This window comes from Callorhinus ursinus, unplaced genomic scaffold, assembly GCF_003265705.2.
Source record: "Callorhinus ursinus isolate GAN/ISIS: 27379988/994484 unplaced genomic scaffold, GSC_fseal_2.0 scaffold19, whole genome shotgun sequence".
Lineage (NCBI taxonomy): Eukaryota > Metazoa > Chordata > Mammalia > Carnivora > Otariidae > Callorhinus > Callorhinus ursinus.
The window spans coordinates 20,263,855-20,335,943 of NW_027397081.1; the positions used below are offsets into that span (position 1 = coordinate 20,263,855).

Consider the following 72,089-nt stretch of genomic DNA (forward strand, 5'->3'; position numbering starts at 1 on the left):
AGGTGAAGAGACAAGATCAAGGGTACTTCCACCTAATTCATGTTCTGTTTCAGGTGACAACCTACAGACTTTGACTCATCTTCTTTAAGCATGCAAGATTAGCAAAAGAAAAATCTCTCATGTAGGACATAGCAATTTGGTATTATCTAAGATATGCTGCTTCATGGGTTTCACTAGAAATCAGTCATGGAATCCTGAACTTTTCTCCAAGATTAGTTATAAATAATAATTGACAGGCCTCCCAAGAGGAGAGGAGGAAGCAGAAGTAAGGCCTTTTGTGTGATTAATATCACATGGATTTTACTGAGCTTAAGATAATATTTACTCTTTTCAAGACTTGCACAGCCCTGATTCTCCACCTTCATTTCCTAAATCTTTTCCTACATGCTACATACACCTCCTAATACTTACATTTCTACCACTAAGTCACAGTCACAACTGTTTTCTGTCCCTCATACTCAACACCATGATTACTTGCCACAATTCCCCTTGGCCTGGAATGCTCTACATGTGACTCTTCTTCTCAACGAGATCTCAGCTGAAACATCACCTCCTCAGAAAACCCGTTCCACCCAACTTAAAGTAACCACACAGTTGCTCCCTGTACCATCACCTAAACTTAAGACTCTGCAAAGCAGGGGCACCTGTGTGGCTCAGTTGTTTAGGCGTCCAACTCGTGATTTCGGCTCAGGTCATGATCTCAAGGTTCTGAGAGCTAGCCCCATGTCAGGCTATATGCTGAGCATGGAGCCTGCTTGAGATTCTCTCTTCAAAAAAAAAAGACTCTGCAAAGCATTTTTCTGATGTATTCACATATGCTCATTACCTGTCTCCTCATCCTGCCCATGTGCACCCCAGCTCTACCTTACTGTAGACAATGAACCCTATGAGAGTACACACATTGTCTGTCTTGTTCACCTCTGTATCTTTTCATGTTTAAAAACAGAGTCCAGTACAGGATAAGTGCTTCTATTTGTTAATTAAGTAAAATTATATCATTTGTAGCATATAAACCTGACACAAATGGATAATGAAAATAATAAAGGGAAAATGCTGAGTGCTAATGAGTTAGAGTTTGAAAGCCCGTTTGAGGAAAGAATACATATTCCTCTGCTAATAATTGGCAAAGATTTCTAGCAAAATTCTTCCCAATGAAGACACAGCAAGTCTTATTTTCTGCCCTAAAGTCCCAAGAGGTAAAACCCAGTGTAGATTTCCTTTACTCCTGATGGCTCTAAAAGGTTATCTCAGTTTCTTGTCCTTAGGAACAGGGACCAGAAGGAAATATTGCTTTACCACATTCCCTTGAGACTAAAGTGAAAAGAGACCAGAGACCAGAGTGATAGGAATATATCCCCATTCTTATCCCCTTTTAGGAAATAAAAGGATCTCCTGAAACAAAAGCCCCTACAGCACTCAAAAAGACTACCCTCAGTTCCTTAAACTCAATAGTCTTCCAATGGAGGTTTATTAATGAATAAATAAATGGCCAAATCTACAGTCCACCAAAGTCCATTCCACAACAAAGTTTCATAGGAATTCCAGACATGCCTCAGTCAAAAATATCTCACCATTTACCATTTCTGGATTTATTACCATTCAACCTTTTATACTTACAACTTTAAAACTTCTGAAAATAAGCAGGAGAATGACAAATGAAATCCTTTTTACTTTCTATGAAAAGGTAAAGGACTGGTCCTCCTCTTCTTTATATTGTCTTTGTGAAATGATTTACAAATAATTAACTTCATTTACCCTATTATTTGAATCATTTGCATTTCTATTTTGATTTCTTATTGTTCTCTCCATAGCTTCATACATTATGTGCGCCTCCTAGGTTTTGGCATCTGTAACTAACACAGTTTCCATTTATGAGAACGCCCTTTTCTTCAGAGTCTTACTCAGTGCAATTTTAACATCTTTGTTCCTCAGACTATAGATAAAAGGATTCATCATTGGCCCCACAATGGTATAAAAAACTGTGGATACTTTATCTTGATCCAGAGACCCAGCAGGAGAAGGCTTAAGATACATGAATGCTGATGATCCAAAGAAGAGAGAAACAGCAACTATGTGGGAGCTGCAGGTACTGAAGGCTTTGGACCTGCCTTCTGTAGCACGGATGTGGAAAATGTTGGAGAGGATCAAGGTGTAAGAAATGGAGATGGTGAGACTGGGTACTGTTACGTTGACGCCCACCACAATGAAAACCACCAACTCGTTGATGTAGGTGCTTGTGCAGGACAGCCGGAGGAGAGGAGGTATGTCACACATGTAATGATTGATGAAGTTGTCACCACAGAAGGTGAGTCTCAGCATGCACCCGGTGTGGGCCATGGCACCCACAAACCCCATTACATATGTTCCCACCATCAGCATGAGGCAGACCTGATGGGACATGATGGCCTTATAAAGCAAGGGCTTACAGATGGCCACATACCGGTCATAGGCCATTGATGCCAAAATACAGCATTCATCAATAACAAAGAAGGAGAAGAAACAGAGCTGTGTCATGCACTCTGCATAAGAGATGACGTTCTCTTTTACAAAACCTATCAGCAGTCTAGGGATTATGACAGATGAGTAGCAGAGATCGATGAAGGAAAGGTTGAAGAGAAAGTAGTACATGGGAGTGTGCAGGTGAGGGTTCAGACCAATCAGAATAATCAAGCCCATGTTCCCCACCACGGTGACCACATGGATTCCTAAGAAAATGAAGAAGAAAGGCAGCTGGAGTTGTGATTGTTGTGTTAAACCCAGGAGGATAAACTCCGTCACTGAAGAGTCATTTCCTGCGGCCATTCTTCCCTAAGGCATACGTGTGAGAACAGGACAAAGGGTGACATTACAATGAGTACCAGCTCTCTCCCCCCAATCCCTCCAAAATGAGACTGAGACCCTGAATGAGAGAATGAACTCAAACCCACCCTGCTGTGTGCCTTTGTTGTCTCCACCGTATAAAGGCTGAGAGATTGTTTAAAGATGTGTATCAAAAGGTCATAAAAGGCAATTTCTATCAGGATAAAATTCAGGAACCCTGTTGTCTCTTGACTCTGCAGGATCTCTGCTGCACTTCTGCTTTGACTGTCTACCAGTCCCCCCTCAGAGACAACTGCCATCTAACAGGAGATGTATCATTTCAAGGAGCCTGTGGCTTTCATAGAAAAGATTTGGAGAAAGAATAGCAGGACAGATAAAATCCAACACTCACCCTTCTGCATCAGAACTTCAAAATTGGACAGTGGCTCTCATAAATTTTAGGGATTAACAACCTAAAACAGAGATTTTTTGTTTGTTTGTTTGTTTTGAGTGACTTTTGGACTGAAGATGCCAGAAAACAAATCTCAGTACCACCGACTCTGAAGAGCCATGAGTTATGGATCATGATTACTGACGGTGGTTTTGCCCAGTGTCCTCTCAGACGAGGGGGAAGTAAATATCATCTGCTGGTGCCAGAAGATCCATCTGCTAATATGACCCAAGGGGTTTTCCTGAGTGGGGAAATCCTAAGGACCTGATTAAAAATTGGAAGACCTATGTTTTCCCAGTGTTTTCCCCAGAGATTAGGCTTTGCAGTGGAAAACAATTTTCACCTAGTCTACATTTACAACTTAGGTCATGATAATAACATTGACCATTAGAAGTGTACCATTTCATATACATTTTAATTTCCTACCAAATGGGGTAGGTACATCCCTACCTAATAGAAAAACATGATGATCTTTCCTGCATCCACACTGGTTTCTTTCTAGCACCTATCACTATATGAAATACTACACATTTATTCATTTATTGTTTGTTCTTTCCACATATAAAGATACACTTACATTTAATCTAAGCCCCAAACAGATTGTGTCTATTTTCTTCAGTGCTATTCCCATAGCATCTTACAGCAATACTTGACATAGATAGTAAGTATTCAATAAATATTTGTATAACAGAAGAATATATGAATGACGATCCTTTTCCCATCTTTTCTGGAACTTATAATGGATACTATAACAGAATTCTAGCCACACAGGCAAAGGCTTATGTAGTACCAATGTTTTTTCTTTGTAGACCTGAATGTGGGGCAGTAACACATGAAAAGGCCACTGCTGAACTCTTAGATACCATCCAGATAAGAGTTACTGAGCTCAAAGAAAGAATGTAATTTCCCTTCTCCCTGAATGTCACATAGAGGACTTATCTTCACAGGCTCTCAGAGAGGTCCCAATGCCCCTTGCCCCCCGCTCCTCTGGATTGCAGCATGGAATTGGATCGAAAGTCAGATTTGGATCAGTATAGGAAGCTTTCAAATGCCAAAATCAAGGTCAACTTATTATGAGAAGTCATTAAACCACTCAAGATTTTTATTCCTGTTTTGGCACAGGATGGAAACAATCAAAGTGCAGACTTGAAAGGATTAATATGGTGTAGGGCCAGTAGGATGGACTGGTGTAAGAGAAACTGGAGGCAGGATGAGCTAGGAGAGGCAATTATAATATAATATTATTATAAATAAATATATAATAAATACATAAATAAATGTATATATAACAAATATAATGCAAGAGATGTAAGGAAAGATTCATCAGGACTTCTCACAAAGGGAATAGAAATAGACAAGAAATTGCCAAAGATACTAGCATATGGATAAACTATGGTGTTACTATAAACACAGAGAACTCAGAGTAGAAATATTTGTAAATGTATACATTCAGTTTTGACCATGGTGGACTTGAGTTGCCAACTGGACATCCAAGTAGAAGTATACAGCCTAAGTAAAGTTAAATAAAGTTCATGACAAAGACCAGAATATGAAAAAAAAAAAAGATTTAGAGATTATTTCTATAAAGGCTAAAGCCATGACAATATGTGAACTCAGTGAGAGACAGAGTAAAGAGAAAAAGAGCAGAGGTCAAGAAAAATATTTGGGAAGTCCTTCATATGGGTTTTATACTTAGGATAATTTAAAACCCAACCATTACTAAAATGGTTCCCAATTATTATTCTCAGACTCCTCAAAATTACAAGGGGAATAAACATTCCTCAGGGCAAATCTGAAATATATCCCACAAGATAGACATTCCTTGGGCTGCAGTAGTGATGAGGACCTTAGAGATTCATTAAAACATGTGTTTTCTATGTAAATGTTAAGAAGTCTTATTTAGGTGATGTAAGAACAAGAAACACTCCCAGTTCATATTATATCAAATCACAGTGCAAGAAGAGTTTTATTCCGAGGTTCTACCCTAGAGTTGAAAGTCATTCTTTCACCTTTAATACAACCAGTGCTAATATGTGCAAATACAGAATGAGTGTAGAGAGACTCTGAGCTTATCCTTACAGTGTAAAACTATCTCATTCATTTCCTTTGTTTCATCTACATAACAGTAATCTTAGCCTAATTCAATTATAACAAAGTATATCAAATAGTCATCCTTTTCATGAGCTATACCAAACCATCTCCTGACTCCTTTTTAAGCAACTCAAGCCCTGTATGTTCTAATTTGTCAAAGTCAGTGGTAATTTAAGCCTTATAGTGCATTATCTTAAAGATACAGAAAAGGAAAACTTATTTTTAACTAAATATTCTTAATTTGCAGGACTATGTCACACTGAGCTAACCTGCTATAACATGCAGAAACATAAGCTACTATATTTTTAAATGTAAATATATACCTGAGGTAGTAAAAAGAAAATTAAATCTTCAAGTTCCAAGAAGGAAAAGGGAAAACAGAATCTAATTCAGTAAATCTGGAGTAGGCTACTCAATTTTGTACCTCTATAACCTCCCAGCTAATGCAGAAGCTGCTGTTCACATGACCATATTTTGAGGAGAAAAACCTTAGATCATTACCCAGTGTTTAGAATGTGGCAGGTGTCTGCAGCTTATCACAGTTTTTTCACAGGTGAATGCCTGTTTTAATACAGACAGAGCAACATGCTCTGGATCTCAGTAAAGGTGCATGAATTTCAGAAAAGGGAAAAAAGCAAAAAGCCAAGCGAACTTTAACAAAAGAAATGGCAATGGAGATGGTGTGAGAGATTTGGGGGAAGGGGTCAGCTACATGCCAGGTGATCTGAGCAGATACCCCCTACACAGACCCTGGCAGCCCAGAATGAAAGCAAATAACAAATACTGCATCTAGGAACAAGAATAAATACCAAACATGATTTTGAATTAAAAATTCAAAAGGTGGGCGCCTGGGTGGCTCAGTTGTTGGGTGTCTGCCTTTGGCTCAGGTCATGATCCCAGGGTCCTGGGATCGAGCCCCTCATTGGGCTCCCTGCTCCTCGGGGAGCCTGCTTCTCCCTCTCCCACTCCCCCTGCTTGTGTTCCTTCTCTTGCTGTGTCTTGCTGTCAAATAAATAAATAAAATTTAAAAAAAAAATTCAAAAGGCCAGTCACAGTATGAACACATAAATTTTTAAATATATGAAACTACTCTAATTGTAAGTTCTTGGTACATATATAGGTAGTAAAATTAAGCAAACTGTATTTTGAAGAGGAAAAATTTCTCTTCTACATGCCTAGGGTCCCCAGCTGGGTCTAAGAATTAAACTGACTTAAAACAGATAAATAGGGCAAAAACATACACCTTTTAATTATTTTTTTCACATGTGCATGGAAGCCTTCACAAGACAAGTGAAGACCAAAAGAAACCACTTAGAGCCAAATGCTTACAATGCTAAGTTGGACAAAGAGTAGCAAATTGTGGAAACATGACAAGGCAAAGGGGCTTTAGCTAGGATAGCTAATTGTGGAGAATCACCTAGAAAAATACAGTTTAATAAGATTTGTTAGTAGTTTGTAAAGACTTCTCAGTCTTTACTCTCCCATCATTGGTGATAAAAATTTTTGCTTCCCGATGTAGGGAGAACATCTTTAGATAATGTTTGTAGCTATAATTATTTTCTGAGGACAGGCTTTGCTGCAGGCTTTGCCCCAAGTTCTTGTGTCATGTTTTTAATATTTTTAGGCCTTATTTTTTAAAAGTTTTCTATTTATAGAAAAATCGACAAGAGAGTAGAGTTCTCATACATCCCTCTGCATCCAGTTGGCCCTAATACTAACATTTTACAATCATATGGTACATTCATTACAATAAATGAACCAATATTGAGGCATTATTATTAATTAAAATCCATAATTTATTTAGATTTGGCTTTTACCTAATGTCTTTCTTTCCAGGATCCCATATTGCACTTATTTGTCATGTCTCTTTAGGTTCCTGTTTGCTGTGACAATTTTCACACTTCCCTTGTTTTTGATGACCTTACAGTTTTGAAGAGTACTTCTCAGGTATATTATAGGGTGTCCCTCTATTGGAATTTGATAATTTTGTAACGACTACACTGGGGTTATGGGCTTGGGAAAGGCTGGTCACAGAGGTAATGTCATTTTCATCACATTATATCAAGAATATGTACTATCTTTATGATTTATGGATATTCATTATGACCTTGATCACTTGGCTGAAGTAGTGTTTGTCAGATTTCTCCACTGTAAAGTCAGGCTTTCCGTATCCCAACTCCCATACTGTACTTTTTAGGAAGTAGTAATACTATGAGCAGCCCACACCTAAGGAATAGGAAGTTATTTATTGAATTATTTATTTATATCAATTTACCATATTTACTTCATACACTGGGTTATAATCCAATACTACTTTATTTACTCAAATTTTCCAGCTCAAATTTTCCAGTGGAGCTCTTTCAGTTGGCTCCTACACCCCTTTGAAATACCCCCATTTTGCGTGTGTGTGCATGCATGCACGTGTGTGTGCATGTGTCTGCATGCATGTGCTCATGTGTGTGTGTGTGTGTGTGTGTGTGTGTGTGTGTGTGTGTGTGTTTAGAGCACTTCCTTACTTTGTGGCATTACAAGATGCTCCAGGCTCATCTTGGTTATCACCTATCCTGGCCATAGAATCAGCCATTTCTCTAGGAAATGGTATTAAATTCTTTTTATTAGGGAATGGTATTAGAAACCAAGATCTCAATGCTAGTTGTGCTTGTTGCCACAGGGGTGTCATTCCTTTAAGGCCCTTTCAGTTGACAAGAAAAAGAAATATGTTTGTATACTAAAAATGTATATACACATATGTATGAATATGTCTATATGTAGCATCTGTACCTATATTAAGCTAAATGTGAGTTCTTACTAATGTCTCCAACTCTATTACCACATCCATCATTCTAGCCTCCTGTTAATTCTACTTATTTGTAAATTCCCACTCCAACAGCAAGAAGCCTGGCTCCCACCTTCCACCATCCATTTATGTAATTGTTCAGTTCCAGTATACATGCACAGCAGTATCAGAATTCTTAACCCATACCCCCACAGAAACCAACTTCATCAACTAGAGCACAGTGCTTATGGGCAGTTCCTTCGCTTTTAGTCTTACAACTTCACTCATTTCTAGCACCTAGTCCCCTTACCTCCTTCACTGAGGTTTCATAATTTTGTAATGCACTAAGATTCTCTTTTTATTATCTGTGTTCCTTCCTGGTATTGTCCTGACTTCATAAATGATTTTTCAGACTTTATACATTAAGCATCCTTCTTTGTACTGTAATGCTCTTTGGGTTTTGAGAAATACATGACATCATTCGTCTATCATTACAGTATCACACAGAATAGTTTCACTGTCCTAAAAATCCCCAATCTTTCCTTTATTCATCCCTCACTGCTCCCTCCAAAAACCACTGTTTTTACTGTCTCTATATTTTTGCCTTTTCCAGAATATCAAAAAGTTGGAAACACATAGTATGTAGCATTTTCAGATGGCTTTTTCACTTGAAAATATGTCTTCAATACTCCTACATGTTTTTCATGGCATGATAGCTCATTTCTTTTTATCTCTGAATAATATTCCCCTATACAGATATGCCAAAGTTTATCCATTCACTTTTAAAGATTTTATTTTATTTTATTTTAGAAAGAGTGTGTGTGAGCTGGGGAGGGGCAGAGGGAGAGGGAGAGAATCCCAAGCAGACTCTGCACTGAGCATGGAGTCCAATGTGGGGCTCGATCTCATGACTCTGAGATCATGACCTGAACCAAAACCAAGAGTCAGACGCTTATGTTAAAAAAAGAAAAAGAAAAAAAAAGAAGAAGAAGAAGAAGACAGCAGGAAGGCAAAAAAGAATGGGGGGAAATCGGAGGGGGAGAGGAACCATGACAGACTATGGACTCTGAAAAACAAACTGAGGGTTCTAGAAGTGAGGGGGTGGGAGGATGGGTTAGCCTGGTGATGGATGCCTTTTATTTCTTTTTGTTGTCTGATTGCTGTGGCTAGGACTTCTAATACTATGTTGAATAGCAGTGGTGATAGCGGACATCCCTGCCGTGTTCCTGACCTTAGGGAGAAAGCTCTCAGTTTTTCCCCCATTGAGAATGATAGCTGCTGTGGGTTTTTCATAGATGGCTTTTATGATATTGATGTATGTACCCTCTATCCCCATACTCGGAAGAGTTTTGATCAAGAAAGGATGCTGTACTTTGTCAAATGCTTTTTCTGTACCTATTGAGAGGATAATATGGTTCTTGTTTTTTCTTTTATTAATGTATCACATTGATTGATTTGCGGAAGTTGAGCCAACCTTGCAGCCCAGGGATAAATCCCACTTGGTCGTGGTGAATAATCATTTTAATGTACTATTGTAGAAAGAGAGAGAGGGGCAAAAAGGTAAATGGAGCATATAGCAGAGAACTTCCCTAATATGGGGCAGGAAACAGGCATCAAAATCCAGGAGGCACAGAGAACCCCCCTCAAAATCAATAAAAATAGGTCAACACCCCGACATCTAATAGTAAAACTTACGAGTCTCAGAGACAAAGAGAAAATACTGAAAGCAGCTTGGGACAAGAGATCTGTAACCTACAAATGGTAGAAACATTAGATTGACAACAGACCTATCCACAGAGACCTGGCAGGCCAGAAAGGACTGGCATGATATCTTCAGAGCACTAAACGAGAAAAATATGCAGCCAAGAATACTATATCCAGCTAGGCTGTCATTGAAAATTGAAGGAGAGATAAAAAGCTTCCAGGACAAACAAAAACTAAAGGAATTTGCAAACAAGAAACCAGTCCAAGAAATATAGAAAGTGGTCCTCTAAGCAAAGAGACAGCCTAAAAGTAACATAGACCAGAAAGGAATACAGACAATATACAGTAAGAGTCCCCTTATAGGCAATACAATGGCACTGAATTCATATCTTTCAATAGTTACCCTGAATGTAAATGGGCTAAATGCCCCAATCAAAAGACACAGGCTATCAGATTGGATTAAAAAACAAGACCCATCGATATGCTGTCTGCAAGAGACTCATTTTAGACCCAAAGACACCCCCAGATTGAAAGTGAAGGGGTGGAAAACCATTTACCATGCTAATAGACACCAAAACAAAGCTGGGGTAGCAATCCCTTTATCAGACAAATTAGATTTTAAACCAAAGACTATAATAAGAGATGAGGAAGGACACTATATCCTAATTAAAGGGCCTATCCAACAAGAAGTTCTAACAATTGTAAATATCTATGCCCCTAACATGGGAGCAGCTATTTATATAAGCCAATTAATAACAAAAGCAAAGAAACACATCGACAACAGTACAATAATAGTGGGGGACTTTAACAACCCCCTCACGGAAATGGACAGATCATGCTAGCAAAAGAGCAACAAGGAAATAAAGACTTTAAATGACACAGTGGACCAAATGGACTTCACAAATATATTCAGAACATTCCATCCCAAAGCAACGGAATACACATTCTTCTCTAGTGCCCATGGAACATTCTCCAGAATAGATCACATCCTAGGTCACAAATCAGGTCTCAACCGGTACCAAAAGATTGGGGTCATTCCCTGCATATTTTCAGACCACAATGCTTTGAAACTAGAACGCAATCACAAGAGGAGAGTCGGAAAGAACTCAAATACATGGAGGCTAAAGAGCATCCTACTAAAGAATGAATGGGTCAACCAGGAAATTAAAGAAGAATTAAAAAAATTCATGGAAACCAATGAAAATGAAAACACAACTCTTCAAAATCTTTGGGATGCAGCAAAGGCAGTCCTGAGAGGAAAGTATATAGCAATACAAGCCTTTCTCAAGAAACAAGAAAGGTCTCAAATACACAACCTAACCCTACACCTAAAGGAGCTGGAGAAAGAACAGCAAATAAAGCCTAAACCTAGCAGAAGAGAAATAAGAAAGATCAGAGCAGAAATCAATGAAATAGAAACCAACAGAACAGGAGAATAGATCAACAAAACTAGGAGCTGGTTCTTTGAAAGAATTAACAAGATTGATAAACCTCTGGCCAGACTTATCAAAAAGAAAAGAGAGGGTGCCTGGGTGGCTCAGATGGTTAAGCGTCTGCCTTCGGCTCAGGTCATGATCCCAGGGTCCTGGGATCGAGTCCCGCATCGGGCTCCCTGCTCCTTGGGAGCCTGCTTCTCCCTCTGCTTCTCTCTCTCTCTCTCTCTCTCTCTCCTCCTCTGTCTCTCATGAATAAATAAACAAATAAATCTTTAAAAAAAAAAAAAGCACCAAAAACTAATGATGTAATATATGGTGATTAACATAACAATAAAAAAATTAAAAAAAAACATAATAAAAAAAAGAGAGAAAGGACTCAAATAAACAAAATCATGAATGAAAGAGGAGAGATCACAACGAACACCAAAGAAATACAAACAATTATAAGAACATATTATGAGCAACTCTATGCCAGCAAATTAGATAACCTGGAAGAAATGGATGCATTCCTAGAGATGTATCAACTACCAACACTGAACCAGGAAGAAATAGAAAACCTGAACAGACCTATAACCACTAAGGAAACTGAAGCAGTCATCAAAAATCTCCCCAGAAACAAAAGCCCAGGGCCAGATGGCTTCCCAGGGGAATTCTATCAGACATTTCAAGAAGAATTAATACCTATTCTCCTGAAACTGTTCCAAAAAATAGAAATGGAAGGAAAACTTCCAAACTCATTTTATGAGGCCAGCATTACCTTGATCCCCAAACCAGACAAAGACCCCATCAAAAAGGAGAATTACAGACCAATATCCTTGATGAACATGGATTCAAAAATTCTCACCAAAATACTAGCCAATAGGATCCAACAGTACATTCAAAGGATTATTCACCATGACCAAGTGGGATTTATCCCTGGGCTGCAAGGTTGGTTCAACATCTGCAAATCAAGAAACATGATACAATACATTAACAAAAGAAAGAACAAGAATCATATGATCCTCTCAATAGCTGCAGAAAAAGCTTTTGACAAAGTACAGCATCCTTTCTTGATCAAACTCTTCAGAGTATAGGGATAGAGGGTACATACCTCAATATCATAAAAGCCATCTATGAAAAACCTACAGCGAATATCATTCTCAATGGGGAAAAGCTGAGAGCTTTTCCCCTAAGGTCAGGAACGCAGCATGGATGTCCACTATCACCACTGCTATTCAACGTAGTATTAGAAGTATTAGAAGTCCTAGCCACAATCAGGGAAATCCAAATCAAAACCTCAATGAGATACCACCTCACACCCGTCAGAATGGCTAAAATTAACAAGTCAGGGAACGACAGATGTTGGCGGGGATGTGGAGAAAGGGGAACCCTCCTACACTGTTGGTGGGAATGCAAGCTGGTGCAACCACTCTGGAAAACAGTATGGAGGTTCCTCAAACAGTTGAAATTAGAGCTACCGTTCGATCCAGCAATTGCACTACTGGATATTTACCACAAAGATACAAATGTAGGGACCCGAAGGGGTACATGCACCCCAATGTTTATAGCAGCAATGTCCACAATAGCCAAACTGTGGAAAGAGCCAAGATGCCCATCGACAGAAGAATGGATAAAGAAGAGGTGGTATATATACACAATGGAATATTATGCAGCCATCAAAAGGAATGAGATCTTGCCATTTGCAACGACGTGGATGGAACTGGAGGGTGTTATGCTGAGTGAAATAAGTCAATCAGAGAAAGACATGTATCACATGACCTCACTGATATGAGGAATTCTTAATCTCAGGAAACAAACTGAGGGTTACTGGAGTGGTTGGGGGTGGGAGGGATGGGGTGGCTGGGTGATAGACATTGGGGAGGGTATGTGCTACGGTGAGCGCTGTGAATTGTGCAAGACTGTTGAATCAGAGATCTGTACTTCTGAAACAAATAACGCAACATATTTTAAGAAAAAAGAAAAAGAAGAAGATAACAGGAGAGGAAAAGGGGAGTATGTCAGAGGGGGAGACGAACCATGAGAGATAATGGACTCTGAAAAACAAACTGAGGGTTCTAGAGGGGAGGGGGGTAGGGGGATGGGTTATCCTGGTGATGGGTATTGAGGAGGGCACGTTCTGCATGGAGCACTGGGTGTTATGAACAGACAATGAATCATGGAACACTGCACCAAAAACTAATGATGTAATATATGGTGATTAACATAACAATAAAAATTTAAAAAAAGAAACACGTTATTTTTATTATGTAACATTCTCAAATATATCCATAATTCTTAATGAAAATTTTTACTTGCTTCCAGAACATAATTTCTTTATAACAGGCTTTGTGCGTATTTGTAATTGTGCGTCTGTTTGTAATTCCTAATCAAGAATTTTTAATTACTGTATCTCTAATTTCTTTTAGAATCATCAAGAAATTTTTAAAAATGAGAAATATTTTACATAGGTGATAGTTTTACATCATTTTTACAACCATTTTAAACTTTGCAATTGAAATCATATTTAAGTAATGGAAGAGTTCTCTTCTTTCATTGACAAATTTAATGTTAATGTCAAAGTTCATTCCTTTCCTCATGAATAGTTACTATTTACAGAATCAACTGCTTAGAAGATTTTACTTTGCCTATGGATTGCTTAATTACATGGTCAAAAATTAATGGATTATATAAATGAAAATCTGTTCCAGAATATTCTATTCTCTGCCCTGGATTTGTCTATTTTTATAACAAAACCAATCTGTCTCCATTATCAGAGCTTAAATCTAAGTGTTAAAATCAGTTAGTGTAAATCTACTGTGTTGTCTAGAGTCTCCCAAGGAGCAGATGCCAAGAAATAATTAGACATCCAAGACATTTATTGTGGTAAATAGCTGTGAAGGATAAAATGGGGAGGGGGAAGAGGGAGTCAGTGATAAAGGCCTTCAAAGTGGGTTGAAACTCTGACACCTAAGAAAGGAGAGAAGGACATGGTAGGAAAATCTCGGAATACAGTGCAGTCCTAAAAAGTCTGTTAGGATGACAGGAAGTACCTAAGCAAGATACCTATCAGAAGACACCTGTATTACACAGCTATTGGCCAGCTCCTATACGACCCATCACGCTAAGTCACTGGCTGGGAACATCTCAGAGTGAGCATGGACTTTGCCTGAACACGATGGTGAATCCAAAGGAGTATAAGCTATAGACTATCAGTCAACAATGCTTCCCACAGCTGGTTCTCTTGAAGAGGAGCTAAGCAGCACCTCCCTATGACTGCTATAGTTCAATCTCAAAAACAAATTATACCCCAAAGTTCTTTCTGATTTATTATTTATTATTATGTATTATTATATTTTACTATCTATTATAACATTAAATTTATTATTGTTATTATTTGAACAAGATAATGCAGCTCAACAAGTATTTCTTGACCTCCCACTATATTTGATATTCTAAATACAGAAATGGGAAGAGCATTGGAGAAATAGGAAAACTATAGGAAAAAGCATCTAGTTAAATACATTTATTTTCTTATTGGTGGGACAAGGTTTAAGTATATTCACAAAATGTTGCTAGGAATATAGTTTATTATTATTAATATACACCTTTTTTTCATGATAAACTTCACTGGGTAAGTAAAACAATGCCTAAAATGTTTCTCCTGATACTATGTGTGCTATTTTCCTTAAAGTGCTAAATTTCAAAATTTGCAATAAGAACTAATACTCTTTTTCAAATATTTGGTATCATTTTAGATGGTAAAGAATGCAAGTTTTATAATGCAATAAACTACCAGCCCCCTCCCCTTACTGCGATCCTGAGATACATATGTATTATTCCTCTAATCATTCCCTCTTACTACTATGATTGGCAATGAATAGTGGAGTCTGTGTATTTTCTTAGAAGCAGTATGTACATAGTATAGATTTGCCATTACCAAAGGGAAGAAGGAAAGTCAGAATAATAATAGAGAAAGTGATAAGAAAAATAGAACAAAAGGACAATATCAGGGGGATCTGATCCTACTTTAATCTTTATACACAATTTGAAATGCATTTCTTTGGAAAGCTACTGCCTATACCAGTGACAATATTGTTAAAAATAAGAGTTCGTGTGCTGCTTTCATTTCTGTGTCTAGATGAGTGAGCTCTAATTTTAATTTTATATAACTGATAAAACTAACCATATTTTCCATATTAGGAATAGCCCAGAAACAAAAGTAGCATAAAAGTTATTTGAAATGTCAGTGCATAGTTTCTATTTATAAAATGTATTAGTTATTTATGTAAACTTGCACAAGGTGATGGAGATACAGAAGGAAAAATAAGACAAGATCAGCTATCCAGAAAATGATAAGCAAGTCTATTAAATCACACATAATCACAATCTATAGAAGCAATATGGTTATAGACACAGTCTCATCCTGAAAAACACCAATAATTATCAAATAAAAAACTGAACTTCTTTATATTGCTTCTGCTTATAATTAGAACATGTTTCTCCTCAGATTTTAATCAAGGCTTTCTTCAGTGCAATTTTGACATCCTTATTCCTCAAACTGTAGATCAAGGGATTAAACATGGGCCCTACATTAGTATAGAAAACTGAAGAAACTTTTCCCTGCTCCATAGATCCAGGAGAAGAATATTTAAGATACATGAATGCTGCTGACCCCCAAAAAAGAGAAAGTGCAATGATGTGAGAGCTACAGGTACTGAAGGCTTTTGATCTTCCTTGTGCAGATATGATATGAAGAATGCTAGTGAGAATGAAGACATAAGAAATCAGGATGGTAAAACTGGGTACGGTGATATTAATTCCCACAACTATCAGAACTACTACCTCATTGACATGGGTGCTGGTGCAAGAGAGTTGGAGAAGAGGAAGAATGTCACACAGGTAATGGTTGATGATATTGACAGTGCAGAAGGTTAGTCTAAGCATGCACCCTGTGTGGGCAGAGGCCCCGGCAAATCCCATCATATATGCAGCAACACTTAGCAAGGGACAGACCTGATGGGACATGGTGACCCTATACAGCAATGGATTACAGATGGCCACATAGCGGTCATAGGCCATTGAGGTCAACACGTAGCATTCCGAGATGACAAAAAAGAGAAAGAAAAACAGCTGAGTCATGCACCCGACATAGGAGATGATATTCTCCCTTGATACAAAGTTCATCAGCATCTTGGGGGTGAAAACAGAAGAGTAACAGAGATCAATGAAGGATAGGTTGAAGAGGAAGTAGTACATGGGGGTGTGGAGGTGAGAGTGGAGACCAATGAGAATGATCAAACCAAGGTTGCCCACCATGGTGACAATGTAGATCATCAGAAACAGGAAAAAGAGGGGTTGCTGGAGTTCTGGGTGGTCTGTTAATCCAGCAAGAAGAAATTCAGTCACTAAGGAGTCATTTCTAACCAATATTCTCCTCTTTGGAAATCTGTGAGAACAGAAGAAAATCCCATTAATAGAAACCCCAGCTGTCTCCTTACACAGTCTCATTTATAAGACTCAGATCAGCAGAAATCAAGTCTTTCTTTGTTTCACAGGGTCAGAATGGACTGACACACATGCCCCTCAACATTAAAATCATTCTGTCTTTTGTTGCATGAGCTGCATGTGACAAACAACTGCTCCTATCTTTACTAGAAGATAAAGGGATGGAGTAGCTGAGGATTAAGCCTACCTGTTGGTGAGCTTCAGTAGTGAGAGAGTGTCCCCATATCTCGCTCCCACTCATCTGATCCTTCACTTCCTAGTTCCTACTCATGTTTCCATTACCCTACCAGATACCTCAGTTCCCCTGTGACGGCCATCATGAAAGAGGATTCTTCTTGGCAGAGACCATATCACAACTGTGCTTCCTAGAAGAGTGTCTCTATGAGTCTATAATGTTTTCAGATAACTGACTGCAAGAATCCATGAAGTCAGTAATTTATAACAAGTATTGAGGAGAAACTTGGTAGCCTAAGATTTATAATTCATCATCTACTCAGTTGTTTCTACACATTCTTCTTCTCTGCTCCATCCTAGCCAGACAGAGGATGAATAAAGGAAGGCGGATTTATTTTCCTTGGTTTTGTAGGAGGGCATGAAAGAAAAAGATAATTAATGTGGACATTGATTAAATTAGGTGTTAAGTTTGTGAAAATGTATCAAGCTGCATGGTTATAACACAAATTTTTTATATGCATATTTCAATTAAAAACTTTATCTTAGGAAAGAGATAAATCTCTTCCTTTGATGTTATTATATTCTAGATGTGTCACTTGGTACTGCTATAGCTATCTTGCTGCCAGACCAAAGATGAAGTCAACACAGAGAAGGTATGCTCAAAATAATGGAGGTGGTATAGTCAGAGCTCCATACTTTTGAGTTTCTTGTTATTCAATATAAATATTTTCCCTCATTTTTCAAGAACAGAGAGAATAAGCGATAAATAGAAATTTGATTAACTCACTCTCCTTCCATTGAAAGAACTGTGCTGACCCTTTATGTGTGTTTCACCTCCACTGGAAGAAGAACTGGCTTTTGGGATATCAAAGCTAAGCAAATGTAGTCCCAGAATCTTCTTCCTTTTTTGGCCAGAGTCACATCACAGATCTCACAGTCTGAGCATTCCAGGAGTCATAGTTGGCGTAGATCAAACTTGTTGTTATAAATTTACTAAGAAAGTATGACGGGCAACTACACACTTGACACCTGAGCCACTGTGTCATAGAGTTCAAGGCATTTGCTTAAGGCTTATATTTTTTTTGAATTTGATTAGAAATCCAGGTACATGTAGATCTCCCTTAGGACCTTCCCATCATGATAAGCTCTGTAGGGAAGAAACTAGTGTCTCTGTTTATACCCTAATTGTGACAGTAAATGTTAATTTCCCATCAGGGATTATACATTCCCTAGGGCATATGAGAAAGGATCCTATGCTGTCTCCTGTAAAGGTTCAAATAATTAATGTCATTGGAAAATTAAGGAGAGCATGTGATGTGATGAGCACAGGGTGTTATACGCAACTGATGGATTGTTGAACACTACATCTGAAACTAATGATGTACTATATGTTGGCTAATTGAATTTAAATTAAGAAAAAAGAAAATTTTTCTAATTATAATTGTAAGTAACATATTAGTTTTAAGTATTTTTCAGAAAGATTTATGAGCATTTCAGTGAAGTTTACTTATTTTGCCTTTTTAAAATATTTGAGTCCTTTTAAATATTCAGTGTATGAGCAAATTATATAGACATAAACAAAAGGAACTTTTTAACTGATTTCAGATCTTATTATTTAATAAAAATCATTTAATATAAAAATAAGCCATTATTTCATGGAAATTTAATTACCTTGGGTTGTTCTGACTCAATATGTCTTTGCTTTTAACATATTATGTCAAATCTATAAGAAAAATCACTGTTAAGGAGCTTCCATTTCAAGAAAATATGACTTTAGAATTCCCAGTTATGTATTAATTTATGATGATGCTTGTCAGAAGCCATCCAATTTTTCTTTATTTTTAAATTATTATAGATTCACAGAAAACTGCAAAAATAATGTACACAGTTCCTTGAAATCAACCCAGCTTCCTACGATAGTAACATCTTTAACAACTGTAGCATAATAGCAAAACACGGAAATTGACATTGGTATAATAATGTTAACAGGATACAGAACTACAAACGTTTTCAGATTTCAGCAGTTTTACATATACTGTGTGTTTGTGTTATGTGTAGATCTATGTGATCTGACCAAAAAGTGTGTGGTATGTGATCAAGATCATGATCATATGATCATGACCACAATCATGAAAGAGAACTGTCCCACTACCATACAGGAACTCCCTTCTTCTACCCCTTTTTAGTCACACCCAATTCCTCTCACCTTCCTCTTTGTCTTCTGGCAACCACTAACCTCTTCTCCATCTCTACAGTGGAGTCATTTGAAAGACAACAAATGAGACTGCACCATGTATAACCACTGAAATTGGTTTTGTTCACTAAGCATGATGCCCTTAAGTCCATCCCAGTTGTTGCATGCATCATTGCTCCATTTCTTTTACTATTGAGTTGTGCTGCATTTTTTTACAACCCACATTTATTCAACCTTCTGTAGTAACTTAAAAATAACGAGGTTGTTGTTTAATACAAAACTAGATCTGTTTTATTTATGGAAAATGTTTCAGGGGCAGGGGCAAAAAGATCACAGTTGAGTATTGTTCTTGCAATTTACTCTTTTTTTATCAATTTTATTGTGTTATAATTTGAATACAATAAAATGCCTCCACTTTAAAAGTACAGTTTTTCAATGACTTTCAAAAAATAATACATTCATGTAACTGCCACCATAATCAAGATCTAGAGCATTTCCATCACCCTCAAAAGTTCTTTCATACTCTTTTGAAATCCATTTCCTGTCCTTTTTTAATCATGAAAGAATGTTGACATTTGTCAAATGCTTTTTCTGCATCTATTGAGATGATCATATGATTTTTATCTTTCATTCTATTAATCTGGGGCATCACATTTATTGATTGGTATATGTTGAACCATCCTTGCATTCCATGGATAAATCCCACTTGATAATGGTGTATGATCCTCTTAATGTGCTACTGAATATAGTTTACTAGAATTTTGGAGACTTTACATCAATATTCATCAGAGATAGTGTCCTGTAGTTTTCTTATGTCCTTGCCTGGCATTGGTGTGAGGGTAATTCTGGCCTTGTACAATGAGTTTGAAAGTGGTCCCTCTCTACAATTTTTGGAAGAGTTTAACGTTTGGCATCAATTCTTCTTTAAGTGTTTGGTAAAACTCCCCAGTGAAACCATCAGGTCCTGAGCTCTTCCTTCTTAGGGGGTTTTTGATTATTGATTCAATGTCCTTAGTTATTGGTCTGTTCAGATTTTCTATTTCTTCATGAATCAGTCTTGTAGGCTGTTTCTAAAAACATATCCATTTCTTCTAGGTTAGCCAATTTGCATATAACTGTTCATAGTCTCTTATGATCCTTTTAATACTGCAGAATCAGTTGTAACATCTCCTATGCATCATATCATCATCATGATGTCATGATCTTCTTTATCTCTTATTACAGCTATTGAGTTAAAAGTCTATTTCATCTGATGAAGAATAGATAGCCCTCTGTTTTTTGGTTTCAACTTGCATGGAATATCTTTTTCCATCCCCTCATTATTGTCTATGTGTCCTTAAAGCTGAAGTAAGACTTGTAGGCAAAATATAGTTAAGTCTTGTTTTTCATTTGTTTGTTTACCTATTCAGCTACTCTATGCCTTTTGATTGGAAAATTTAAACCATTTACATTTTAAGTAATTATTGATAGGTAGGGACTTAGTAATGCTGTCTTAATTATTTTCTGGCTGTTTTGTAGTTCCCTTCCTCTCTTCCTCTCTTGCTGTCTTCTTTTGTGACTTGACGACTTTCTGTAATGGTATGCTTCAATTCCCTTTTCTTTATCCTTTTGTATCCATTGTTGGCTTCTGTTTTATGGTTACTGTAAGACTTACATAAAATATCTTATAGACATTAGTCTATTTTAAGGTGACAACAACTTCAATCACATATACAAAAATTCTCTTCTTTTACTCCCTTCTCATATTTGGTTTTTCATGTCACAATTTATCTTTTTATATTGTATATCCTTTAACAAATTATTGTAGCTATAGTTATTTTTAATACTTGCGTCCTTTAACCTTTACTAGAGTTAAGTACTTAACCACCATGTTGTAGTATTAGAGTATTCTGAATTTGACTAAATATATTTATATTTGCCAGTGTGTTGTGTATTTTCTAATGTTTTCATGTTACTAGTTAGTGTCTTTTTGTTTCAGCTCAGAGCACTTCTTTCAGCATCTCTTATAAAGCAGGCTAGTGATAATGAATTACCTCAGTTTTTGTTTGTTGGAAAAGTCTTTATCTTACCTTTATTTCTGCAAGATAACTTTACTAGGTAAGGCATTCTTAGTTGACAGTTTTTTCTTTCAGTATTTTGAGTGTACGATCCTGCATTTCAAGGTTTTTCCAAAGAAATCTGCTGATAGCCTTATGGTGGGTTTCCTGGTATTTTTTCCTCTGGCTGCTTGAAAATTCTTTCCATCATCTTTGATTTTAAACAGCTTAATTATAGTATGTCTTGAAGAAGATCACTTTGGGTGGAAATATTGGGGTGAACTATTAATTTTATGAAGTTAGGAGTCCAAATCTCTCCCCAGATTTAGGAACTTCTCAGCCATTATTCCTTTAACCAAGCTTTTTCCTCTTTCTCCATCCTTCTCTTTCTGGAACTCCAATGTCTACTAGTTTCTCTTAATGGTATCCCATAGGCCACATGGGCTTTCTTTATCCCTTTTTATTATTTTCCTCTGTTCTCACTGCATAATTTTAAATGTCCTGTCAAAGACTCATTCTTCTGCTTGATCCAGTCTGATACTGATATTCTTTCCTGCATTTGTCATTTCATTCATTGTATTCTTCAGCTCCAGAATTTCTGTTTGCTTCTTTTTGATGGTTTCTATATCCATGTTAAACTTCTCATTTTGTTTGTGTATTGTTTTCATGGTTCACTGAATTGTCTTTATGTGTTTTTTTCTTGTAGCTTACTGTGCTTCCTTAAAATAGCTATTCTGAATTCTTTATAAGACAAATCACAGATCTCCATTTCTTTGGGATCTATTTCTAGAAAATTATTGTGTCCCTTTGGTGGTGTCAGGTTACAATGATTTTTCATATTCCTTGAAGACTGCTGTTATGTTCATATATGAAGAAGCAGTTACTTCCTTCAGTATTTCTGACTTGCTTTAGCAGAGAATTACTTTCTGTCACCCCTGCTAGTGATTCTGAGGCTTTCTCAGACCTTTTCTATGGTTATTCCTGCTCCAAACTTATTTCATCTTATGACAGAATTCTTAAACTTGTATGCCTTTCCTCCATCCTGCAAAGCCAGGTTAGTCTCATCCCACCCTTTTTGCTTTCCCTAGGGTGGGATTGAACGCTCAAGTGTGTGATTTTTCCCCAGTCTGCAGTTGGGCCACCTTTCTGCATGTGATTACTAGCCATCTGCAAAGGCTTACTATCACTGGAAGCACATAATGGAAAACCATCTACAGGATGGGGTTATGTGTAGGTAAGGTGCACAGAGGCAGGTGGTGCCCATGACTACTTGAGGACAACCCCAGTGGCGCAATAACAAGCTTCCCAATGGAGTCCACGGTATAATTAGTAGGATCCACATCCCTTTGATGCCCTCCAACAATCCTACCTGCTACCTTCCCAGACACACCCACCCTCAGTCACACAATATACCTCAGCAATCTGAATGGAATGAGAAGTGGATCTCTTTGGCAGTGTCTCCCACAGATGAGGAAACCAGACCTTCATTCACATGCTCTTACTTTTCCCAGTGGAAGGAATCACAAGTCACAGGTTATAAGAACATCTCCTTTGACAATGAGCTATGCTGCCTTGGGAGAGGCAGGACATAGATAAAGTGAAACTGCTCCTCTTACCCTCTTCAGTGTATCTAATCTTGGATTTTTTTTGCTCCAATAGTGTGCTGGTACTTCTGGGCTAAGCTTTTGGACTTCCACAAAGGCTCTCTCATCTGTGGGTGATTGTCAAAATTGGTATTCTTTGTGGGGAAAACAGTAAAAAATTGTTATTACACCATGATGTAATACCTTGTTCCTCTTATGATCTTATTACATTATTCATCTTGGAATTTTCTTTAAGCCAACCTAAGTCAAGACTCTCATAAAGACTGGCATACCCAGAATTTGGTTGGTCTTATAATCAATAACAAGGGGAACACAAGGTATGTCCTACCATTACTCTTTCTGAAAGTGCACATCATTATTTGTGCGTGTGTGTGTGTGTGTGTGTGTGTTGTGTTTTGTTGTTAACACCAAAATGTAAAGAATCACATTTTAAGAGATGTCTTATTTAACAAGATGTGAGAGGATGCAGACAGAAGCTCCAAGGGCTCTGGATGGACTCCCAAACCCTGGCCCCTGCATGGACAGAATGCTCCACTTCCTGCAAAGGTTCTCCCTTAATAACAGGCCTAGAACAGCCTGCTCAGAACAGCAACACACCAGGCTGCACAAAAACAAACATGACTTTTTCCACCCCCAAAAAAGTCCCTGCTGTCACCCCTACCTAAGAGGTGGCTTTGGTAACAGACAATAAGCTGTGAGGGAGTGAAAGTGTCCCCCAAACACCACCATCCTCCCTTCTCCAGCTTCTCAGAACTGCTGCCTTTGCTGAATGGCCTTGTTTCTTAAATCCTTTTGCTCTTGTAATTTCTTACACTTTAAAAAAAAAAAAACACAACTATGGGAAAAGAAATAGCAAAAACACTAATTTCACAGTGCTAGAAACTACAGTGGGAGGCTTTCTAAGCATTTAATGCCAAAATGTCTCATTCGAAATCAAAGTTAGTCTCTGGAGGTGAAGAAGATACAGGAAAAGTGAGAAAAGAAACTTGGACAGATTTTGCAGGTTTGTGACAAAGAGGAAAAAACCAACAACATGGTGAAGTTGGGGTCTGCTGGGTACCTGCAGGGCAAGGACTACTCCCATCTCATAGTGTGCCAGGACCCAGTGGAGCAGTGGGCTGGGGTTCAGGCACCACCATCCTCTGTCCCCTGCCCTCACCTGTTCAAGAAGAAGCAGTCCTCATCCAACCCCTTTCCTGGCATAGCTGGCGATAGGCCCGTGAATGTGTGTCTGTCAGAGGATGCCGGGGATCCTTCATGAAGCTGGGGTATCATCATCTCTCCGGATTGAGTTTTATTGTGCTGCAAAGCCTAATGTTCTCACTCCTCACCAGGTGCTAGCTGGAGCCTTGCTGGAGGAGTGAGCCAGATCTGCTTCAGTTGGCATTGACAGGGCAGCCTCTCAGGGATCCTCTGTATCTTGCCCCCTTGCCTGCACTGGCCCTACTGCACTTCCTGAGAGAGGCACCCTTTGGGTCTGGCTCCACCCCTCCCTCAAAAACTGCCTGCAACCAGCTCTTGCTTCCCCACAGCAAAAGGATAGGCCACCAAGGAAGGTGCTACGAGGGCAGTCAAAAAAAGTGAGAATCCAACCAGGGCAAGTGAGACCTCACCAATTTGAGATGGAGATGGGAGAGAAAAGGCCCTGAGAAGGACCTGTGCAAGGTGGGAGGTCCTGAGAGAGAGGATGGGGTGCCAGGAGAATAGTACAGAGGTGGCAGAGTAAAGATGCAAAGCAGAAGGCTGTGAACAGAGGGGAACCCTGAGATCACAGAAGCCCCAAAACACAAAGCCCTGAGAGAATGGGGGCCTGAAGCACAAAAAGATGCCCCCCGCCCGGAAAGTTGGAGGACTAAGGCATGAAGGGATGGCTCCCTGATTTGAATGAAGGCCTAAAAGGGTGGAGGCAGATGCATAAAGAGGTGGCTGAGGGCCCAAAGACAGGTGCTAAAAAAGGACGGAAGTGGGGGAAGGGAGTGTAAGGCATGGGGCATTGAGGAGCCGGGGCCTCAAGGATGGAAAGGCAGAGGGGAAGGAGACAGAGCATCCACAGTGAGTCCCAAGTGGAGCCGAGCTTTGCCTGTGCTCAGTTGGGTTCCAAATTACTGTGGCAGGAGGGCCAGGTGCTCTGCCTCATCGGTAGCAGGGATGCGGACACCCCCACCTGAACTGGTGGGCCAGAAGACTTACTTCTTGCCTTTGAATGTACCCAGGATCTTGGGCATGAACTTTCCTGCCTTGCTTTCCCTGGTGTCTTCTGCCGGGGCCTCTCTCCTGCTCGGGGCCACCGCACTGTTCCTTTACCCAGAAGACCTCCAAGTGGCGGCCGACGCTTCTCCTTGCGCATGCTCTCCACGCAGTGCTTCAGCCTGCCTCGCTCCTCCGCGCCGCAGGGGGGCAGTGTGTGCAGCTCAGCAGGCCCTGTGACCCCAGGCTGAGCGGAAGATGGCCGAACATTTGTCCTGTCGGATGTGTCAGGGGCCAGGCTGCACGCAGCTGGTGGGCGGCCTAGCTCAGGGCTGCCGTGGGCCGGGGCAGGGACTCCATGGTGCTTCTGGCCGTGGGCGCTAGTACTTTCCAGAATGGCTTTCGAGTCATCTCTCAGGTTGCTGTGGTACAAGGCACTGGCCTTGGTGGAGGCCGCACATGCGCAACCGGACCCGCTCCTCCCGCAGCCTCCACTCTGTCACCTGGGCACATGAAGGTCGCTGGGGCTCTCGGGCTGCCGGTTCTCCAGCGCCGTCAGGTCGTGGACTCATCCTCTGCGTGCCCCTCACCCTTGGGGCTCAGCATCTGCAGAAGCTCAGGAGCCCTCGCACAGGACCTGCATGGGGTCGCCAGCCGCCTCCTCTGAGAGACAGCCGGGTCTTCGGAGACTCCCCGGGGGAAGGTAAGGGTGAGGCTGCCCCTGCGCTCCGGCACAGGGGGCACCCAGAGCACCGGCTCCCACGCTCCGGGTAGGCTTTGGGGAGGCTCCCTTTGGCTCCAAGCGCAGGTGGAGCCGCCCAGCCACAGAGAGGAAGCGGGGCGGGGCGGGGCGGGGCGCGGGCTAGCGAGCAGTTTGCCCTGGGGGCAACATCATCTTTATTAATCATAAGCAGGTCAGCCAGGAAAAGGCTTTGAGTATGACAAAATTTCTGTTAAAACTTATTATTAATCAATCCTGGTATCCGGTATGCATGTAACAGAGTGTCAGAGTCGCAAATATACTTTTGTGAAAAATAAATTTAGCAATTAAAGTGCAATGTTTTACACATTTCTTTTTACCTTAAACTTAACGATATCTAGTCAAACAAGTAAATAAATGGTAGCTAATGGAGCCATGTTTCCCATTGGCACAGAAATAAGATACAAATAGGCAAAAGAGGGAGGCTATAATGAACCTTGTGTTGCTAGATTAGAGCTGGAGATAACAGTATTAATTCATGTTTCTATTATATATTAAGATAGATGAATATAGAAATAATTAGATACGGAGATACACACAAGAGTTTGAATACACAACATATTTCCCGCCCCTTTCCACTGAGAGTGTTACCAAAATCCAAGTTCAGCTGCCTGTCCCTCAAAAAGCCAATACACAAGAGTTTTGATTGGAAAGGAATATGAGCTTTATTCAGGAGGCCAGCCACTTGGGTAGAAGGGGAGCTCTTGTCTGAAGGCCAACTCCGAGGTTCCTGCCTGGCCCGGGGGGTTTGAAGGAGTTTAGGGTAGTTAATAAAGGGAGTACAGTGGTCCCTAACATTTCTTGATTACATGCTCTTGATTATGGCAGTTGTACAAGGGGGTCTGGTTTCTGTTTCCTGACCTGCGGAGGTGCTCTGTTCTTTCTAGGAAAGAATGAATGATCTGTAGATATACAAAGAAAGGTTAATCATTCATTTGTGGTAAGGGTGCTTCCTAAAGCTTAAAGACTACTAGGTTGGTGGGACGGGCCGAGGCAGCTTCAGAGGACCTAGAAAGAATGATATCCTAGTATCAAGGAACACATCCAGCACCCAGATCTTATTTCTGAATAGTGTTCTCTGGTAAGAAGTAGGGTTCCTTGGAGAAATGATTCATTTTAGAGTTGGACCAAGGAAATTTCAGAATGATTCTGAAACATATTATAGTGTCAGAGAGTAAAAAATTGATTTTTTAAAAGGGGATGGCATCATGGTCAAAAATTCATAGGATTTAACCTGGGAGCTCTTAAGAACCAAAGCTGGAATTATTTGGAAAACAAAATAAATAATGATGCTATTGGATTATAACCCAAAGAATAAAGTAAATATACATGAATCCATATGAATTTCAAATATATATATATCTAGATAACTCCTCTCAAGGAAGTAGAACTTAATTCCTCTCTCCTGGACATAGTGACTTACTTCTAAAGAATTGAGTAGGAAAAGGGAAAAAGAGTAAATTTACAATGGAGAAAACTGTTCCCTCTCTTGCTGTGTCTCTCAAATAAATAAATAAAATCTTTTAAAAAAAGGGTACATGTTGAAGGTGACAGGGCTACAAGAAGGATTTTAGGTCCAAGTTTTTATGTTTAGGAAGCTGTCTATGATTTAGAAACCATGTCTTGGACTGCCAATGAGTGAGATAGAAACTTACTGTATTTTAATTATGTATATTTGATTTTGAACACTTAACAGTTTTTATAAGTATTGAAAAATGATTTAAACAACTGGGGGAGAGTGTTGAGATTAATTGTAAGAACACAGAAAGTTGAACCAACAAAAAATCCAGACCGTTGTTTACTGTAGAGAGAACAAGAATTTAAAAAAAGAACAAGGATTGTAAAGGAAAAGTAATCAGCATATTTTACTACCTAGATATGCAGAGCGTAGGGGCACCTGGGTGGCTCATTCGTTAAGCATCTGCCTTCCTCTCAGGTCATGAACTCAGGTCCTGGGATAGGGATGGAGCCTGGCATGGGCTCCCTGCTCAGCGGGGAGTCTGCTTCTCCCTCTCCCTCAGCACCTCCCCCACCCCCCACCCCCGCTCTTATGAGCGCTCGAGCACTCTCTCAAGTAAATAAATAAAATATTTTTTTAAAAAAAGGTATGCAGAACATGTACATCTTTATAAATCATGTAAATACTGAATATTGATCTAACTTAAAAAACTATTGGGAGGATGAAAACACTGGGAAGTATATTTGTGATGGTGGAAGGTGAAAACTGGCTAAATTTCATTTCCCAAACTTAAAGTCAATTGACAAGGCCTAATACTGACAAATTGAGAAGCAAACGCATGTTATTTAGAAATATGAAATTAAAGATCGGAGGGAGGGACAGAAAGGGCAGGGGAGAAAGAAGGAAGAAATCTGTTCATAGCAGCATGGATAAAAATGAGTAAGATTGAATCCTTGCCCTCTGGGAGTGTACAGTCTAAGTGTAATGAAGATACACAGGTAAGTTTGTTGTGTTTAAGTGGGAACATGCACAAGATGCCTCAGCAGCATACAGAGAAGGCACTTCAGGTGCTGAGAGTGGGGACAGGGGAAGAGATCAGAAGAGATGTTCCATCAGAAATGAGGGCAGGACTGAATCTTGGAGAATGAGTATGTGGTATCCAAGTGAGGGAGAAGGGAGAAGGCATTCCAGGCAGATGAAACAACATGGAGCCAAGAAATCATCAGAATGTATGAGAGGAATTCAGACTCTTCAGTATTACTGGAGAGTACAGTTCAAGGAGCGGAGACATGGGGGATAAAGCTGTGGATGCAGTTAGGAAGCAAACTCTAGAGAGCTTTCTTTGACAGGCTGGGGGGTTTGCACTTGTGTTGGGAGAGAAGAGGAAGGGATTTAAGCAAGGAAATGTTGCAATCTCTGTAGGTAATTCTATACAAAATGTGTGAATAGATTTCCAGAGAAGATAGTGGTGGACAGCAGAATTCTAAAACATGACTCCCTAATGACTTTTTCCCTTGTATAATCCTCTCTCCTTTGAGTGTGAGGGGAACCTGTAAATATAATGAGATATCACTCTAGTGACTGATATGTTATATGGCATAGCTGACGTTAAATTAGGGAGATTATCAGGGCAGGCCACCCAATCACACCAACATTTTAAAGGCAGAGAGTTTTTCTCAAGCTAGTGGCAGAAAGGGAAGTCAGAGAGAGTCAAAGCACAAGAAGGATTCATGTGTTATTGCTGGATTAAAGACAAGGGGGCTATACAAAGAATACAGGAAGCGTCTGGAAGCTGAGAGTGACCCCTAGTGGTTAGCCAGCAAGGGAATGGAGACTTCAAGGAACCAAATTCTGCCAACAACCTGAATGAGCTTGCGTCTCCAGAAGGGAATGCAGTCCTGCCCACACCCAGATTTCAGCATGGACAGAGAATCCAGCATGACATTCTGTACTACACTTCTAACCTATAGAACTATGACTAATAAATGGGTGTTATTTCAAGCTACTAAGTTTACAGTAATTTATTACACAACAATAAAAAGCTAATATAATGGGTGATGGTAGGATCCCAAGTTAAGAAACCTTTAAAATATTCCAAACTTGAGGCAAGAGAGCTTTATCAAAGGCAGTATAGTGAAGAGGAAGGTTAAAAAAACAGGGACTTTAAGGAGATAGAATTATGTAAACTTTGAAGATCAGATGCTAATGGTTAATGGGAAGGAGGAGCCCAGAATGACAACCCATTTCTAGATTAGCTCTCTAGATTAAGGATGGTGCCATTAACTTAGAAAAGGATAACAAGAAGAGAAACAGTTCTGGGACCACAAGGAGATGCTGAATTTAATTTAGTGGGGATGTCTAGTAAACAGTTGGGTACAGAATTAGAAACTTGGGGAAGAGATCATGTATAGATACAGGTAAGGATAAAGAGGAAGGAAACCTAATACTTAACACTTACCATATACCAAGCACTGTGCTAAATGTGCTAGAGATTATGAGGCATTTGATCCTCAAAGCAATCTAGAAAAGTAGGAACTATTATTAAACTTATAGTATAGATGAGGTAAAATAAGCTCAGAGTGATTAAGTAATTTGTCCAAGATAACACACATTGTAAGTGGAGGAATTTGAATTCAAGTTTGATTAATTTGACTCCAGAACCCATTCTTTTTTTTTTTAAGATTTTATTTATTAATTAGAGAGAGAGAACGAGCTGGGGGAAGAGCAGAGGGAGTGGGAGAGGGAGAGAGAATCTCTCAAGCCGACTCTGCACTGAGCACAGAGCCCGATGTGGGGCTCAATCTCACAACCCTGAGATCAAGACAAGCCGAAACCAAGAGTCAGGTGCTCAACCAACTGAGTCACCCAGGTACCCCCCCCAGAGTTCATTCTTTTAATATTTCTCTATTATACTTTTCTATAGATATGAAATACACCAAAAGATGGATAGTATAAAGTTATGACGTAATTCTATACCAATCACAGAAAAATGAAAAAAAAGTGTTGGGAATGGTAATGGCTCTGCCCCTGAATACTCCTCTTTTATAATTGAGCATGAGCTCTAGGATAACTAGGAACACAAATGAAGCTATTCCCTCTCTGCACAGAGGACCCAAAATTTTTAATGTGAACTGATGCTTGGAGAACATTGAGTACCAAGGGAACCAATGTTAACTTATTGGCAAAGGATGTATACATAAGCTCAGTAATTTCTTCCCTCAGGAGCCTGATCAAACTTCGATGCTAAATGAGCCTTGTTTCAAGATTCTGAACAAGTTGCTGAGATCCACAGAGAATAAGATAAATTCACAATATTAGCCGGCTGATGGTTTGGAGACATAAAGTTGATGCATTTGCCTTGCCCTGAAGACATTTTATGCAAATCCACAAACAGAAGGGGTATTGGCTCCTCCATATTCAGAGTTGTTGACTCCTTCGGGACAGTGAAAGGAAAAGAACACTTAGGAGTCTGGCCCCTGTGAGGTCTCCAGGTAAAAGAAAGTTGGGCAACTGAGTCCATCTAATGTTTTCATACCCATGGCTACAGCAGTGAAGAGTTGTAGGGAGGCCACTTGTCCTTCCTAAACAATTCATTGGGATTTTGAGGTAAGACTGGGTAAAGGGAATGGGCAGGAGAAGTTCACAACAGGGGAATTCAAATTTCTCCAGTTACTACATGTGTGATCTTGGAAAAGTTACTTAATCTCTCCGAGCCTTTTTACCTCTTAGCACTTTCACTAAGCTGGGTACTGAGTCTCTGAAAGGTAAAAGGGAGAGAGAGTGGGTTGAGCAGTGGGTATCACAGTAACTTTACTGTCTTGGAGCTTCAGGGATTTTCACAGGAAGTGGTCCCAAGTACAACTCTTGGCTCCTCTGTTCTCTATCTGTATGACCTTGACCAGCCTATTCATCTCTTCAAGATATTGCTTCATCTCTCACATGCGATCATCACTTTTGGTGTTCATGCTAAAGGATTTCACCCTGGATTGTGTTGGCCCAGGGAAGGTGAGGAGTTACAGTCGAGATCTGAAAACATGGAAGAAAAGGGCAAGCAAGAGTAGGAAGTTAAAGATGAAGAATCCTTGCCCTGGCTCTTCTTTCAGGGCTCTGTCCCAACAGCCACACTCGAGCCCCCACAGAACAAGGCCTTGCTCCAGACGCAAAGGGTCTGAGTCCCTTCCTGATGTGACCCTTCTCTCGTTTCCTCACAGATCACAGCCCTGCAGATGTGACTATGGAAAATGACTCTTCGGTGATGGAGTTCATCCTGGTAGGACTTACAGATCAATCTCAGCTCCACTTACCCCTTTTCTTTCTCTTCTTACTGAACTATGTGGTCACTGTGGTAGGGAATTTGAGCTTAATTAATCTAATTTGTCTGAATTCTCATTTGCACACTCCCATGTACTTTTTCATCTTCAACTTATCCTTCATAGATCTCTGCCACTCTTTGGTCATTACGCCTAAAATGCTGATGAACTTTGTGTCAGAAAAAAATGTCATCTCCTTTACAGAATGCATGACTCAGCTGTTTTTTTTCTGTTTCTTTGTCCATTCTGAGTGCTATGTGTTGACAGCCATGGCCTATGATCGCTATGTGGCCATCTGTAAACCCCTGCTGTACACAGTCACTATGTCCTCTCAGGTCTGTTCTCTGCTGATGTTTGGTTCTTATGTGATGGGGTTTGCTGGTGCCATGGTCCACACAGGGGACATGGTCAGATTGTCCTTTTGTGATTCCAACATCATCAGCCATTACATGTGTGACATCTTCCCCCTCCTCCAGCTCTCCTGCAGCAGCACCTATGCCAGTGAGCTGGTGACTTCTGTTATTGTAGGCACAGTTGGCATAATATCCAGCTTCATTATTTTCATTTCTTATGCTTTGATCCTGTCCAGTGTCCTCCACGTCTCATCAGCTCAGGGTTGGTCCAAAGCCTTCAGCACCTGTGGCTCCCACATAGTAACTGTTGGCCTATTCTATGGATCTGGGTTGTTCACACATCTCAAGACCTCTCCTGCTGGTTCTATGGGCCAGGGGAAGTTCTTCTCAGTATTTTACACCAATGTAGTACCCATGTTGAACCCTCTCATCTATAGTCTAAGGAACAAGGATGTCAAGTGTGCTCTGAAAAAAACCCTGAAGAGAATTGCAAATTAAGCAGAACCAATGTTGCTGGGTTGTTGGGGTGTGTATATGGTGTGTGTGTGTGTGTGTGTGTGTGTGTGTGTGTGCATGTCCCCATAATTTTCTTCAGAGCAAGGTTTTTGCTTTAAATACTTATTTCTCTGTAAGCCTATCAATTAGGCATGCAAACATTATTAAATCTCATGGTTATTCTCAGCCCCATACTGAACTGAGCTTTATTCCTAACAGCATGCTCCAGAGATTCAGCCCAATTCCTGCTTATTTTTTTTATTTAAATTCAAATAGCCAACATATAGTACATCATTAGTTTTTGATATAGTGTTCAACAATTCATTAGTTGTGTATAACACCCAGTGCTCATCACATCACGTGCCCTCCTTAATGTCCATCACCCAGTAACCCCATCCCCCACCCACCTCCCTTTCCACAACCCTCAGTTTATTTCCCAGAGTCCAGAGTCTCTCGTGGTTTGTCTCCCTCTCTGATTTCTTCCCATTCAATGTTCCCTCCCTTCCCCTGCGACCCTCTGTGCTGTTCCTTATGTTCCACATTTGAGTGAAACCATATGATAATTGTCTTTCTCTGATTGACCTATTTCACTTAGCATAATACCCTCCAGTTCCATCCACATCAATGTAAATGGTAGATTTTCATCCTTTTTGGTGGCTGAGTAATATTCCATTGTGTATATGAACCATATCTTCTTTATCCATTCGTCTGTTGAGGGACATCTATGCTCCTTCCACAGTTTGGCTATTGGGGACATTGCTGCTATGAACATTGGGGTGCAGGTGCCCCATCTGTATCTTTGTGGTAAATACCCAGTAGTGCAATTGCTGCATTGTAGAGTAGCTCTATCTTTAACTTCTTGACAGCCACATGCAGAAGAATGAACCTGGATCATTCTCTTACATCATATACAAAGATAAACTCAAAATGGATGAAAACCTAAATGTGAAATAAGATTCCATCAAAATCCTAGAGGAGAACATGGACAGTAACCTCTTCGACCTCGGCCGCAGCAACTTCTTGCAAGACACATTGCCAAAGTCAAGGGAAACAAAGGCAAAAATGAACTATTGGAACTTCATCAAGATAAAAAGCTTCTGCACAGCGAAGGAAATAGTCAACAAAACTGAAAGGCAACCTACAGAATGGGAGAAGATATTTGCAAATGACATATCAGATAAAGGGCTGGTATCTAACCAAGCTCACTTGTTCTGTTCAAGACATATAAACAAGAATGAGCAGACTCTTGTCATGGAGGGCTTCATGGTTTCCATTTGTAACTTTCTCTTTGGAGGAGACAGAAGTAACAATTATGGAGTTCTTAACAAGCGTTGTCTCCTTTCAAGTGTTATCATAATGCAAGTCTTAATGTCCTGTTTTAGAGATAGAGAAACTGAGATGCAGAAATTCAGTTCAAGGTCACACAATTAGTTCAGAGGAGAGCCCAGATTTGTACCTAATCTATCTAAAAACAAGCCCTGTATTCTTTCCATATTATCATTTTGCTTCTCAGGGCAGAATTAAAGGGGAGAGGGGAAGGAGGTATAAGAGAAGGGAGATAAAAATCTGGAGAATTATTTTAGAATCTGCCTGAAAGTGAGGGTAGGAATGACACCCTTAGCTGAAAGTCTTTGTAAGTGGAAGAATGGTCCATAAAGGTTTTAACATCAAACTAGAGAAATGCTTATGGGTCCAGAAATATTTAATATGAATTTTACAATTACATAGTATAATACTGATGAGGCATGACTGAATCTCTGTGAATACTTTCAAAAGGAGACAACTAATTATATTTTACATTTGGAAAAAAGAAAAAATGTAGTCTTTTCATAATACAAATTATCAAAAATTGAGCTCTAACAAATTTTTTGTTTTATGTGAATACAGAGATACAACGCTAATTTACTTTCCTTAATGATTCTCAGTGGGGCCAAAGAAGGACACTCCCTTATGTGCAGTATGAGGGACTGTGGTAAGCTCAACAAAGCCTCAGTAGTATCTCTGAGATATTTATGCTTAGTCGAAGGGATTGCAAGTATTAGCTTAAAAGTATGGCATATGTTAATACCTGTTAGGAACTGAGAGAAATGAACCTAATTAACTTAAATTAATTTAATCTGACTTCTTTTATAAAAGCATTGGAGATAAGATATATATATATATATATATATATATATATATATATAAAACATATATAGATAAACCTATATATATCAGACTGTCATAATTTTGTTGACATCTCTGTCTAATCAAATAGAATTTGACCACCTAGTCTTTGTCCTTTCTCCTATGCATGGTTAGTCTAGAATCTGGCAAAATAAATATTTATGAAATTAAATTTGTGAACTTGTTAGAATTTTTCTCTAAGCCAGATTAAAAGTTTATGTTAATAAATACTGTCATTTTTTTCCCAGATAATTAACTTTCTTTAAATGCATGGCTATAACTCTTCAAGACTGAAAAGAGTCTGGTTTGATACAATAAAAAGAAATGCCATTCTTTCTGTTATAACACAAGTATTTTTCAAATTGGCTGATGTTTTCGGTAATCTGCACTCCCCATTTGCAAAATACCTTGTTTCTCCTGAAGAACTTGGATTTCCTTTGAAACAAAAAAGGAACTGTTTGGTTGGGCTACAATGTGAGGAAAGGGGCCAAGGTGACAGAACATGATACATGTTCTGTGTATCATGCATGAAGAAAAACATGCAATTTTACCTTCAGAAACTAAAATGAAATAGGGTTGGATTGTGCTATTTATTATATAGGTGAAATTAAAAACCTATCTCCAAAATGCAACCTATGCCCATCTCAGTGGAAGCTAATAAAATCAAGTAAACAAATTAGTTGTGTATGCAACTAATGTGTGGCTGTGGAATTTTTATAACATAAAAATTCATCGTGGTAGATAAAATTTTGTCTCAGGGTGGCCGCAGAAACAGAGTAAGGCATCTCTGCTATTTTGCATAGTCCTCAGGCTTGGCTTGAACTATGGTAAAAACGGATGGCATTTCAGTTTCCTCATTAGGACTGGCAGTTGCCTTGCCCTAAATCTTAGGCTACTAGAATGCTAGGTATCAGATACCACACCAGGAAAGCGATGTCATTATTGGCTTTACCAATAAGGAGTCCTCTTTCATGTAACATCAACCTCATTGGCTACAAGTTTGGTTTTTTGCCACTAAAGCTATTAGAAGTAAGTTACATACAAATTCTGCTTCTATTAAAAACTATAGGGAAGACAGAATCAAAAGGACTTAGTTTACCTGGATTGTCTAGTTTAGGCTACATTCAAACCACATTTTCAGGATATTTGGTGATATCATGGCACTTTGGTGCCTGGCTAAATTCAACCTAATATTACTTTCACTTACTGTGGACTCTAGAACCCACAACATTTCTTTAGGATTGAAAGTAAGACAAAAGAGAATTAATCCACAAGACAGCATGTCTTGTGATGAACAGATAATGTTCGTTGTCTCTCAGCTCTTGTGATGAACAGATAATGTTCATTGTCTCTCAGCTCTATACTCCTCTCTCTTCTGTGTATCTCCAAGGTTAGAAACCTGCTGCCTACATATCAGAAGCATTCCTGCAATCTTGATACAGTGATGAATAATTTGTCCCTTGTCTTGTAAGAGCTTAAAGTCTATAGTAGAGTCTGACAAGCAGTTTTATACTCACAGTGAGGATAGAGGTACAATGGTGCCCAGGCATATAAGATTGGTTTAAGAGGCCGGAAGACTTAACAGAGAAAGTAATGTTCAAACAGAAAATACAGGAAGGAAATGAGTTAACTGAACAAAGGGAGAAGTGTGCATTGCCTGATGAGAAGTCAGGTGGGAACATGACAGGGCGAGTGTATTCTAGAAGAATAATGTGAGGAAAGGGGCCAAGGTTATAGAACATGATACATTCCAGGAGGAGCACAAGCACGCAGTGAAAGAGTACATGGCAATTACAAATTAGAACTGTAAAGAAATACAGCAAAACGTTAATAGTGTTGACTTCTGGGTGATGTCTAAAGTGTGGCAGTTGATACTAGTTCTGGGTGATGTCTAGTTCTGGCATTGACTTCTGGGTGATGCTGTCTTTATCTGTCAAATAAATAAAATCTTTATTTAAAAAAACAATAAGTGCCCTCCTTAATCCCCATCATCCATTTAGCCCATCCCCTGCCCACCTTCCCTCCAGTAACCCTCAGTTTGTTCTCTATAGTTAAGAGTCTGTTTCCTGGTTTGCCTCTCTTTCCCCCCCTCCATGTTCATCTGTTTTGTTTCTTAAATTCCATGTATAAGTAAAATCATGTGGTATTTGTCTGTCTCTGACTGACTTATTTCATTTAGCATCATACTCTCTAGCTCTATCCACGTCATTGCAAATGGCAAGATTTCATTCTTTTTGATGGCTGAGTAATGTGTGTGTGTGTGTGTGTGTGTGTGTGTGTGTGTGTGTGTGTATAAATACCACCTCTTTATCCATTCGTCAGTCAATGGACATCTGGGCTCTTTTCATAATTTGGTTATTGTTGATAATGCTGCTATAAACATCAGGGTGCATGTGCCCCTTGGAATCAGTATTTTTGTATCCTTTGGGTAAATACCTAGTAGTGCAATTGCTGAGTAATAGGAAAGTTCTATTTTCAACTTTCTGAGGAACCTCCATACTGCTTTCCAGAGTGGCTGCACCAGTTTGCATTCCCACCAACAGTGTAAGAGTGTTCCTCTTCCTCTGCATCCTCTCCAACATCTCGTTTCCTATGTTGTTAATTTTAGCCATTCTGACTAGTGTAAGGTGATATCTCATTGTAGTTTTGATTTAATACTGTTCCTTTTCAATGGAGGGAAATTTTTTGTATTACCCAATCTTTCTCAAATATCATCAAGATTACAATTATAATCAGCAAAAGAAAACCACCAGATGATTGATTTCATTTTGAAAGCAATGATAATGGATGTTTGCCCTATGGAGTTTGTGGTGGGATGTACCCTGACTCCCAGAGTATCTTCATAATCATTGAAGAGGAAGAATAAAACTCTTAGCTAAGATCACCAAGGATACCTTCCTGAAAGAAAATTTTGATCTTCTAGCCTCTGTTTCTGAAACTTTCTTTCCTAAGTAGGATAGACAAAGTTGGAGGTCAAGACAAAATCTCAGCAATGTGAAGCTTGCATACATAGTTGGTTGAAAGAACACAGATTTTGAGAAAATTTCCAGGATCTACAGCTAAACATAGATATTTGAGACTTGACACCAAATGCACAATCCATAAATGAAAAACTTATAAATTTATGAATTTAACCTCACCAAAATTAAATGTTTTAGTTCTTAGACCCTATTAAGAGGATAAAAACAGAAGCTACAGAAGGGGAAAATATTTGCAAGCATATATGTGACAGAGAACTAGTATCAAGAATATATAAATAACTCTCAAAACTCAACAGTTAAAGAAAATAAAAAAAGAAAGTTAAAAAAAAGACGTGAACAAACATTTTACTAAAGAGGGCATGCGGGTGGCAAATAAACACATGAAAAAGTATTCAATGTCATTAAAGGGAAACAATTAAAACCACAATGAAATAACACTACAAATCTCTCAGAATGGCTAAAATGAAAAATAGTGACAACACCATATGCTGGCAATGATATAGGAAAACTGAATCACTCATAAATTGCTGGTGGGAATAGAAAATGTTGTAATCACTCTAGGAAAGTTTGTTATTGTTTTCAGTTATCCAGCAGTTGCACTCTTGAGCATGTATCTCAGAGCAAGGAAAATTTATTTTCACCCAAAAACTATACACAAATGTTCTTAACAGCTGTATTTGTAATAACCCAAAATTGGACACAACTCAGCTATCCTCCAATAGGGAAACAATTAAACTGTGTCTGTCTGTCCACATCATGGAATACTGTTCATCAGTAAAGAAGGAATGAACTGGGGCACCTGGGTGGCTCAGTCGGTTAAGCATCTGCCTTGGGCTCAAGTCGTGATCTCAGAGACCTGTGCTCAGTGGAGAGCCTGCTTTTTCCTCTCCCTCTGCCCCTCCACCCCCCGCTCATACTCACTCTCTCTCGTTCTCAAATAAATAAATAAAATCTTTAAAAAAAAAAAAAGGAATGAACTATAGATACATGCAACAACCTAGATGAATTTCAAGGAAATTGTACTGAGTGAAAAGCCAGTCTCAAAATGTTATGGACTGTATTATTCCATTTATATAATATCAATTAAATGAGAGACTTTTAATGATGGAGAGCAGATTAGTGGTTGTCAGGGTCTAAAGATGGGAATGAAGTTTAAGGAGGGAGATGGATGTGATTATAAAAGAACAACATAAGAGGTCTTTGTGGTGAAACTGTTCTGTATCTTGACTGTGGTAAGTGAATGCACAAGCCTATACATGTGATGAAATTGTATAGAACTAAACACACACACACACAAATGAGTAAAGTTCAAACTGGGAAAATCTGAATAAAACCAATGGATTATGTCACTGTCAATATCCTGGCTGTGATATTATACTATAGTCTTAAAATGTTACCATTGGGTGAAGCTGAATAAAAGATACATGGGATCTCTCTGCATTGTTCTTATAACTTCATGTGAATCTACAGTTAAAATTAGAAGTTTCATTTTTTAAAAGATAAAGAATATAGACTTTTATCTCTGAAACAGAGAAGTTAAAACATTTAAAGGAATTTCTAAAATTATATTCTCCTTAAAACTGAAATCTTAAGATATCACTCATTTATGTTGATTTTATTATATATCTTTAATTTGAAATGAACATTTTCAGTGCTATCAATGTTTTGCATACTAGAACAGCTTTCTTAAACTTTGATGTATCCTTAATATATATGGTTATGGGGCATCCTATGTTCATTCTGTTCCTATCTGAATGAATTTCCCCCACCAATAGTGCCACCCAACATAACAATTAATGGTGAGATAACCTTGTTTTGTGTCCATATTTATTTGTTGGGATGGATGCTCCATGAGAACTGGGACCATATCTGCCGAGTTCAGTGCTGTATCCCCAATGCCAAATGCAGGGCCCAGTACATCATAGATGCTCATTTAAATGTTGCTTACAGTGATATGTGAAAAAGAAAAAAAGCAATGGAAGTGGCCACCATCCAGAGCAGCAGATGTGTGTGGGAAGTGGGAAATGAGGGATGAAGGAAGTAGAATTCTGTGTCAGGAGCTGGTAACGGAGCCTCAGGAATGTCTGTACTCCCATGGACTATTCTCTGAGCTCTGGTGAGAGGGGCAACAGACAAATGTGACAGAAACTCGGGGGCCCAAGTGTCTGTTTTCCTCAGAGAAGAACAAAAAGAGCAATATAGCCTCTAGGGGAGAGGGAGATGGCAGGAGAAAGTAGTGTGCTGCCAGTGGGATGTCTGGTTCCTGAGCACAGCAAGATCCTTCTGGAGACTCCCAGAAATTCTTGAGGAGATTTCACAAGAGTTGAATTCCTACATTAGTTAGTGGAAGTACAAGCAGTTGAAAATTATGTATTTTAATGTATCATTAATAGTTTTTTAAGTCTTAGAATTAGAGGTCTTCTAGTGCAACCATCCCTATCCATGGTGAAATAGATTTGAAGACATTTCTGGTAATCATTCAGCTTCTTCTCGGATATTTCTAGCTGTGGTCACTTGAAGGAAGAACCATCTCCAGCACTTGGGATTATAGGTATCAGGGATCTGACAAAAATATTTTTCCCGGACTCTGTTAAATGGGCATCAATCACCTGGAAAGCCCACAAATTTTTTAAAATGTTACAAATGAGTGAAACAAAATTTGCTTTTAATTCACAAAATACTAAGTTCCTGTGGGGAACAGGATTATAACGAAAAAGTGCATGACCCTCTTCTTACCCTTAGGAATTACTTTGAGGAGGGACAAATCTTCCAGTCCCATTGTTATTAGACGACCAGTACATGCAGTATTTTGAAATACCTACATTTGTTTAATAAAAAATTGTGTAAATTTTAATCATGATAGTTATAAAATTCTTATGTGATTTTTAAATACAAAAATAAGTAAATTAAAAAAAAAAAAGCCCAGATCAATACAAGAGTGGAGGCCTAATTCACAAGAGAAATTTTAAACACTAAACCAGGCAGTTCAGCCAAACAGCCACCAGGTTGTGCTGGTGACTCAGTGATGTTGTTTAAACAAGGAAAAAAAATGCTTAAAATTTATATTTTACATTTTTTTGGCCCCTAAATGTATAGTCATGAATTTTATATAACTCCATGTATAAAATGTTTTATTATGTTCAATTAGCCAGCATATAATACATCATTAGTTTTTGATGTACTGTTCATTGATTCATTTGTTGTGTGTTAACACCCAGTGCTCATCACAACATGTGCCCTCCTTAATACCCATCACCCAGTTGCCCCATCCCCCAGCCCCCTCCCTTCTGTAACCTTCGGTTTGTTTCCCAGAGTCCATCGTCTCTCATGGTTCGTCTCCCCCTCCGATTTCCCACCCTTCTTTTTTGCCTTCCTGCTATCTTCTTTTTTGTTGTTTTTTTAAACATATAATGTATTATTTGTTTCAGAGACTCTGGACATAACATAATAAAATAAAATTTAAAAAAAGTTTATGTGTTTTAATAATGAGTTTAAAATTTTATACAGGTAAGAAATCAGATTTAACATCTGGACAGCAAAAATGTAATTCACCATATTAATAGGAAAAAGGAGAAAAACCATATAACATTTTTAAAAGAGAGAAAAAGCATTTGAAAAATTCAATACCCTTTCATGATACAAATTCTCAGCAAGGGACCATCCTCATTTGATTCAGGGCATCTCTGAAAAATGTATGGCTGACATTATATTCAGTATGAAAGACCCAATAGCTTCTTTTTAAAATTTATTTATTTATTTTTATTTTATTATGTTATGTTAATCACCATACATTACATCATTAGTTTTTGATGTAGTGTTCCATGATTCATTGTTTGCGTATAACACCCAGTGCTCCATGCAGTACGTGCCCTCTTTAATACCCATCACCTGGCTAACCCATCCCCCCACCCCTACCCTCTAGAACCCTCCATTTGTTTCTCAGAGTCCATAGTCTCTCATGGTTCATCTCCCCCTCTGATTTCCCCCCCTTCATTTTTTCCTTCCTACTATCTTCTTTTTTTTTTTTTTTTTAACATACAATGTATTTGTTTCAGAGGTACAGGTCTGTATACATAAACTTTTTAAAAAGATGTTCTTTAGGGAAAAATTTAAACAGGTTGAATATATTCAATTTGCAAAACTTACTGGGCACTTACTATGTTGTGTGATGAGGAAAGAATGGATAAGACATGGCAATCACTATAAATAATACACACAAATATAAACAGAATTTTCCAATAGAATGTTAGCTCCAAGTATTTTTGTCTTTATTTTGTTTATTGCTCTATCCCCAATACCTAGAATATAATGGGAGTACAAAAACTAGTTGTTGAACAAATGAAAGAGTTGATGAATTAACACTTACATAATAAATGTTTGTAGAAAATGCTATGGATAAAAATTAGTGTTATTCTCTCGTTTTAAATGCTTACCAATATAACATATGATCCAAATTTATTCCTATAAAACAGTGTTTTAACCATCTTAAAACCATTTGATGAAAATTTAAATTTTATAAATCCTGAGGATACACCTTGAAGAAATAGCCTTGTTTGCTATTCTCTGGAATAAATGGTGTCAAGAAGATAAATTCTATCTTTTGTGTAATCACACCAGAATATTTTATATCATTAGATTGCATTACAAAATTATTTGTACTCATTTTACTTCCAATATACAAAATCATATGACAATAAATTTTTTTAACCAAATACAATGTCCCTGAAGATTCTGACATATTCCCAGAATGAGGTTGATCTGTCCCCCTATCTTGTGAGAGTTGTTGAAAACAAGCCAAGGTTAAATGTTCCACTGTAGCTGCTTTCTTCATCTGGTTCTGGACACAATTTTTTTAAGGGTATATGCAAGACCATTTTGGAATCTAAACCAATGCAGACTGTATCTCACTCACTTATAGGATACCACTGCTGTGTCTACCCTCTCTTCCATGTTAATTTGCAGTCATTTCTCCAGATTGTCACTTTCTCTTCTCTCTTATTTCTGTATTTCATATTCCAATTTTTTCCATTCCTTCCTAGAAAGCAATGTGTATTAGTGAAAAAAAAAAAAAGTGGAGTTAGAGCCAGATAAAGTGGGGTTTAAAAATAGGATCTGCCAAAAATCATGATTATCTTCTTGGATGCAGAAAAAGCATTTGACAAAATACAACATCCATTTAAGATTAAAACTTTCAGTAGGTATAGAGCGAGTTTATCTCAACAATAAAGGGCATAAATGACAAACCCACAGCTCACACCATACTCAATGGTAAAAAGCTGAAAGCTTTTTCTCTAAGATCAGGGAGAAGACAAGGGTACCCACACTTACCACTTTTATTCAACATAGAATTGGAAGTCCTAGCCAGATCAATGAAGCAAGAAAAAGAAATAAAAGGCATTCAGATTGGAAAGGAAGAAGTAAAACTGTCACTATTTGCAGATGACATAATACTATATATGGGGGTGCCTGGGTGGCTCAGTCAGTTAAGTGTTCAACTCTTGATTTCAGCTCAAGTCATGATATCAGGGTCATGAGATCGAGCCCTGCCTTGGACTCCACACTGAGCATGGAGCCTGCTTAAGATTCTCTCTCTCTCCCTCTGCCCCTCACTCCCTGCTTGCACATGCTCTCTAAAAAGAATAAAAAAAATTTTTTTAATACTATATATGGAAAACCCTAAACACTCCACCAAAAAACCATAAGAATTAGTAAATGAATTAGGTAAATGTGTAGGATACATAATCAATATACAGAAATTGGTTGTGTTTCCATATACTAATAACAAACTATCAGAAAGAGAAATTAAGAAAACAATGCCATTTACTATGGCATCACAAAGAATAAAAGACCTAGAAATAAATTCAACCAGGAGGTAAAAGACCCGTACGCTGAAAACTAGAAGACATTGATGAAAGAAACTGAAGAAGGCACAAATAAATAGAAAGATATTCCATGCTATGGATCGGAAGAATTAATATAGTTAAAATGTTCATTTTACTACCAAAACTATCTAAAGATTTAAGGCATTCCCTGTTGAAATTCAAATGGCATTTTTCACAGAACCAGAACAAAGAATTCTAAAATTTGTATGTAACCACAAAAGATCCCAAATAGCCAAAGCAATCTTGAGAAAGATGAATATGCCAGAGGCATCATGCTCTGTGAATTTAAATGATGTTATAAAGTTATAGTAATTGAAACAGTATGGTATTAGATTAAAAGCAGACACAGATCAGTGGAACAGAATAGAGAGCCCAGAAATAAGCCCACACATATATGCTTAACTAATTTACAACAAAGAAGTCTCTTCAACAAATGGTGTTAGGGAAACTGGACAGCAACATGCAAAAGAATTCAGCTGGACCACTGTCATATCACACACAAAAATTAATTCAAAATGTGTGAAAGGCTTGAAACCATAAACTCCTAGAAGAAAACATAGGCAATAAATTCCTTGACATCAGTCTTGGTGATGATTTTTTTGGGGTTGACTTTAAAAGAAAAGGCAACAAAAGCAAAAATGTGTAAGTGGGACTACATCAACTTAAAAGCTTCTGCACATCAAAGGAAACGGTCAACAAAATGAAAGTGCAGCCTACTGAATAGAAGAAAATATTTGCAAATCATATATCTGATAAAGGGTCAATATCCAAAATATATAGAGAACTCAAACAATTCAGTAACAGCAACAACAAAAAAATCAGACTGTAAAGGGGGCAGAGGATCTGATAAACATTTTCCAAAGAAGATATACAGAAGGCCAACAGGTAAATGTAAAAATGTTCATCATCACTAATATTGAGGGAAATACAAATTGGAACCATGGTGAGATTATCACCTCACACCTGTTAGAATGGCTATTATCAAAAAACAAGAGCTAACAATTGCTGGCAAGGATGTGGAGAAAAGGGAACCCTCATTCACTGCTGGTGCAACTGTAAATTGGTGCAGCTGTTATGGAAAACAGTATGGAGGTTCCTCAAAAAACTAAAAATAGAACTACCATATGATCCAGCAATTTCACCTCCAGGTATTTATCCAAAGAAAACAAAAACACTTACTTAAAAATATATATGCACCCCAATATTCTTTGCAGCATTATTTACAATAGCAAAGACATGGAAACAATCTAAGTGTCCATCGACAGATGAATGAAGAAAATGTAATGTATGTATATGTACACAACAAATTATATATATATATGTATATACACACATATATAATTTGTAAAATGGAATATTTATAAAATGGAATATTATTCAGCTGTAAAGAATGAAATCTTGCCATTTATGACAACATGGATAGATCCTGAGGGCATTATGTTAAATGAAATAAGTCAGACAGAGAAAGACAAATACCATATGATCACACTTATATGTGATATCTAAAAAAAAAAAGCTCAGATACAGAGAACATATTGGTGGTTGCCAGAGGCAAGAGTGGGTGGTAGGTAAAATGGGTAAAGGGAGTCAAAAGGTACAAACTTCCATTTACAAAATAAATAAGCCATTAGGATATAATGTACAATATGATGACTATAATTAATAATACTGTATTGCATATTTGAAAGTTCCTGAGAGAGTTCATCTTAAAAGTTCTCATTATAAGAAAAAAATTCTGTAACTATATATGGTCACAGATGTTAATGAGACTTATTATGGTCATTTCACAATATATGCAAATATTGAATCATTTTGTATACCTAAAAAAAATATATGTTGTATGTCAATTAAACCTCAATTTAAAAAAATAGGATCTGCCACATTCTGGTGACCTTCAACAGATTCTTTAACTCTGAAATAGTTTATTCCTCTGTAAAAGATGGTAGTCAAGAGAATACACATTATTTCTACCTTCTGAGAGGCTGAAGACAGATGGGAGTTCCATGGAAGGGTATTCAATTCACTCCTAGGAAGTCCCTCTGCCACATCTTTCTTTTTTCAAAGAGGAATAAAAGATCTTTATATTTGCTAGGGAGCTATATTTGCATAGTCAAGAAAACAAAGAAATTTCATGCTGCAGACAGCCCTTTGGTTCTTAGCTAAGGACAATATGTTGTGTTTTTTGGTCTTACAATTACGGGGCCCAGAATTTTTGTCCAAAACTTGGATAGCTAGAAAATAAAAGGAGTGTAAATAAAAATGAATAAGACAGCAAAAATGTTACATTTTACCTAATATGGCATGAGTTACTAAGGGCCAGGAAAGAAATTTGAGAAATATAATGTGTCTGCGAATTTTATCCAAAGAGGGCAGGCAGTTTGATGAGCATCATACATTGCTAGAAATAAAAATAATGAAATAGAGCCAATAGGGTTTTAGTTCTAGCTTGAGAGAGAGAAAGAGATCCAAACTTCAAATTGGCTCCATCAAGTCCTATTTTATAAGATGAATTTAATCAAGATTGTATGATAAATTTTAACAAATATCCATTGTGGAGATGATCATATGATTTTCTTCTCACTCTATTAATAAATAAATTATATTAGATTTCCTGATGTTGAACCATCCATGCAGCCATGGACTAAATCCTACTTAGATGAGTTAATGATGAGTCACTGTTTTTTTCTGCAGCTGAAATATCTAAAATTTTATTTAGGATTTTTTTTTCTTATGTTCCTTAAATCACTTTTTTTTTGTTTTGTTCAGTTAGCCAACATATAGTACATCATTAGTTTTTGATGTAGTGTTCAATGATTCATTAGTTGCGTATAACACCCAGTGCTCATCACCACACGTGCCCTCCTTAATACCCATCACCTGGTTACCCCATCCCCCCACCCCCTTCCCTTCTGTAACCCTCAGTTTGTTTCCCGGAGTCCAGAGTCTCTCATGGTTTGTCTCCCTCTCTGATTATGTCCCATTAAGTTTTCCCTCTCTTCCCCTATAGTACTCCGTGCTATTCCTTATGTTCCACATATGAGTGAAACCGTATGATAATTGTCTCTCTCTGATTGACTTATTTCACTTAGCGTAATCCCCTCCGGTTCCATCCATGTCAATGCAAATGGTAGGTATCCATCCTTTCTGATGGCTGAGTAATATTCCATTGTATATATGGACCACATCTTCTTTATCCGTTCATCTGTTGAAGCGCATCTCGGCTCCCTCCACAGTTTGGCTATTGTGGACATTGCTGCTATGAACATTGGGGTGTAAGTGCCCCTTCTTTTCACTACATCTGTATCTTTGGGGTAAATACCTGGTAGTGCAATTGCTGGGTCATAGGGTAGTTATATTTTTAACTTCTTGAGGAACCTCCATACTGTTTTCCAGAGTGGCTGTGCCGGCTTGCATGCCCACCAACGGTGTAAGAGGGTTCCCCTTTCTCCACATCCTCACCATTTGTTGTTTCCTGTCTTAATTTTAGCCATTCTAACTAGTGTAAGGTGGTATCTCACTGTGCTTTTGATTTGTGTTTCCCTGATGGCTAGTGATGTTGAACATTTTTTCATGTGTCTGTTGGCCATTTGTATGTCTTCTTTGGAAAAGTGTCTGTTCATGTCTTCTGCCCATTTTTTTGACTGGATTATTTGTTCTTTGGTTGTTGAGTTTGATAAGTTCTTTATAGATCTTTTTTTTTTTTAAAGATTTTATTTATTTGACAGAGAGAGACACAGCAAGAGAGAACACAAGTGGGGGCAGTGGGAGAGAGAAGCAGGCTTCCCGCCGAGCAGGGAGCCCGATGCAGGGCTCAATCCCAGGACCCTGGGATCATGACCTGAGCCAAAGGCAGACACTTGATGACGGAGCCACCCAGGTGCCCCAGTTCTTTATAGATCTTGAATACCAGTACTTTATCTGTAATGTCATTTGCAAATATCTTCTCCCATTCCATGGGTTGCCTCTTACTTTTGTTGACTGTTTCCTTTGCTGTGCAGAAGCTTTTTATCTTGATGAAGTCCCAAAAGTTCATTTTTTGCTTTTGTTTCCCTTGCCTTTAGAGACGTGTCTTGAAAGAGGTTGCTGTGGCCGATGTCAAAGAGGTTATTGAGCCTATGTTCTCCTCTAGGATTTTGATGGATTCCCGTTTCACATTTGAGGTCTTTCATTCATTTTGAGTTTATCTTTGTGTATGGTGTAAGAAAATGGTCCAGTTTCATTCTTCTGCCTATGGCTGTACAATTTTGCCAGCACCATTTATTGAAGAGACTGTCTTTTTTCCATTAGATATTCTTTCCTGATTTGTTGACGATTAGTTGACCATAGAGTTGAAGACCATCTCTGGGCTCTCTATTCTGTTCCATTTATCTATGTGTCTGTTTTTGTGCCAATACCATGCTGTCTTGATGATCACAGCTTTGTAACATAGCTTGAAGTCAGTCATCGTGATGCCCCAGCTTTGGTTTTCTTTTTCAACATTCCCCTGGTGATTCAGGATCTTTTCTGATTCCATACAAATTTTAAGATTATTTATTCCAGCTCTGTGAAAAATGTCAACAGTATTTTGATAGGGATTGCACTGAAAGTGTAGATTGCTCTGGGCAGCATAGACATTTTAACAATGTTTATTCTTCCAATCCACGAGCATGGAATATTTTTCCATCTCTTCGTGTCTTCCTCGATTTCTTTCATAAGTGTTCTGTAGTTTCTAGAGTTATTTAGGATTTTTTTAATTGATTTTCATAAGTAAGATTGGTCTGTAGTTTCCTATTTTGTATGCAGTCTTGCCAGATTTTGGCATCAATGTTATGCTCATCTCATAAAAATAATTTTAGAAACTTTCTTCTTTTTCTAGTCTTTGGATCAGTTTAAATAGTATAGGAACTATTTGTCTTAGGCTAAATTCTTCTGTGAAACCATTTGGGTGTGGGAATTTTTGTAACTCTTTGACAACTTTCTGTATTTGTCCTATGGAATTGAACTGTGTATTTTCTATATGTTTCAGCATGTTTTGGGCGCCTGGGTGGCTCAGATGGTTAAGCGTCTGCCTTTGGCTCGGGTCATGATCCTGGGGTCCTGGGATCGAGTCCTGCATCGGGCTCCTTGCTCAGCAGGGAATCTGCTTCTCCCTCTCCCTCTGCCTCTCCCCCGGCTTGTTCTCTCTCTGTCTCTCTCACAAATGAATAAATAAAATCTTAAAAAAAAAGTTTCAGCATGTTTTATTAAATTATATTTTCCTCAGAAATGGTCTATTTCATCCAGGCTTCTTAATTCATTTGAATAGAGCTGAAACAAAGTAGTTTATTTGGGAGTTTTTTATTTCCTCTATTTCTGCTTCCCCCTTCTTTCTTCATTTTTGTATTTGTTCTCCCTCCCTTTTTTTCTGAATCAGAATAGATAAAAGTTGATCTATTGTATCAGTTTTGCAAAGAACCCACTATTGAATTTATGTATTCCTTCTGCTATTGTGTTTTCCAATTCAATAATTTCTGATTTTAACTTTATTAATTCCTACCCTCTATTTTTATTTAATTTATTGTGCTTATATTCCTGACATATTAAATGCTTAATTCATTTATTTTCATTGTTCTGTTTATTGATACAGTATTTAAGGTTGTGAGCCATTTTTCTGCTTTAGCTGTACACATTCCATAAGTTGTAAAATGTTCCTTTTCATATTCCTCTCCTAAAGAGTTTGCAATTTTTTTAAAGATTTTATTTATTTATTTATTTGAGCAAGAGATAATGAGAGGGAGAGGGAGAGGGAGAGAGAATCTGAAGCAGACTCCACACTGAGCACAGAGCCCAATGTAGGGCTCGATCCTACAACCACAAGATCATGACCTGAGCCAAAACCAAGAGTCAGGCACTTAACCAAATGAACCACCAGGAACCCCTGGATCATTTGCAATTTTGTGTGTTTTCTTTAACCTACAGGTAGCTTTAAATAGAGTTTGTAATAACCAGGTAATAGAGGATTTTGTGTTCCAGTTATACATTTAAGTTTTAGTTTTATTGCACAGTGATCAGAAAATATTTTTGGTACTATTTCCAATACATGAAATTTATTGAGGTTTGCTTTTATGACCTAATATCTATTCAGTTTATGTGACTGTCTTGTCCTTTTCACAATAAGTTGTATTTCTAATTTCTAGGACACAGAACTGCGCACACACACACACACACACGTACATATACACATATATATTAAATTTACTTATAGCATGGAAATGACATATATCAATTAGATTTATCTAACTGATTATCTTATTTAGACATAGGATTTTCTATCTTTTTCTTTTTCTATAAACTTGTTTTGCCATAAATTGAGAAAGCAATTTAAAGTTTCCTTCCACCAATATATTTTTTTCTTACAGTTCCTGATGTTTTACTATTTGGTTCATGGAAAGTCACAACTCTTACACAAACATTGTTAACTGTACTTTATAACATTATAAAGTGTTCCTACTTAGCATTCCTGGCCTGATTTCCATTCTAATTGATATCTATATTGTTTATTTGTTTATTCATTTGCATTCACTTGGCCACCATTTTATTTTTAACCTTTTTGAATCACTTGATTTATATGCAACATGGAGTTGTATTTTGCTTATTGATTCAGCCCAAGTCTTTTTCTATTAATAGAGAGGTTAGGACATTTACATTTATTTATATAATATATATTTGCCTTAAATCTGTCATAATATGTTATGACTTCATATTTTATATTTATATTATTTTAGTCATTCACTAGATGGTTTGCTTTCCTTCCTCTTTATGTGTGTGAAATTCTGATGCATGCTTTTATAATTACAACTTTATATAAAACTCTTTATCCCTACGATGATTAATGATACAACTAACACATTTCCACTTCCTGTCCCCTGTCCTTTTCTGCCATCCAGTTTTAGTCAATAATAAATTATTTTGTAGTGTTTACTTTACACTCTTCAATATACTTTTTCATTTTGTTTGTCAGCTTGTAGATACTCTTGTCTTACCTCCAAGGAGATATCAAATTGTTCTAATTAGGCAAATGTTCTAATTTAAGATTCTCAATTTCAGAAAGCTGTATCAATTAATACCACTTCAGTTTATTTATCTATTACGGCACATGGTTGTGCATGTTAAAGGAAACACGAGGCAGTTTCAAGGCCTAATGATCCCATAAAGTGAAATCTTGAACTCTTCACCTGTAGCTTAGTAAGAATTTAGTGCATATATGTTGAACTCATAAATGGTTGGGCAAATTTTATAAGATAAGCAAATCTTCTCACTGCTCTGTGATATTATGGATTCTTTAGCCTAATTTTTCTTGTCAAATGTCCCTCTTAGCTTTCAGTGAGTCCCTCTATCCATGGCCCTATTTGGGTTGCATTTTGTATATTCTTAGGAACTTTGTTCTTGGTATGATTTTGAAGGGTAGCAGAATATGCCACTCCCAAATATAACACTCTTGGCATAAGGATTATTTTGAGCTGAAGGCAATTTTAAGAAAAAGTAGATACAAGAAAAACTCTCTGCCTTTCCTCTATTTACCTAAAAGCAAGACATAAATTTGTAAAGGTGTTTCCCCTTCTCTCCCTACCAGGAAGGACAGAAGTTAATCACTGGAGACAACTCTCGACACTTCTCAGCACAGAGACCTCACCAACAGAATTACATAACAAACCTTACTAACTAGTCCTTACCATCCATTAGTTTTCCCCCATATTTTTCCACAGTTTGCCACCCCTAGAGCTCAAAGCCCTTTTCTTTTTTCTTGTCACTTACCTACAAATTTATTATTCTTTTTTTTAAGATACTATTTAAGCCCAAGTTCTAACCACCCATCACTGAGAACTCCTGTATGAATGTAGGATGCACATGTTAATACACACACTTCTGTTTTTCTTTTTAGTCTGTTCTTTTTTTCTCTCTAATTTTTAGGGCCCAAGTCAAGGAATCTAAGATGGATAGAGGGGATTTTGTTCCTCCCCTACAGTTTCCAGTAACCCACTACAGATCAAGGGGGAGCATCTTGAAGCATACAAAAATGAGAGCTTTGGTTCCCAGAAGTCCTTTATGCAAAGATAACCATCATGTGGGAGATTTAGCAATAGTAATCACTCATTCTTCCTTCCCTCTGAGATCTAACTAGTGAGGAAGTACAAGGAGCCAAAAGAGGATCAAAATACTGCAAACTTTATTAATAGCAAAGCTAATTGGGGAAATATGTCAGGACTCAAACCTCCCTCCCAGAACTTGGACTCTAACTTCACCCAATAAGATATAGGAGGAGGACTTGGAAATGAAATAGCACAGCTCTGGCTTGTCCTTGTCAAGATTTTGTCTTAATTCAATACCAACAGGTCAGTAATGAAGAGACTGGGTCCAGTTCCATCCATGCCCAACTTGTCTCTTTTCCCATCTTATCTGTCAGATTAATCGATCTTCCTCTCATAGAGTACAGCAAGTAAGAAAGCAAAAATAGGGGTGGAAAGTGCTCAGTTCTTAACTGTTCCCTCCTGGCAAGTGGAACCAATTCTGTTCTTTGGTAGAGGTTGCTAATTGCCAACCAATAGCCATTTCCTCCTTCTTTTTTTTTTTTAATATTTTATTTATTTATTTGAGAGAGAGAAAGAGAGAGAGAGAGAGCACATGAGAGGGGGGAGGGTCAGAGGGCGAAGCAGACTCTCTGCCGAGCCGGGAGCCCGATGCGGGACTCGATCCCGGGACTCCAGGATCATGACCTGAGCCGAAGGCAGTCACTTAACCAACTGAGCCACCCAGGTGCCCAGCCATTTCCTCCTTCTTAATTAGTAACAAAATCCTAATGTTTTTCCAGGATGGCAATGTCCTTAAGTTAAATGCTAAGTTGCGCTGTCTCCCTTGTAAGTAGGGGGTGATGTCAGTGGAGATCACTCATTGAGTAGGTAAAGCATCCTCTGCCTTTCTTTGTCCTTGTATCTTCTTGCTGCTCGGAATGTGGACACGGAAGCTCTAATAGCCATATGGAACCCATGATGCATCCGTGAGAATGAAGTCACTACTGAGAAGAGAAGAGAGAGTCTGAGTCCTTGCTGACTCACACTGCCATATCATCCTTGGACTGCCTACTATTCTAGATGCCTTTTATGTTAGAGAAAAACAAATCCTTATGAGTTTAAGCCACTGCAGTCAGACTCATGTTATTAGCAGCTGAAGCAATTTTGTAAATGACTGATTTCATTTATGGAAGTGTGAGGGAAGAGAGGTAATATGTTTTTCTATCTAATACATGGGCTGAGGGCCAGAAATGAACCATAGTCACAGATATCCTCCCATCTGCTCCACAGAATATAGAGAAACACCTGACCTATCCCTCCCAAGCTCTACCCAGAGGTACTCCTTGGACTCTCACTCCTGCTACTTGGTGTCTATCACTTATCTCTGTGCTCCCCCACCTGTTTAGACTGTAGAGAACGTGTAGATATCAAAACAGCTTATTCTTTTTTATACTCCAAAACTATTTTGCCACCTAATCATTACATAATTCTATTTGGACATCAACATTGATAATAGTTTTATATTTCTAATTTAAAACAGATTAAAGATTATAATCATAGATCAAAACCAGAGTTAGGGATTTAAGAGTCACTATAAAGTAAATAGTTCTTGGCCAGAGAAGCTGGAGAGATGCCTCAGGAAGAACCAAGAAGAGAAGTGGACCAAGTGGACCAAGGACTGGACCGAGAGGAATCCCAATTTTAACAGTGCTTCTTAAAGGGGAAAACTTCTTTTGCTGAAAATCAAAATGTCATGATGTGATCGGGTGGCAGCATTTTGCTACTGTGGCAGAGGGATTCACTTGAGGACATCTGACACAGAGTATTAAATAAGGTCTCTCAGTTACTGTAAAGCAGACGCTCCCAAACGTGTTCCTGGTTGTTGACCACTGAGAACCAGCAGTTCCTCAACACTGACCTAAAAGGACCAAAAGATGATTTATCCTTGTTTGTGAGAAGAGTGAAGGTCTTTGGAATTTACAAAATGTCATCTTTCCTGTAGGAGCAATAAATGTCTCTTATCTGGCTATTGCAAGAACCAGGAAAAGTACTTCTGAGGTTTTTCATTTCACATCTTCAAAGGGACTGCTTTCCGAAAGATCCAAGCCCATGTCTCAATAAGTCAAACTTATGTTTTCACCTTTACTCACCCCAATGCCAGTATGTAATGAGTGTAAGGAAGGATATTTGGGGGATTTTGTGCATTTTTTTCATAATTATTCCTTTTCATTCATATCCTTATGGTTCTGATTTATTCCTTGTTCCTACTCAAAATGGTAATTTTTTCTTTGTATCATAGTATACTTCTGTTATCTTGCCCTATTCTTGATTCTTTCCTAATATCGCCAAGATCCCCACATACACAGACACAGACAGTCCTCTAGAGGGTAGAAGTTAGCTAAGCCCAAAGGACCGACAAGCAGTTGTTCAGTATGGCATTAATACAATTCCAATGACTTTAATGTATGTAAGGCCTCAGAAGTACCCAAACATATGGTTTATACTCAGTAAATGTTACATATGATTATCATAATCTAGGTATAATCCAAGTATCTATCGGATTTTTCCACCTTGTTTAAGATCTCCTCTCTTTAGCATATTTGAAGAAAATAGATTTGTCTTATGTCTCCTCTTTAGTTAGTTCCATACTGCAGTGCTTCTTTATTCTGCTCTCAGCTCCATCTCAGTATGTCTTTCTTCTGGCCAAGATGTGGAACACTTGAGCTACCTTTCTTCTCAGTATGACGCTGCTGCTTCCACATGAGTGTCAGCGGAGAGGTATATGTGAAGAACTAACTGCTCTTTGCTGCCTTGTTTCTCATACCAACACACATTGTACAACTATCTGATTTTATGGAAGAGTGAGGAATATAAGCAAAGCAAAGTACATCAACTCAGTACTTTATATGACTCTTCCCATATCCTGAAGAAAAGTACCAAATATTCTTCACAGAGAGTCTTCTCAAAGACACTCCAAGTTCTAGCCCTTACTCAGCCCCATTATTCTGGCCACACTGTGTCTCCATCCTCCCATCTCTGCACATGGGTTGGTTTGGCCTGAGATTCACCTTCCTGCCTACACTCAGGGCAGTTTATGAGGGTGTATTCCTTGAAATCTGAACTATTAGATATAGTATAGCACAATCTTCAGCAGAGTAGTACAGAGTGGACTCCCGCACTCAAAATCTGGATCACTTCCAAGTTTCCCTGCAAGTAAAAAGTGTAATATGACTCCTCTTTCTTCCTGATTCTCTAATACTTAACTGTAATACACACACACACATACACACCTACATACACATATTCTTAGAGACAATAAAATCTAAACCTACTTTAAAGAATAAAAGAATTTTCCTAAATGCCCCATAATGTACACAGTATCTCCAGGGCAGGATAGAGGTAGCAATTGACATAATCACATAAATCCATGGAATTTCTCCTTTGTTCTTGCTTTCAGCCTTAGCATACAGAGCCCAAGAAATTGGCCCAATTACAAAACCGCCTACGCCATGGTTACATTCCAAGCCCTAAGAGTTCTGAAACTTGGAAATGAAAGATTTTCGTTTTGATTTATCTTTACATTTCAAACCGTGTAAAGAACTCTTGTGCAAGGCCTTCTCTTGTGTGTACATGTATGGATATGAGATGATTTATGATCTCTCTCAAGAAGCTGGGAGACTATCTTACTTATGGCACCAAGGTATCTACATTTGGTCTTCGGTAAAGCTGTTTCCATAACTGAAGAAAACAAATTCACTTTCTTGGACCCTCTTTAGCGCTACTTGCTCCCTTTCCCAGCCAGAAATGTTGCTTGGACAAACCCATTTAGCCTACCAAGGAAAGGACAGAAGGCCTGGAGCCTCATATTACTCATCTCTTGGGCATAGTGTAGAGTCTCATAAACAGTGGACACTTAATAGATGTTAAATTGCATGCAATGGACCAATTTAAGTAGTGCAAAATGGTATAATCCTCAAGAAGAGTATAAGCAAGAGACTTCCAATTTGTAAAGTGGAGAGAAGCCCCTACTTGAGAAAAAAGATGGAAAGTTCTGCACCTGTAAATAAAAAGATACTTAAGTATGATGCTTACCAGTAATTAAGTGATACCAACAGAACCATCAGAAGAGCACTCTTCTCAGGGTTTTACCCAGGGCGAATTTCACATCCTTATTCCTCAACCTGTAGATCAAAGGGTTAAGCATGGGAACCACGTTGGTATAAAAGACTGAGGCAAATTTATTCTGGTCCATAGATCCAGGAAAAGAGGTTGTTAAATAGGTATATGCCCCTGATCCAAAAAACAAAGCAACAGCAATTATGTGGGAGCCGCATGTGCTAAAGGCTTTGGACCTGCCCTCAACAGAAGGAACATGGAAGATATTAGAGAGAATCAAGGCATAAGAGATGAAGATGCTGATACTAGATATTGAAATGACAACTCCCACAACAATAAAAAATACCAGCTCATTGACATGGGTGCTGGTGCAGGAGAGCTGCAAGAGAGGGAGAACTTCATACAGATAATGGTGGATGATGTTGGAATTACAGAAGGTCAGTCTCAGCATGCTTCCAGTGTGGGCTATGGCTCCAGCAAACCCTATCACGTATGAACCAAACATCAACAGAGAACAGACCTGAGGGGACATGGTGACCGTGTACATCAGAGAGTTGCAGATAGCCACATAGCGATCATAGGCCATTGATACCAACACATAGCATTCAGAATTGACAAAGAAACAAAAGAAAAATAGTTGAGTCATGCATCCCACATAAGAGATTACATTTTCTGACACAAAATCATTCAGCATTTTGGGGGTAAACACACAGGCATAACAGAGATCTATAAAAGACAAGTTGAAGAGGAAAAAGTGTGAAGGCTAGGATTCAGCCCAGATAAGGTGATCAAGCCCAAGTTGCCCACCACAGTAAACACATAGATCCCTAAGAACAGGAGGAAGAGGCGTAGCTGGAGTTCTGGTTGTTCTGATAATGCCACTAGGATAAGCTCAGTCACTGAAGAGTTGTTTCTCAGAGGCGTTCTCTTCCAGGGAGCTCTCTGTAGAAACAAGTGATAAAATACATAGATTGATAATAGGCACAAGCATGACTGATGGAAGAAGGCTCTAGAATATGAGCCAGTGCATGGATGTCCTACCTTTTCACTCTCTTTTCTCATCTATGCCCCCTCCCCTAGTCAAGTTGTTGACAATGTTCCTGTGACTATATCTCAGCTCCCCTGGGCTAGAGTGTGTTCTTGGGCACAAGAATTCTGTCCCTCTTGAGAGGTGAGGAGGTGAAATACCTGCATTGATTGTCCAAGAACTATCAGAAGGACACCCCAAGAGCCAGGAATACAACCTGAGCCCACAGCCTTAGGCTCTGAGAGAAAGGAGCTCTCACGTCCCCCATTGTCTCCACCCATTCTCTGCCTCCCTTTCCCACTCTGGAGAGAAAGCCAAGAGTGTCCCCTACTGTCTCTACACACCCTACCTTCTTCCTCTAAGCCCCTCACGCCATCTCACATTAAAGTCAGTGTTGAGAGCAGGGAAGGGATCAATATATTCTAGATGTCTTGGTTGTGGGTTTAAAAGAAGGCCATCAGGGAAGATGGGATTCAGACATTTACCTTCCTTCTTCCTGTCCCCACTCAGTGCTGGACCTTATGCAATCTTGTTTTTCCATTAGCCCAAAGGAGAAAATAGTGTTCATACATAAAGCAGGCAGCCTCTAGTGTTTAACTCTTCTGATTCCCTCAGTGCTGAGAATCAGACCTTTTACAGACCCCAGTCACCAAGGTGCTCTGGGAATAGACTAAGATTTCTGTTTGTGGATTTTCCCAGATGGTCTACACCAACTTCAGGAGAAAAAAAAAAAAAAAAAACAACTCTCATTTTTACCAGAATTCCAGCTGGCATATCACAGAGAAGTTTATGCTACTTGATGATCTCAGGGGTCTGCTTAGACACAGTTTCCCCTGGGAATTTCTCAGAGACTTGTTTCTATAAGGAAGGAATTGCACCATCTTTGTTTATAGTCTGGATTACCTAGCATCTTGGGACTTGGGTGTTCTACTCAAACTTCCCTATTACTCCAGGGATTTCATGCCATTTGCTGCTGAGTGTGGGGGATTATTTTTCTTCTCCATTAACTCTTGGCACTTAAGCTTGACTTTAAAGGAAAATGGCCTAAAATTTATTTTAGCCACCATTTCCAAATATTCCAAGGGAGTTTTGCTATGTAGATACTACAGAGAGCACCTCAGACAAAATGTTTCTAACAGCCTGAGCTGCTCAGAACAGTGGAGACACCACCACAAACACCACCTACCCTCAGCTCTATTAAGGGCCACAGACATGCCTTTGCTATATATAAGGAGATTAAAATATAACAACACATATGCAAGGAAGCACACACATACACCTGTATAAAGTTACTCTATGGATGTATGCAGGCTGAGATTAACAGGAGATGTACCTAAATGTTTTAATCCTGTCATTCTCCGGATGATAAAGCTGCTCTCCATATGATCTGCTACATGAATATTTTAAGAAACATTCAAAGGCATGTAAGCAACTGCATTTGTAAGTTAACTGAAGCTGCCTAAAATAATCCCAGTTTTCCTGGAATAGTTTTGATTTACATCTATTATCCCTGTATAATTATTAATAGTACACTCACTCTCAAAAGTGTCTGGATTTGGATAAGAAATTATATGGTCACCCTACTAAAAAGAGCATAAGCAGCTATCAGGTCCTCTGGTCCCTACTTCTCCTAGACCCACTGACCTCCATCCCCATTCTGACTGAGGGAGTATCTCTCTGTCTTTTACCCTCCTTGCCCTCAAAGTTCTCCTTAACTGAACCTACTCCTCCTAACCAACCAGTATTATATCTTCAGTAGATTTATTTTCAAAAATGGGAAGGGCACTTGCTGCAAGCTGTTTCTGATTTATACCTAGCCCAAAACTCTAAAGCAAAGAAATACAAACCCTAGCTACCTGCCTAACATAGGTGGAATGGGAATAGAGAGAAGAATTATGTAGGTACAAGGATTAAAGATTTTTTTATTATTTATTTATTTATTTGACACACAGAGAGAGATAGCGAGAGAGAGAGGGAGAGAGCATAAGCAGGGGGAGCGGCAGGCAGACGGAGAAGCAGGCTTCCTGCATGAGCAGGGAGCCCGATGTGGGGCTCGATCCCAGGACCCCGGGATCATGACCTGAGCCGAAGGCAGCGGTTTAACCAACTGAGCCACCCAGGTGCCCCAGTACAAGGATTAAACATTGGTACAATTTTACATTGTAACCATTGGTATAATGGTACAACATTGTTGAATATCATTGTTTATGGTACAATAAATTGATTAGTAATATTTAACAAATTTGGACATTTACATATGTCAATTCTACTCCTAGGTGCATACCCAATAAAAATAAGTACACATGCTATCTAAACACAAGAAGTGGGGGCGCCTGGGTGGCTCAGTCGTTAAGCGTCTGCCTTTGGCTCAGGTCACGATCCCAGGGTCCTGCGATCAAGCCCCTCATCAGGCTCCCTGCTCAGTGGGAAGCCTGCTTCTCCCTCTCCCACTCCCCCTGCTTGTATTCCCTCTCTCACTGTGTCTCTCTCTGTCAAATAAATAAAATCTTTAAAAAAATAAATAAAGACAAGAAGTTTCATAGCACCATTATACATAATAACCAAGAACTGAAAACAACCCATATGTCAATCAACTATAGACTGGATAATAAATTGATATTAATAAAATAGAATTCCATATAGCCATGAAAGTTAATAGCATAAAGATCACAAACCTATTGTGAAGCAAAAGAAGCCAAGCACAAAAGAGTACATACTTTATGATTCCATTTATATGAATTTCAAAAATAAGGAAACTAATCTGTGATGTTAGAAGTCAGATAGCAGTTATTCATACTTGGTCTGTCAGAGGCTAGTGACTGGAAAGGGATATGAAGGATGCTTCAGGGTTGTTGACAATGTTCCGTTTCTGATGGGGTGCTGATTACATGGATGTGTTCAATTTGTAAAAATTTATCACGCGATATCCTTATGTTACACTTAAATGTTAACTTAAAACAAATTGAGAACAAAAACAATATTTTAATAAATCATCCTGACAAACTATTTCAACACTAAAATTACTAAGAATCTTTGAGCCATAATTCCCTAAGTTATAAAATAGGAATTTATTGTCCTAAAAACTCAGTATGGTAGCACATGCAAAAAAAAAAAAAACAACCCAAAAAAACCATCATTTTTATTTTTCATTCATCTTGTGTCTCTTAGAATAAAACTCCCTTTATTTCTCATATAAAGGGAGAAAATCAAGTGGTAAAAGAATTAATGCATATGGAGCAACTATAGAGTGCCTTGCATTATGCCATTATGTTGGATGTTTTCTGATGTAATTTTTTATTTATAACAACTATACAATGCACATGTGTATGGAAGATTGTTTTGTTTTTTCCAAAGATGGCCATACCTCTGCATGCACATGTGTGCGTGCACGCGCACGCGTGCACGCGCGCACACACACACACACACACACACACACATCTCGCATCCCACATGTTCTTGGTACAATAGGACTGACACTCCTCAAATAAAGAGATGGGATCTATGTTCCCTACCCTTGCATCTAGGCAAGGACTTAGGATTTCTCCAACCAAAAGAGCATGGCAGAAGGGATGCTTTGTGACTTCGAATGTTCAGCCCTAAAACGGTACAGCTTTTACCTCCCTCCTTCCCTCTCTATCTCTCTCACTGTCCCCATTCCCCCCTTTCCACTCTTCTCTTTTGTCATCCTCTAGCCTTCAGGACAGTTATATTGGAACCCTCCGGCCTTGTCTCAAGATATACTACAGGACAGCAAGTTTATGGTCATTTACCCAATATTAAGGGGGTGCAGAAGCCCTCTAGGACCTGTATGTTAGTTGATAGACCTCAGGGGAAAATACTTAAGGGAAATGGCCCAGGGAATTTTTAGTACAGGTTTGAATTACTTAGTCCAGTTCCCTCTTACTCCTCAGAAAATTTCTTTTTGTTTCCATATTAGATATTTCTGGTTTATTTTTATGAAGAAAATAGATATTTCTTTTTAGTACACATAATTTCATATCCACTGTATTTCCCCCTCTTGAATAACAGTTTAGCAGATGTGTGGCAATGGCCCAGCAATGAAAGACTAAGAATTACCTCTGTTCATTAGAGTAGAAATCAACTTACTCATTTATTTATCATCCAATAAGTATTAAGGCCAGCTATTTCCAGCACTCTTGCAAACTTTATACCCAGACAAATCTCCCCTGATAGAACAAAACTAAGAATTCTGGGTAAAATATAAAAATCATTTATCTGTTAATGTTTGATGTGGCAGAAACCAAGTGAATTCCTGTGAGAGCAAAAGATAAAAGATAAAGTAATAATTCAGAGGGGTACACAGCACTGGACCTGGAGTTTACCCTTGGGGAACTAGTAGATTCCCTATGGCCCAGAGTTGGGTTTTACTTGAGTTGCCTATGCAGAACATAAGAGATATATCCTAGGATAAATCCTTTCATGACTAAACCTTAGAAGCCTGGGAGCTTGGAACCATTATTCATTTGTAATACTGGATCTCCAAAAGGAAACATCGTCCATGGCTAAATTAGAGAAATTAAAAAAAAAAAAAACCCACATAGGAAGAAAGCAAAGATATGTGTCTAAGTTGGCTCTGGGAAGAGAAGAGCTAAAATATCCCCTGAAAACTTTAACAACCTCTGCATTTCAAGCAAAAAAAAAAAAAAAAATCGTATTACAAATATAACCAAAAAAAAAAAAATATCCTCTCTGGAAAATACTAGTTAGCTCCAGATATCAAAGAATTTCCCCCAGATAACTATCTGGGAATCATGAACTCTTAATGAAAAGCACTAACCAAACACAAAATAAGCCACCAGGAATGAAAATCATCATTAATGATAAACCACAAGCTACAGGACCAGATATGCAAAATTATTAGGCTTATCAGGGACAGAATACAAAATAATTTATTTAATGTGTTCAAAAAGAAAAAGAGCAATTGAAAGTGTAATGAAGGCCACATCAAAATTGACAGGGCAGATTTTTAAAAGAATCAAATAGAGCTTTTAGGAATGAAAACATGATAGTTGAAATGAGGAACTCTGTGAATGTGTTAGACAGCCTTTCAGACGCAGGTGAAGAGATAATAGGTCAACTGCAGGGTAGATCTAAAGAAATTATCCAGAAGTTAGCATCAGCCATAGGAAAAAAACTATGAATTAAAGATATAACTTAAGAAATGTAGAAATAGAGAAGGTCCAGTAGATATAGAGAAAGCATTTGCCACATTCTAGGGCCTGTGTTTTGCTCTAAGAATAAAGCAACAATCAAAACAGACACAATTCCTGCCCTTTCCAATATATAATCTAGATATATACCTAGATACCTAGAATAAACAAAAATTGTACATAACTAACTAGAAATATTCACTGTCCAGCATTAGTACTCCTTTTATTTTGGGAATCTGCCTCATGTGAGCCTTGTTTGGAACCAGACTCAGCCTCCTTCTGTGAAACTTCCCCAAAGAACGTAAGACAACTCAGCCAGTGAGATGTTTCCATGCAGGACTCTAAGTCTGGGACAAGTGACACAAAGAAACAGGAACAACTTACATTTCATTTTGGCAAAGACAAAGACAGTAGAACTCCCAATTGATAACGTGTTGGGTATTGGTGGTGCCAACAGAAGCAACCGATGCAGCCTAACCAGATGGTTCTGTGGTATAACTTGGCTGTGATTCCACCACATGGCTTCCCCCTAGATCCTGCCTGGCTCCAAAATCTGGTTCCCCAGCCTGCTCTAAGAGTCTGTTAATTACCCCCAATTTCTTGCCAATTAATTCCATCTTTTGCCAAAATTAACCAGAATCAGCTTCTGCTGTTTGCAGTCAATAACCGTGGCTGGTATAATAGGGACTGGACATTCAGGGAGCTGTAGACAGGGAGTGGAGACAGGGAGATCATTCAGGCTATGGTACAAATTTCTCTTATCCCCAGGATGACTGCAGACACATCTACCAAAATCACCTTCTCAGAGGGATCTAACAGACTCCCTCAAAGTTTTGCTCTATTTTGAATGATTTTTCCCCTTTCATGGAAATGTTTGGATATGGTTTGAGGATAAGTGAATAAACATTTCCAGTTCCACAGATTATTCTTCATACTCCTACACGAAGTTTTTAAAACTTTCAATTCTTCAATGACTCCTCTTTTTTAATAAGCTTCATTACACTGTTTAGTAGAATGAATAATAAACTTCTTTGCTGGCTAAAAAGAAAAGTATTCAATGAATTATCTGGCCAGCTTTTTTAATGCAATATGGGCCATAGCAAAAAATAATAATTTAAAAAAGGGATTATATTTAACATCTAAGGAAGCTTATGACACAATGATTATTTTTATTAATGGTTAAATAGCTAGTATTTGTTTAAATTGGGCAGTGTTATGATAGGGTTCTGTTTTTCATGGACTCTATATTCACTTTATTGCTTTTGATAATTTCATATGAAATCAATACATGGAATAGCTTTCTGCACACTTTTTAAAACTTGGGAAATGATTTTCCCCTAAAAAAAATCATTATAGGGTATTCTAGAAAGTACATCTTTGGTTTTCTTAACAGGTTATTTTGTGCTAGATCTTTATTCAGAAGCGTTCTCCAATTATTACATTGTTACTATGGAAATATACAATCTGTTTTATGATATGGTTTTAGAAATGCATTGCTATTAGGCTTGAGTATAAGTAGAAGGTTACCAGCAGAGAAAATCAGGAGGACATTCTGAGCAAAAGGAATCACAAAAAGAAATTAAAAGGCCATTAGAGGGAAAAAAGCACTGCAAATTTGGGGAATGGCAAATGATACTGAGACTTGAATTATTGTATACGTAGCAGGGAGGGATGGGAGATAGTTGGAAAGGGTTAGTGGTGATAATAAATAATATCTTTCTTCCACTTCTGGCTCCAGAATCAATTGAGAAATTAGACACAGAAGTCAGAAAAAAAAAAAATCCAGCTTTATTGCTGATAAAGTTGAAAGACCCAGCTTGGATGTACAGTAGGACCTTATAATTCCCTATGGCGCATCACAGACTAAATTAGTGAATATAGGTCTAAACCAAGCCGGACAACAGTTGGTATTCTCTTATACTTATGAAGGAGAAGGTTTACAGATGGAAGAGATGAATAGGAATCCTGAGAATGTGCCTGTCCTAACCAGAAATGGGGCTAAGGGCCATAGGCTCAGCCACACTGAGCCACATAAGTTCATTCTCCCAATTTCTCATCAATCCTATAAACTATCCCTTTCCTTTGGGTTAGAATGGGGATGGTAAAGGGGAAGAGAGAGGGTTGCTTCTTTATTTACCTGCCTGGGATGTAGAGACTACTTTCCTAGGGAAAGAGAAGTATAAAGCATAAATGAGGTTAGAATGTCTAGAGTTGGACTTTTGATAAAAGATGAAGGAGAAGGATAGAGACCAGGAAAACTGAACTAAGGTAGTGGGAGGAATATGCAGAATTGACACTAAGAATAAATCAAAGACAAAGCTACTCTTAGAATTTAGAAAAGGAATTTAGGATCATCAGATGAACATATCACTGTTAAAAAACTCTTTGGAAGAAGGAAACAAAGTCTTTCTGTGCAGCAAACAGAAACATTTTGCATCTTTCCACCGAGTTTTAACTTTAAATACAATGAATATAGTCATTGAAAATAATGATTTTGATGAAAATTTAATCACATGAAAAGCTGTTTACAATATGTTACAGACTGAAAAATAGTCACAAAGTTGTACTTAACATGATCACATCTGTCTCTATGTATGTATATATACATATAAATATATATTTATATAGTATAAGGTTACCAGCAGAGTATATAGAATATATAAAGAGAGTATATATATGTATATTTATATAGTATGTGTGTGTGTATATATATAGTTTTTGCAAAATGGTCTAAGTCATCACAGCTACACACACACAAAAATATTCTGAAAGAATATACACTAAAATCTTAAGACTAGTTTTCTCTAGGTAGTAGAATCATGGATTTTTTTTTAATCTTTTGCTTATCTCTACCTTAAATACTCCTATAGTACTTGAGCATTACTTTTGCAAATTTAAGAAAAATTATTTTTAAAATTAAATTAACAACAAAACATTGCAGGGGCACCTGGGTGGCTCAGTTGGTTAGGCAATCGACTCTTGATTTCAGCTCCGTTCATGATCTCAGAGTCATGAGATCAAGCCCCACATGGGGCTCTGTGCTCAGCATAGAGTCTGCTTGGAACTCTCTCTTCCTCTCCCTCTGACACTGCATAATTTAATATTTTAAGGTCTCACTAGGGATTCGTTCAACATTTATTTAGCACTTTCTATATCTGCCATGCATTAAATTCTCTGCATGTGTTAGATCACCAGGTTGAGGTTTAGAATATAACCTCAAATAAATATTTTCCAAATATATTACTGCACAATTCATATTACAGGAGTTCAGCAGGTCCCACACTTACTTATATAACTGACCCTATTAGTTCAATGCAACAAATAAGGAGAAAAAATCTTTAGGGTCTTTCTCTTGTCATATCTTTTTGGCAGATTTTTCTAAATGAAAGTGAATGTATGAACTTACCCAGCTCAAAGGCAGCAAGAACTTGGACATTACACAAGACGAATATATGTGCTTTTTCTTATACACACAGACTGAGCCTCTGGAAGGCAGCAAGTGTTAAGAGTATGGGCTCTAGAATCAGACAGTCTAAATTCAATTCTTTACTCCACCACTTACTATCTGTACAATCTTAGCAAGTTCCTTAACTGGTAGAGAAGATTAAATGTTTGTAAAGTCCAAAGGACATAAAGTTTCCATAATATCATTATTGGGGTTTGAAGAACATGAGTCTCTTGAGTGAAACTCTTGTCCACCTTCATTCTCAAGTCATGCAAGTTTGGAAAGTTAGGATGAAAGGGGAAGGGTAGTCACTGCAAGCAAGATACAATGTGAAGGAAGGAAGCAAATGGGACAAGGAGTCCTGTCTTTAAGGAAGCTAGACTGAATGGCATCAAAACCAAATTGTGTGGACAGAGTCTCAGGACTTTTTTCCCCCTCTCACTCCAGGCCCCACTTCTTCCTTTCATGGGGTCTCACCAATCACTGCTGGGAACCTGAGGATGCTGTCATGCAAGTTGGTAAAAAGTGGTGAGAAGGGGACCACCAATGACACTCAGGGCTCATGGACTTTGGGACACAGAGCATTGGCCCATTCACAGAGACCAGGCAGGTCTACCACTTGTACACACAGGTATCCTCAAGGGAAAAACATATACATGAATATCTTATAAACATGAATATTCTCTCATTAAATACCTACTTGCAGAATTACCTAAGTACAGGTCATTCCACCTTCCATTCATATTTTGGTTTAAACACCATTTATCTCTAAATAAAACCAATGCTGGGGCAGGGAAGGTACAAAATCAGCCTGAAACATATTGTTTTGTTGCTGTAAAGCAACCAAGTACCCAAAATCTATTAATAGAGAATTATTAAAAGAACATAGGAACTAGTATGAAGAGGCTCCCACTGAATAAATAAGGGACAACTGAGCATCAAAATAAGCGATGACAATAATGAATTGTAACCCATTAGATAAAATTGGAATGCTTGAGTCCACAATAATATGAATGAATAAACAGATGAATGAGTGAATGAATAAACAGATGAATGAGTTTATGAATAAATAAATACAGAAAGAAAGGTTCTTCCTGACAAAGTGCCAACTAACAATAATGAAGCGTTCATGGAGTTAGAAAATCTCCACTTTTTTCCCTCTCATGTGCTCTCTATCTCTCATTCTCTCTCTCTCAAATAAATAAATAAAATCTTTAAAAAAAAAAAAAAAATCTCCACTTTTCAACCATCAGAGTAATATTGTTTCAGGCAAGAATTATCAATGGATGCTGAAACTGGTGTGTGAAAAAATGAACAAGACATTTCATAGTTTCAAAGTATCTCTCCACAACTTTAATTACAAAGGGAAAAGTAGTAATTTTCCTCAATAAAACTACTAGGAGCTTGCAAAATTCCGAAAACTGTATTGTCAAATGTCTCCAGAAGTAAGTCTGACAGGATATAGAATATATTCATTTGTGACAGTAAAGAAAAAGGAAAGCGGTACTGTGCCCTGCAAAATCAACAAGGAAGAATCAGGCTATGGTCTTGGTGACTTTTTTCTAAATTAGCTTTTTGAACACAATCTTTTAGGCTTAGTCTGCTATTTGGGGGGAAATGGGAGCTTCATACATGAATGATTCATGTTTTTCATTGTACAATTTTTTCTTTGGTATGTTGTCTCTGAGATATGAGTGAAAATGGAGAGTAGTACAGAATGAATGCGCAATTATTGGTATTTTATAAAATTGCTTTCAGAGCCAGTGTTCGATCAAATAGTGATCTGGAGTTTGCTTAAGTCAACCATTTTATACAGCACTATACTTGACCATAAAAAGGAGTGGACAGTTGGGATTTACAAATCTAATGTAGAGTCTGATTCTGCTACAGCCACAAAATGTGGAGGATATATCAAAATGGACACCAGGGACCCTTCTCACACAAAACTTACAGTCTGATGTATAGTGTAAGTGTATACAGAAAAGTAAATGAGCAGTGGCCCTACATTTTGACCAGCACTTAACGGGTTAAGAGCAGTGTACTATGAGAACGAAGAGCAGGAGCATTGAGAGAGAAGAGAGGTGGGAGAAAGATACTCCAGAAAGACACCTCACAATAGATTATCACAAAGGGAAAGCTCCAGAGTATCTTCCTTTCCCTGGATCAAAAAGATAACCAGAGTTATGATGAAGCCAAGAAAAAGCCATTTAAGAAACAAAGGGATGAAGTAGAGCAGAATTTGCTACTCCAAAATATGTCTCTTTGGCATAAGGATTATCTTAATCTGATTATTTTTAAGAAAACAGACATAGAAGAAACTCTGGAAACTGGGCAGTGGTTGCCTCTTTGTGAGGGAAATGTATATTTATAAGGGAAATCTCCATTTGTAAGGGTGTCTCCCCCTCTGTACCAAGAAGAGGGGGATGACTAAATCTCTAGAAACTGTTATCAATGGAGAAAGTAGCAACTTAAATCTGCATAACAACCATACCTTCATTTACTGGGCTTTGCCTGATTACCATAAGTGATAACCCTCCCCCACCCCCCACCCCAATATCTTCTTTTGTCTTTAGCTGGAGGTGGTATTTAAGGTGGTGGCTTGGGCCATTTTTCCTGAGTATCTCCCATGTTTATAGGAGGTATACATGTTATTAAAGTTCTGTTTGTCTTCTGTTAATCAGTCTTTTATCACAGGGGAGTCTCAGCCAACAATCTAGAAGGACAGAGGGAAAATTATTTCCCTCCCCTACAGGGAATATGTAAGAAAGAAAAAGAAGGCAGAAGAAAACATTCTCAGTTTTGCTCCTGCTTTTCTCTTCTTTATCCATTCAGATACCACAAGTAGTTTATGAAGTAAAAAGGAATAAAAGATACAAAAGAAGACAGTAATACAAACACCACCACTATCAAAATTAAAGGTACTCAGTTTTTATGAGTGACACCCTTATTAGTACAGAATCTGGCCAAGAGTAGGCCGTCTGAGTATGTTTATACTGCTAGTGAGAGTATAAATTGAGATAAACTTTAAAGAAGGAATTTTGGGGGGCACCTGGGTGGCTCAGTTGTTAAGCATCTGCCTTCGGCTCAGGTCATGATCCCAGGGTCCTGGAATGGAACCCCGCATCGGGCTCCCTGCTCAGCGGGAAGCCTGCTTCTCCCTCTCCCACTCCCCCTGCTTGTGTTCCCTCTCTTGCTGTGTCTCTCTCTGTCAAATAAATTAATAAAATCTTTAAAAAAAATAAAAAATAGGAATTTTGGAATAATATTCAATAATCTTATGTCATTCAGTAATTCCCTGTCTAAAAATATATCCTAATTAGGGGAAAACTCAAAGAGTTATGGAATAAGTCTGTTAAGCATTGTTTATAATTTGGGAAAACAAAAATAACATACAGTAGTAGAAAATTGTTAATGAGATATAATACATCCATATACTAGAATTTTATGCAATCATAAAAATCAAGTTGGAAACAAGAGATCAGTAAAAACAAATTCTGTGAGCTGTGTCTTGGATACACACTTATGTAACCAGAGCCAACACTCCCTTGTTTTCACAGCATGTCTTTCTTTCTGCCTCTTTTTGGCTACCCACAACCTTTCGTATATATCTTTCCTGCTTTTTTATTCATTTATTTATCCAGTAACAACCCTTCATTCCCTCCTTTGCAAATTAGATTTCATTGGTAGATATGTTTTAAAGCAGCTGCTCGTAGACTGAAAACATGGACAAGATTGTGTACGTATGTGCAGGTGTAACGGAACTCCAGAGGTTCACCACTTGGGGTGCGCTGAACTGAACACAAGTCAAGGAAGTGTTGAAAGCAAAGAACTTTTTATTACTTGTTACAAGTGAGGGGACAGGAAGATAGCTCTCAAAGCACTGTCTTCCTGTGGGGTTAGTACAGGAAGCTTTTATTCAGTGGATTAGGAGGCAGGGACAGGGATCTTGCATATACAGTAAGGGACGTAATACATATTCCATTACTTAGGCACTTTGGTTCAACTGCACATGCCTGGCGTGCCAACATGCTACTGCATACATCATATGTTCAAAATACAATGGAAAACTCTGCCCATAAGAGATCTTAGTATTATAATGAGTTAAAGGTAACTTCAGGACAGCTTGGGGGACTTCTGCTTGGGTCCTCAGCTCCAAACCAGCTCAGACTGGCCTATGCAAGGGGCTATCAGAGGAAGCACCTAGCCTGGCATTTCCTTGTCAGGAACTGCTGGTTCTGCAAAACAAATCATATTCCTTGCCTGCTTGTCCCTCTGTCCCTTCTGCCTCCCCACTTCTGCTGATAGCTTTCAGCCCTCTGACCTGAGGAACTCACTGTTGCATCTTGGCTAACACAAATACTGTGCATAGAAAGACTGTCTTAAAACATATAACCAACAAGCAACAGTGGCAGACCCTGGAGAGGGTAGAGAAGGACCAGAAAATTGAGTAAAGGAAGACTTCCTTTCACTGACTATTTTTTTAAAGATTTTATTCATTTATTTAGTTGAGAGAGAGAGAGAGAGAGCACAAGCAGGGGGAGCGGCAAATGGAATGGCAGAGGGAGAGGGAAAAGCAGACTCCCCGCTGAGCAGTTACTGTAGCCCACTGGAAGGAAATCAGGGAAATAAATATCACAATATTGTGCTCCACTTGTCTTCTGATTTCCTCTCCTGATGCTGCCATTGGCTTCACCCAACCAGAAGAAAACGGAGGGTCAGGGAGCCCATTGACAAGATCCATTGGGGTATGCCTCCCAGGACTTGAAGTAAGGTACAAAGAAACAGAGAGTTGATCTAGAGAGGCACACAGAGAATACCTCACATAGTCTCTGTCACTTACAGTACCATAACAGTCAGTGGTCATTTCCTCTGCTGACTGGCTGCTGTGTGGTACTAACCTAATTACTGGCTTTGTAACACAATGACCCCTCTATGGTTCTGAAATATTCTCCAGATTTTTAGCTGACCCCTGAGCTTCAGACTTCTCCACTCAGGTTTTAAAAGCACAATTTGAAACAAGGAAGTGATTGTGTATAAAAAAATTCCCAAATCCTGTACTTCATAACCTTGACACTTTCTATAAGGTCATCCAGCCAGCATGACCAAATCCTTTAAAGTCCAAGTCCCTGAAGCTCCACACCACTGTCTTAGGAGGTACCATGCTTGCTGCTGTCTGGGTCCTAGCATACTTCCCCCAAGTACTCTGAAAAATTCTTCAAGAATTTGGTCATTTAGCCAAGACCATCTCAACAAAGTTTTATACCTCCTACCTTCTTTGCAAAAATGTGGTATTTAAAATTAGCCCTTGAAAAGTTCCATGAAATTTCTGTAGAAAGAACCAGATCTTAACATCCTAGATCAGTTCACATTTGAAATGAAATCTTCCAGTGCTGATGAAGGAAGAAAGTGAACCATAGTGGAAAGTAACTAGTATTAGAAATCAAAAGCCTACTTATGAGCACTGGGTGTTATGTACAACTAATGAATCATTAAACACTACATCAAAAACTAATGATGTACTATATGTTGGCTAATTGAACTTAAATTTAAAAAAAAAAAGAAAAGAAATCAAAAGCCTATATCCTAGTCACAGTTGTGCTGCTGAATAACTGAGTGACTTTGGAGAAGGTACGTAAACCTGTATCTATTCTCAGAAATATGAGAGAACTGATTAAATGATCCTTATGGTCCACTAAATGTGAGTACCCTATAGTTTTAAGAATCTTCTTAAATTAAAGGATGCATAAAATGGTAAGGATGAACTTCTTTGAGAAAGAGAATTTCCAAGTAGCCAATGGAACCTGAATCATATAAGGAAGGGGAAAAGGCCCTTTCCTAAGTATTACCCCTTTCTCAAGAGAATGGTTTTTTGCTCAATGTTTTCTTCAGAGCAACTTTGACGTCCTTATTCCTCAAGCTATAGATTAGCGGGTTGAGCATGGGCACAACAATGGTGTAGAACAAGGAGGACACTTTCCCCTGATTCATAGGTAAAAGAGAGGATGGTTTGAGGTACATAAACGCCCCTGACCCAAAGAAGAGAGAAACTACAATTATGTGGGAGCTGCAGGTGCTAAAGGCTTTGGACCTGCCCTTGGTAGAATGAATACGGAGAATGCTGGAGAGGATGAGGGCATAAGAGATGAAGATGGTAACTGTAGGCACACCAATATCGATGCCCACAACAACAAAAACTACCAGCTCATTTACATAGGTGCTGGTGCAAGAACGCTCAAGAAGGGGAAGGATGTCACACATGTAGTGGTTAACCAGATTGTTGGCGCAGAAAGTCAGTCTCACCATGCATGCTGTGTGGGCCACGGCCCCAGCAAACCCCATCACATAGACACCCAACAGGAGGAGTAAGCAGACCTGAAGAGACATGGTGGCCGTGTACACCAGTGGGTTACAGATGGCGGCGTACCGGTCATATGCCATTGCTGACAGGATGAAGGACTCAGAGATGACAAAGAAAAGAAAGAAGAAGAGCTGAGTCATACACCCTGCATAGGAGATGATGTTCTTTCTCAAGACAAAACTCATCAGCATCTTGGGCGTGATAACAGTGGAATAGCAGAAATCTATGAAGGACAAGTTAAAGAGGAAAAAGTACATTGGGGTGTGTAGGTGAGAATTCAGCCCAATCAGGGTTATCAGGCCCAGGTTCCCCACCACGGTGACCACATAGGAACCTAGAAACAGGAAGAAGAGAGGGATCTGGAGTCTCGGCTGGTTGGTTAAGCCTGCAAGGATAAACTCTGTCACAGAGGAGTTCTCAGCTCCCATTCTTATTAAAGGCATTCTGTGGGAACAAGGGAAAGAGTCTCTTAGAGAGGGAGAGAGAGAGAAAAGAGAGAGAGAGACAGAGACACCCCTCTCTCCTCCCAGTCACCCTCCTTTCTTGAGAACTGGATCCACACAGAGAGATTTTGGACTTCAGCAGAAAGGCCTCTCAAGATGC

The 72,089-nt window shown here is 38.5% G+C and overlaps 5 protein-coding genes across 6 annotated transcripts; 1 reads left to right on the forward strand and 4 right to left on the reverse strand.

The window, feature by feature from the left end:
- Window positions 1-1,869: 1,869 nt before the first annotated feature.
- On the reverse strand, window positions 1,870-7,774 carry LOC112840371 (olfactory receptor 8B8-like). Its single transcript, XM_073904045.1, has 2 exons — window positions 7,763-7,774; window positions 1,870-2,808 (listed from the first exon to the last, which is right to left on the reverse strand). Exons 1-2 carry the CDS (start codon window positions 7,772-7,774, stop codon window positions 1,870-1,872), a joined length of 951 nt encoding a protein of 316 aa, XP_073760146.1.
- Window positions 7,775-15,739: 7,965 nt separating this feature from the next.
- LOC112840382 (olfactory receptor 8B3) lies at window positions 15,740-20,276 on the reverse strand. Of its 2 annotated transcripts, none has more exons than XM_025893753.1 (2): window positions 20,257-20,276; window positions 15,740-16,655 (listed from the first exon to the last, which is right to left on the reverse strand). In XM_025893753.1, the coding sequence occupies exons 1-2, from the start codon at window positions 20,274-20,276 to the stop codon at window positions 15,740-15,742; spliced, it is 936 nt and encodes a 311-aa protein (XP_025749538.1). The 2 variants fall into 2 exon arrangements, with proteins under 2 accessions (XP_025749538.1, XP_025749537.1); XM_025893752.1 differs by lacking the exon at window positions 20,257-20,276 and adding an exon at window positions 17,851-17,873.
- Window positions 20,277-25,589: 5,313 nt separating this feature from the next.
- Window positions 25,590-32,316, forward strand: LOC112840372 (olfactory receptor 8C8-like). Its single transcript, XM_025893728.2, has 2 exons — window positions 25,590-25,639; window positions 31,367-32,316. The coding sequence occupies exon 2, from the start codon at window positions 31,390-31,392 to the stop codon at window positions 32,314-32,316; it is 927 nt and encodes a 308-aa protein (XP_025749513.1). The 5' UTR covers window positions 25,590-25,639; window positions 31,367-31,389.
- A 23,173-nt stretch (window positions 32,317-55,489) lies between these two features.
- Window positions 55,490-56,547, reverse strand: OR8B4 (olfactory receptor family 8 subfamily B member 4). Its single transcript, XM_025893978.1, is given in 3 exon segments — window positions 55,490-56,250; window positions 56,253-56,427; window positions 56,527-56,547. Coding segments are annotated over 3 exon segments (957 nt in total).
- A 14,434-nt stretch (window positions 56,548-70,981) lies between these two features.
- Window positions 70,982-71,929, reverse strand: LOC112840367 (olfactory receptor 8B8). Its single transcript, XM_025893723.1, has one exon. The coding sequence runs from the start codon at window positions 71,927-71,929 to the stop codon at window positions 70,982-70,984; it is 948 nt and encodes a 315-aa protein (XP_025749508.1).
- Between the last annotated feature and the right edge of the window lie 160 nt (window positions 71,930-72,089).

What these genes read in the sequence shown, in the direction of transcription:
- LOC112840382 (XM_025893752.1), bottom strand. Translation starts at nt 17,873, where the DNA reads ATGACTCCTGGAATGCTCAGACT. An exon ending in ACTCCTGGAATGCTCAGACT is followed by an intron (nt 16,656 to 17,850) that starts GTGAGATCTGTG and finishes AATATTGGTTAG; the next exon opens with AAATGACTCCTTAGTGACTG.
- LOC112840372 (XM_025893728.2), top strand. Translation starts at nt 31,390, where the DNA reads ATGGAAAATGACTCTTCGGTGATGGAGTTCATCCTGGTAGGACTTACA.
- LOC112840367 (XM_025893723.1), bottom strand. Translation starts at nt 71,929, where the DNA reads ATGCCTTTAATAAGAATGGGAGCTGAGAACTCCTCTGTGACAGAGTTT.